The following is a 72,089-nucleotide window of genomic DNA, read 5'->3' as shown; positions in this document are numbered from 1 at the left end:
CTTTTGCTTAGATGATGTGTCCATTTCAATGAGGGGGTTGTTAAAGTCCCCTACTATTGTTGCATTATTGTTGATGTGTTTCTTTGATTTTGTTATTAATTGGTTTATAAAATTGACTGCTCTGAGTTATGGGCATAGATATTTAAAATTGTTAGATCTTCTTGTTGGATAGACCCTTTACATATGATATTGTGTCCTTCTCATGTCTTCTTAGAGTCTTTGGCTTAAAATCTACTTGATCTGATGTAAGGATTGCCACCCCAGCTTTCTTTGATGTCCATTAGCATGGTAACTTGTTTTCTATACCCTCACTTTAAGTCTGGACGTGTCTTTGGGTCTAAAATGAGTTTCTTGTAGAAAGCATATTGATGGGTCTTGTTTGTTTTTTTTTTGTTTGTTTTTTGTTGTTGTTGTTGTTTTTGCTTTTCCATTCTGATACCCTGTGTGTTTTCACTGGGGCATTTAGCACATTTACATTCAGGCTAACTTTTGAAAGATAAGAATTTAGTGACATTGTATTGCCACTAAGGTGACTGTTACTCTATATTGTCTCTGTTCCTTTCTGGCCTATTACTTTTAGGCCCTATCTTTGCTTCGAGGACCCCTGTCAGTATTTCCTATGGGGCTGGTTTGGTGTTTGCCAGTTCTTTTAATTTTTGTCATGGAAGCTTTTTATCTCTCTTTCTATTTTCAATGACAACCTAGCTGGTTATAGTATATATATTTCTAGTTTAGTGCTCTGAATATATCATGCCAGTCCTTTCTGGCCTGTGAGGTCCCTGTGGATAAGTCTGCTGTCAATATAATATTTCTACCATTGTATGTTACAGTCATCTTGTCCTGAGCTGCTCTCAGGATTTTTCTCTTTGTCACTAAGACTTGTAAGTTTTACTGTTAGATGATGGGGTGTGGACCTATTTTTATTGATTTTGAGGGTTGTTCTCTGAGCCGCCTTGGTTTTGATGCATGCTTCCTTTGCCACATTAGGGAAATTCTCTACTATAATTTATTCCAATATACCTTCTGCCTCTCTCTTCTTCTGGGATCCCAATTATTCTAAGATTGTTTCATCTTATGGTATCACTTCTCCCTCCAATTCTCCTATTCTGGTCCAGTAGTTTTTTGTCTCTCTTTTGCTCAGATTCTTGATTCTCCATCATTTGGTCGTCTATATCACTCTCTAAAATAAGAAAATAAATAAATCTTTTTAAAAAAATTATTGCCTGGGTGGCTCAGTCAGTTAAGCAGCTGCAGTCTGCTTGGGTCATGATCCCAGGGTCCTGGGATTATGTCCCGCGTCATGCTCATTGCTCAGCAGAGAGCCTGCTTCTCACTCTGGCTACTCTGCCTGCCACTCTGTCTGCTTGTGCTCTCTCTCCTTCTAACAAATAAATAAAATCTTTAAAAAATAATAGAAGAAATTAGCAAGACACGTTCTAAATATGGAGAAGATTGTACTAAGAAGTGTTTTTTTTTTTTTAAAGATTTTATTTATTTATTTGACACACAGAGAGATATCACAAGTAGTCAGAGAGGCAGGCAGAGAGAGAGGGGGAAGCATGCTCTCCACTCTGCTGAGCAGAGAGCCCAATGTGAAACTTGATTCCAGGATCCTGAGATCATGACCCGAACTGAAGGCAGAGGCTTAACCCACTGAGTCCCCAGGCGCCCCTGAGCCAAGTTTTTAAATCTCTCTCAGAAGAAAAAAAGTGATGGTATTTTTTAGTATGTTAAAAATAAGGATAGTGTCCACTGTTTCATACATTTCCAGTTTCTTCACTTTTCTGTTTTTCTTATTTTCTAATTCACATAATATATTCACATATCTTCCTAAGTTTTAATACTGTCAAGGCTCCTTTCTGTGGCTTGTTGTAAGAAAGAAGATAGGCCTGTTAAGGAGAATGCAGCTTTCTATAATAGCAGCATTTGTTGCTCTAGGTTATTACTAACTTTTCCCACACAGGTGAAAATTTCTTCCCACATTGACTAGTCATATAACAAAGGAATGTATCTGTATCAATAGGAATTCATTTCATCTTAGTGTATTTCATTTGATAGTTTATTTGTATGTATGTAGTTAATATAGGTATATTTTAGACATAAGGCCATCCTCCCATTCACTGATTTTGAGAAGAGGTATTTCCTAGGTATACAGTTTTAAGGTTTGCACATTTGAATTCATACACAGAGAACTTTTGCATGTGGCATTAAGGTAATTTGCTGAAGAAAATGAAAGGGGGCACAATCATTTTGGGGGGAGAAGTAACAGCATATACCACACAGACCTGCTATAGTTACTCAATTATATATCTGGATAGGAGCAATTTTATGACAATACTGCCATTTTTCCAATTGATTTTTCCAATTGATTCATGATTTCAGAAACTTGATATACCATATTTTCATTCCACGTTAGGAAAATCCTATATCTATGCAAATCTGTTGTCGTGACAGTATTTTTTTTGAAATATTTTAATTCATGTATAAGTAACAAAGTGTTATATTAGTATCAGGTGTGCAATATAATGATTCATCCATTGTATACATGAGTCTTGTGTGCATCACCGTCACTGTCCTCTTAATCCTCTTCACCTTTTTCCCCCATCCCCCTTCCCACCTCTCCTCTGTCAACCATCAGTTTGTTCTCTTTATTTAAGAGTCTGTTTTGATTCATCTTTTTTATTTGTTTATTAAATTCCAGACATAAGTGAAATCACATTTTATTTGTCTCTCTCTGAGTGACTTCTTTCAGTTAGCATTATATCTTCTAGATCTATCCATGTTGTTGCAAATGGCAAGATCGCATACCTTTTTTTAATGCCTGAGTATTTATCCATTAATATATGCACAGATATTTGGGTTGCTTCCCTATCTTGGCTGTGGTAGTAATACTTCATTTAAAATAGGGGTGTATCTCTCTTCTCAAATGAGCATTTTCATTGGTCTCGGGTAGATTACTGGATCCTGTGGTATTTATACATTTTGTGAGGAACCCACATTGTGTTTTCCACAGTGGGTGCACCAGTTTGGACTCTCACCAACAGTGCATGAGGGTACCTTTTGCTCCAGTCCTCAACACTTGTTATTTCTTATGGTTTTTCTTCTACCCATTATGACATGGGAGAGATGCTATCTCATTGTTATTTTGATTTGAATTTCTCCCATGATTAGTGATAGTAAGCACCCTTTCATGTGTTAGCTGCTCATCTTTATTTACTTATACAGAAATGTCTCTTCGTGTTCTCCATTTACTTTTCAGTTGGATCAACTTGAATCATTTAAGTTTTTTTTTTTTTTTTTGGTGTTGCATTTTATAAGTTCTTTATATATTTTGGATATTAACTTCTTATCAGACACATCATTTGCAAACATCTCATATTCTGTATGTTGTCTTTGTGCTTTTTTGGTAGTTTTCTAGGAGAAGTTTATATTTAATTGTAATCCCAGTGTATTAATTTTGCTTTTGTGTCCCTTGCCAGAGGAGGCCTTCCTAGAAAACTGTTTCCATGGCTGATGTTAAAGAAATGACAGCCTATATTCTTTCAGGAATTTTATGGCTTCAGGTCTCACATGGAAATCTTTAGTCCATTCTGAGTCGTTCTTGTGCCTGGTGTAAGGAAGTAGTGTGATTTCATTTTTTTGTGAGTGGCTGTCCAGTTTTTCCACATCATTTGTTGAAGAGACAGAGATTTTCCCCATTGTGCATTTCTGATCTCCATTGTCATGAATAAATTGACCATACAAGAATGGGGTTATTTCTGGACTGTCTGTTCCGTTCATTGATCTCTGTGTTCATTTTTGTGCCAGGCCATATTGTTTTGATTACTACCATGTCGTAGTATATCTCGAAATCTGGAATTTTGGTACCTTCAGTTTTGTTCTCCTTTTTCAAAATGGCTTTGGCCACTCAGGGTCTTTTCTGTTCCATAGGTTTCTTTGTTCTGGTTGAGTGAAAACTGGTGTTGATATTTTGATAGGGATTGCATTAAAACTGTGGGTTCCTTTAGGTAGTATGGACACTTTAATCTTGGTTCTCCCACTTGATGAACATGGCATTTGCTCATGAATTTGTTCCTGTCATCTTCAATTTCTTTCACCAGTGTTGGATAGCTTTCAGAGTACAGGTGTTTCACCTCCTTGGTGAAGTTTATTACTAGGTGTTTTAAACTTTCTGGGGTAATTGTAAACATGATTGTTTTCTTAATTTCTCTTTCTACAATTTCATTAGGAGTGTATAGAAATGCAACAGATCTCTAATACTAATTTTGTATCCTGAAACTTTACTGAATTCATTAATTACTCTAGTAGTTACCTGGTAGAGTCTTTAGCGTTTTCTCTGTCTGTATCATATCATCTCAAAAGAGAGAAATTCTTTAGTAGGATGCTCTTTAGCTTCCATGTATATGAGTTCTTTCCAGATTTCCTCTCGTGATTGAGTTCCAAGTTCACAGCACTAGGGTCTAAGGATATGTGAGGAATAATCCCAAACTTTTGGTACCTTTTGAGACGTGATTTGTGACACAGTATTTAATCTATTGTGGCGTATGTTCTATGTATACTCAAGAAAAATTATTATTATTATTATTATTATTATTATTGCTTTAGGATGGAATGTTCTGAATATATATGCAAAGTCCACCTAGTGCCCTGTGTCATTCAAAACACTTGTTTCCTTGTTGATCTTCTGCTTAGATGATAGGTCCATTCCTGTGAGTGGGTTGTTCAAGTCCCCTACAATTATTATATCATTGTTGCTGTGTTTCTTTAATTTTGCTATTAATTGGCTTATATAATTGGCTGCTCCTGTGTTAGCAACATAAATATTTACAATTGTTAGATCTTCTTGTTTGATAGAACCTTGAAGTATGATATAGTAACCTTACTCATCTCTTATGACACTCTTTGGTTTAAAATCTAATTTGTCTGGGTGCGCCTGGGTGGCTCAGTGGATTCAGCCTCTGCCTTCGCCTCAGGTTATGATCTCAGGGTCCTGAGATTGAGCCCTGCATCGGTGTTTCTGCTCAGCAGGGAGCCTGCTTCCCCATCTCTCTCTGCCTGCCTCTCTGCCTACTTGTGATCTATCTCTCTGTCAAATAAATAAATCTTTAAACAAATAAAATCTAATTTGTCTGATAAGGGTTGCTACCCCAGTTTTCTTTTGAGGTCCATCAGCATGATGAATATTTTTCTACCCCCCTCACTTTCAATCTGGAGGTGTCTTTGGGTCTAAAATGATTCTCTTTAGATGAAATATGGATGGGTCTTGGCCTTTTCATCCAATCCTAAACCTCATGCCTTTTGATTGTCCATCTATTCCATTTACATTCAGAGTAACTGTTAAGAGATGGGAATTTAGTGCCATTGTATTACCTCTAAAGGCACTCTGTCTGTATATAGTCTCTGTTCCTTGATGGTCCGTGTTACTTTTGGGCTCTCTCTTTGCTTGAAAGATCCCCTTTAGTATTTCTTACAGGACCGATTTAGTGATTACAAATTCTTTCAGTTTCTGTTTCTCCTAGAAGCTGTTTCTTTCTCCTTCTATTCTGAATGAGAGTCTTGCTGGATAAAGTATTTTGGGCTGTATATTTTTCTCATCGAGAACCCTGAATATATCATTCCAGCCCTTTCTGGCCTGCCAGGCCTCTCTGTATGGGTCTGCTGCCAGTCTTCTGTTTCTACCCTGGTAGGTTAAGGACCTTTTGTCTAGTGCTGCTTTCAAGATTTTCTCTGTGTCTCTGAGATTTGCAAGCTTCAGTATTAGATGTTGGGTTGTTGACTTATTTTTACTGATTTTGAGGGGGGGTTCTCTGTGGCTTTCGAATGTGGATACTTGTTTCCTTCCCCAGGCTAAGGAAGTTCTCCACTATATTTTGCTCCATTATACCTTCTGCCTCTCTCTCTCTCTGTCCATATTTCCTCTTCTTCTCAGATCCCAATTATTCTGTAATTGTTTCACTTTATGGTATCAATTATTTCTCCAATTCTCCGTTCATGATCCAGTATTGCTTTCTTCTCTTATTTTTGCCTTCATATTCTCCATCATTTGATCTTCTGTATCACTAATTCTCTCTTCTGCCTCATTTATCCTCACAGTTAGAGCCTCCACTTTTAGTTGCATCTCATTAGTAGCCTTCTTTATTTCAACTTCAATTTCATTAGATTTTAGTTCTTTTATTTCTGCAGAAAGACATTCTCTAGTGTTCTCTCTGCCTTTTTCAACCCCACCTAGTATCTTTCTACTCATTATTCTAAACTCTAGTTCTGACATCTTACATATGTCCATACCAATTAGGTTCCTGGCAGTCAGTACTGCCTTTTGTTCTGTTTTTTTGAGGTGAGTTTTTCCATCTTGTAATTTTGTCCAGTGAAGAACATATGAATGAGAGAACAAAATACTAAAATGGCAACAACGACCCCGGAGATAAATACAGTAAATAAATCAGATGGAACCGAAACTGAAAAAAAAAATTATAAGAAACAAAACAAAGCAAAAAAAACCCCCTAGAACACAAAGAGAATATCATGGGACAGGGAGGGAAAACAGAGCAATACACTGGATCCTGTGTTTATTTTGGTCTGTTTCTTAGAAAACCAAATCCCAAAATTGTAAAGAAAGACTTATCTATGTAGAAAAGTAAAATTAAATACAATGAAAGGATAGATTGCAACAGTAAAAATGAAACTTAAAAGTCCAAAAGAAAAAAAGGAGGAAAAAAAGAGGGATGTTACTCATCCAGGTGAACAGAACACAGAGAATATCATGGGACAAGTGGGGAAAACAGTGCACTACACTGTATATCCTGAGTGTATTTTGGTTGGTTTGTTAGAAAAAACTCCATCTCAAAATTGTATAGAAGGAAAATCTTCCAGGGTACCTGGGTGGCTCAGTGGGTTAAAGCCTCTGCCTTTGGCTCAGGTCATGATCCCAGGGTCCTGGGATTGAGCCCTGCATCAGACTCTCTGCTAAGCAGGGAGCCTGCTTCTCCCTCTCTCTCTGCCTGCCTCTCTGCCTACTTGTGATCTCTATCTGATAAATAAATAAAATCTTTAAAAAAAAAGAAGGAAAATCTTCCATAAATAGATATATGAAATATAGATCATTTTAATAAATAATATATAATATATAATATATAGTATTACATAATGTATATTATGTAAAATACTTCCACATTTTACAAATTTACATATTTACATATATTTACAAATATATCTTTTAAAACATGTATATTTATACACACACACACACACACACATATATATATGTATACACCAAAATGAAATTAAATATGCTGAAGGGATAGAATGTATCCATAAAGATGAAAATTTAAAAAGACTTTAAGAAAAAAAGAAAACCTAAAAAAACTAACAAAAACAAGAAGGGGAATAGGAAGAGGAAGAAGAAGAGTAGATATTATGATTAGGCAGTTGAAGAGAACAGAGCAATACCCTAGATCCTAGTTGTACTATGGTCTGTTAGAAGAAACTTCACCCTAACATTGTAAAGAAAGAGAAACTTAAATATTTACAAAAACAAAAATAAATTAACGAGACAGTAAATATCGTGGGTTGGAGAGGATGTGGAGAAAGGGGAACCCTCTTACACTGTTGGTGGGAATGCAAGTTGGTACAGCCACTTTGGAAAACAGTGTGGAGATTCCTTAAGAAATGAAAAATAGAGCTTCCCTATGGTCCTGCAATTGCACTACTGGGTATTTACCCCAAAGATACAGATGTAATGAGAAAAGGGCCATCTGTACCCCAATGTTCATAGCAGCAATGGCCGCAGTCACCAAACTGTGGAAAGAACCAAGATGCACTTCAACAGACGAATGAATAAGGAAGATGTGTTCCATATACACTATTGGGTAATATTCCTCCACCAGAAAGGATGAATACCCAACTTTTGTATCAACATGGATGGGAATGGAAGAGATTATGCTGAGGGAAATAAGTCAAGAAGAGAGAGTCAATTATCATATGGTTTCACGTATTGTGGTGCATAAGAAATAATACAGAGGACATGGGGAGATGGAGAGGAGAATGGAGTTGGGGAAGATTGGAGGGGGAGATGAACCATGAGAGACAATGGACTCTGAAAAACAATCTGAGGGTTTCGAAGGGGTGAGGGGTGGGAGGTTGGGTGACCTGGTGGTGGATATTATGGAGGTCACTATTGCATGGAACACTGGGTATGGAACATAAACAGTGAATTCTGGTACACTGAAAGGAAATTAAAAAAAAATCTATTCAGTAACTTCTGTAATATTTTTTGCCATTGAAATAAATTTTATCTGTTAAAAAATTAAATGCAATGAAAGGATAGAAAGTTAAGTACAAAAATGAAAGTTAAGATTAAAAAAGAGTTGAAAAATAAATTGGTTGAAAAAAAGAAAGAAAAAAATTAAAATTGAAAGACAAAACCATGAATGGGTAAAGAAGATGGGGTCTATATATACAATGGAATATTCCTCAGCCATCAGAAAGGATGAATACTCAACTTTTGCATCAGCATGGATGGGACTGGAGGAGATTATGCTGAGTGAATAAGTCTAACAGAGAACGTCAATTATCATATGGTTTCACTTACTTATGGAACATGGAGGACATTAGCAGAAGGAAAGGGAACATGAGTTGGGGGAAATCAGAGGGAGAGATGAACCATGAGAGACCATGGACTCTGAGAAACAAACTGAGGGTTTTAGAAGAGAGGGGCTGGGGGTATGGGTGAGCCTGGTGGTAGGTATTAAGGAGGGCACATATTACATGGAGCACTGGGTGTTGTACATAAACAGTGAATCTTGGAACACTGCCTTAAAAACTGGTGATGTATTTTATGGTGACTAACATAACACAATAAAAATTAAAAATTAAAAAAAAAGCAAAAGACAAAATCATGGCAACAACCCCCATGATTTCTATGTGCTATATTCCACTAGCACTGGGGTTTTCATGTTCTCAGTGATCAGTAAACTTGGCTGTGTGTTCTTGCTGATCATCTGGGGAAGGATCCTGTTGCCTTGATTCTCGGGTGTCTTTGCCCGTGGGCAGGATTGCACTGCTCTTGCCTGGGTGTCAAGCTAAGTAATCTGCTCCGGTTTGCTCTGGCTTTTGTTCCCTAAAGGATTTTTATGCCTGTTTAGAGAATGAGAATGAAAATTGCAGCCTCGCAAACTCTAGCCTTGGATCGAAGAATTTGAGGTCCCATTCCTCAGTGCACCCTCAGGGAAAAACAATGAATCATTCCTGGCTCCCTGGTCTCCGTCTGCTCTCTGTGCTCACCCAGCCTGTGACCAGGCATTTGTATCTCAGGGCGGGACCCTGTTCAAGTCTCCAAACCCTACAGACTCCTGCAGAGCACACCCAAGCCATTACTTCCCAGGAGGAGAGGGGATCTTGCTGGTGTGCTGTTTGCTGTGTCCCTGCTCAGAAAGCAGTCACTTGACTGTGCCACAGTACACGGTTTTGGCAACCTAGAGCTGAGAGTCCACTCCTGGGCTTGATGATTCCAGCAAGAGTCCCCGCTCCGATGCCTGGGAGTTCTGCCACACTCGGGAACCCCTGTTATTTCCGTGACCCTGGGATCCCGAGATGACACTATCTCACCTAGGATTCTGCACTGCTTCACCACCTCGTTACCTTCTAGGCAGGAATGTCCCTCATCAGAGCAAACTTCTAAAAGTCCTTTCTTTGCAGTCCTCTGCTATATCATTTTCTATTCCCTCCCTGCAGATCATCTTCCCCTATATCAACTGGAATTCACTTCTCCACACATCCTACCTTGTAGAAAGAGGTCGCTTTTATATTTCTAGAGTTGTGGCTACTCTTTTCTTACATCTCCTGGTGATTTCACAGGTATTCAGAATGATTCAATAACTGTATAACTGAATTCCTGCAACCAGATGAAATTAAGGTTTCCTATTTCTCCACCATTTTAGTGTCTCTGGGAGTACATTTTATTTTTTTAATTATTATTATTTTTAATCAGATAGAGTGAGGAATTTTTTTTTAAGATTTTATTTATTTATTTGACAGAGAGAGAAATCACAAGTAGGCAGAATAGCAGGCAGAGAGAGAGGGGATGCAGGCTCCCCACCAAGCAGAGACTCTGATGCAGGGCTCGATCCCAGGACCATGGGATCCTGACCTGAGCTGAAGGAAGGGGCTTAACTCACTGAGCCACCCAGGCGCATCTGGGAGTACATTTTAAATTTTATACATATATGCATATGTGTATACATATATAGATACATGACAAACAAAGGTTAACAATTTATTCTAGCCTACAATATATGGTGATAGACTTTAATCTATTTCATTTGTTTTTGATGCCCTGTACAGCCTCTGAAAATGCCAAACAGAGAAATGATTAAATTATTGACAATATTTAATACCACATAATTTAAAAAGCTGATGCAGAGCTACATTTGTAACTTAAAAAGAGCACAGTATCTTGTGAAGAGGAAAAATACTGTCAATGAATGTAAATATTACACTATTTGTTGAGAAACACCGTTCAGAAGGAAACCCAAGCCAAAAATTGAACAAGTCCTTCTTTTGTCATAATACATTTCTGAGCTTTCAGAATGTTTACACTCAAGATACAAAGATATACAGCTAAAATTTATTGAACATTTACTATGTGTGCCAGGTGCTGACTCAAATTTACATGTATTATTACTTCATTTAATCACCCCCAAACCTGAGATGGTATAACCATCCACCTTATAGAGTAGAAGTGGAGGCTCAGAGGCTCACAGTAATTTGCCTGAGGTTGGAGTGAAGAAACGGGCAGAGCTGGAAGTCAGACCCACGTGTCTCAGACAACAGAATTCATGCTTCATCTGTAAGGCTGTGCTGCCTCATAGAGAGGAGACTGGAGGATGCATGCCAGTTAGGAAGGGCCAGATGTTACTGTGAGTAACTCGTAACCCTGTGTCTTAGCGGCTTCTACTAGGGAAGTATGTTTCTGGCACCTGCCACATGTCCACATAGTCTTCGTGGGAGCAGGATAAAAGAGCACCCACCATAGGTAACTGCCAGGTGCTATATGAGATGGACAGAGGGGGAGCCAGACTCAGTCCCAGGTGTTCTGTTTGAGGTGACACGTCTCACTCCCTCGCACATCTCACTGGTCAGAGCTCATCACAGGACTGCATCCAACTTCCTGAGGCAGAGGACCCTTCAGTGGACTTTTGTGTTGCTTTGATGTGCCCCACCATTGTTTGATTATTACTTCTTTACTTTCTGATCTAACAAGAGGTCTTAGACTTACCTGGTATTTGCTCTGCTCCATACGTGGAAACATCAGTTTCTTGTAGGATCTCCTTGAATGGGCAATGATATTTAGAAGTCATGATCTGGGCTATGTTGATTCATTGCTATTAGATGCCATTGCTTTGAGGACTTTTTAGTACACGGAACTGGGAAAAACAATTTCCAAATCAAATTTAACAGGACAGGTTTTTTTTTTTTCAGATTCATTTATTTATTTGAGAGTGAGGGAGAGAGAGAGAGAGTATGGGAGGAGGGGCAAAGGCAGTGAGAAAGAGAGAGAGAGAGAGAGAGAGAGAGAGAAAATCCTACGCACACTCCTAGCGAACACAGAGCCGGATGTGGGGCTCTTATGACCCTGAGATAATCTCTGAGTCAAAGCTAAGAGTCAGATGCTTAACCAGCTGAGCCACCCAGGCTCCCAAGGGTGGCTTATTTATCATTATTCTTATTCTTATTATAATTCATTTATTTATTTATTATGTCCAATTAGCCAACATATAGTACATCATCAGTTTCTGATGTAGTGTTCAATGATTCATTAGTTGCGTGTAACACCCAGTGCTCATCACCACACCTGCCCTCCTCAGGACCCATCACCTGATTCCCCATCACTCCATACCTTCCCTTCTGTAACCCTCTGTTATTTTTTTAATGTTTAAGGAGCATTTGCTTATCATTTCCTATAAACTGTCTATTCATGTATTTTTGCCTATTTTCCTACCAAGTTTGGTCTTTCTCTTCTTCAAGAATTCTGGATATCTTAGAGATATTAGCTCTATGTCTGTTGCATAAGTTGCAAATATTTTCACTAAGTACCTCATCTGTAATATGTGATCCCCATTAGCCAGCCTGGAGCTAATTTCTGAAGAAGGGCTCCTTCTCCATACAAGCAAAACATGGGCAGAAGAAAATGGAATTCCTGTTTCTTGGGTGTCAGGCACTGTTCGGGGTGCTTTGTGAACATTTTCTCACTTGCCGCTTATGAAATATCTTTCAGTATTATTTCTTACCTGAAAACCATATGGCTGATGTGTTTTAGAATTCATTGTTTCACAGTTTTTATAAAGGTACATATATGGTACATAAAGCCATGGAGCTGTAACTTGAAATCATGCCAATAAATATTTCTGCATTAAAACATATGACTATGCCAACTGATTAGGATAAAAACTGCAGAGAGTTTCACTGCCTGATAGATCAGGTTTTTCATCAAATGAGATATGAGAAGCAGGTTTATTTTTCAGAGCTTCTCCGATTTTGGCATGGGGTATAGGAGATGTTGCAGCTCTATCAGCCTTATGTTATAGCCAGGGGAAAGGAATTCTGGTGTTTGTTGTTTAACCAAACACATCCCCCGACTTTCACCCTTTTCTTCTTTTTCTCTTTCTTTTGTCAGGAAGGGAGAAGGGAGCAAGCTGGAGAGCTTGAAGACTCGAGTGGGTACCATGAAAACCGTGGTGTCTCTCCACTTCTCTTCTCTCCGCCTTCCTGCAGCCTGGGTGAGACTGAGATGGGCAGCCCTTCGGGGAGCCCAATATTCTTCATAACAAATATTTAACAAACATCCTTTATACACTTGTTCAACATCTGTTTGGAGGAAAAGCTGTTTGCTGCATGGGGAAGGATGAAAAAGAAAGGTATAGGTGACAGTGTGCAGCCTCACCCCCAGAGTGCCAAGCGAAGCAGCTCTGGCCCCAAGCTTGCGTATCAGTCAGAAACAAAGCCCTGCAGTTGGTCCGATCTACTTTGCTTAGGTAGGTGGTTAGGAACTTGCTCCTTTCACTGCTGTGTCCTTTATGGGTTTCTATTTTTTTTTAATATTTATTTTTATTTGTTTATTTACAGCATAACAGTGTTCATTGTTTTGGCATCACACCCAGTGCTCCATGCAGTATGTGCCCTCCCTATTACCCACCACCTGGTTCCTCAACCTCCCACCCCCCCCACCCCCCCCGCCGCCCCTTCATAACCCTCTGGTTGTTTTTCAGAGTCCATAGTCTCTCATGGTTCATCTCCCCTTCCAGTTTCCCTCAACTCCCTCTCCTCTCCATCTCCCCATGTCCTCCATGTTATTTGCTATGCTCCACAAATAAGTGAGACCATATGATACTTGACTCTCTCTGCTTGACTTATTTCGCTCAGCATAATTTCTTCCAGTCCCGTCCATGTTGCTACAAAAGTTGGGTATTCGTCCTTTCTGATGGAGGCATAATACTCCATTGTGTATATGGACCACATCTTCCTTATCCATTCATCCGTTGAAGGGCATCTTGGTTCTTTCCACAGTTTGGCGACCGTAGCCATTGCTGCAATAAACATTGGGGTACAAATGGCCCTTCTTTTCACTACATCTGTATCTTTGGGGTAAATACCCAGCAGTGCAATTGCAGGGTCATAGGGAAGCTCTATTTTTAATTTCTTGAGGAATCTCCACACTGTTCTCCAAAGTGGCTGCACTAACTTGCATTCCCACCAACAGTGTAAGAGGGTTCCCCTTTCTCCACATCCTCTCCAACACACGTTGTTTCCTGTCTTGCTAATTTTGGCCATTCTAACTGGTGTTAGGTGGTATCTCAATGTTGTTTTAATTTGAATCTCCCTGATGGCTAGTGATGATGAACATTTTTTCATGTGTCTGATAGCCATTTGTATGTCTTCATTGGAGAAGTGTCTGTTCATATCTTCTGCCCATTTTTTGATATGATTATCTGTTTTGTGTGTATTGAGTTTGAGAAGTTCTTTATAGATCCTGGATATCAACCTTTTGTCTGTACTGTCATTTGCAAATATCTTCTCCCATTCCGTGGGTTGCCTCTTTGTTTTGTTGACTGTTTCCTTTGCTGTGCAGAAGCTTTTGATCTTGATGAAATCCCAAAAGTTCATTTTTGCTTTTGTTTCCTTGGCCTTTGGAGACATATCTTGAAAGAAGTTGCTGTGGCTGATATCGAAGAGGTTACTGCCTATGTTCTCCTCTAGGATTCTGATAGATTCCTGTCTCACGTTGAGGTCTTTTATCCATTTCGAGTTTATCTTTGTGTACGGTGTAAGAGAATGGTCGAGTTTCATTCTTCTACATATCGCTGTCCAGTTTTCCCAGCACCATTTATTGAAGAGACTGTCTTTTTTCCATTGAATATTTTTTCCTGTTTTGTCGAAGATTATTTGACCATAGAGTTGAGGGTCCATATCTGGGCTCTCCACTCTGTTCCACTGGTCTATGTGTCTGTTTTTGTGCCAGTATCACGCTGTCTTGTTGATCACAGCTTTGTAGTAAAGCTTGAAATCGGGGAACGTGATGCCGCCAGTTTTGTTTTTGTTTTTCAACATTTCCTTAGCAATTCGGGGTCTCTTCTGGCTCCATACAAATTTTAGGATTATTTGCTCCAGCTCTTTGAAAAATATCGGTGGAATTTTGATCGGAATGACATTAAAAGTATAGATTGCTCTAGGCAGTATAGACATTTTAACAATGTTTATTCTTCCAATCCAAGAGCATGGAACAGTCTTCCATCTTTTTGTGTCTTCTTCAATTTCTTTCATGAGTGTTCTGTAGTTCCTCGAGTACAGGTCCTTTACTTCTTTGGTTAGGTTTATGCCCAGGTATCTTATGGTTCTTGGTGCTATAGTAAATGGAATCGATTCTCTAATTTCCCTTTCTGTATTTTCATTGTTGGTGTATAAGAAAGCCACTGATTTCTGTACATTGACTTTGTATCCTGCCACGTTACTGAATTGCTGTATGAGTTCTAGTAGTTTGGGGGTGGAGTCTTTGGGGTTTTCCATATAAAGAATCATGTCATCTGCGAAGAGAGAGAGTTTGACTTCTTCCTTGCCAATTTGGATACCTTTTATTTCTCTTTGTTGTCTGATTGCCGTTGCTAGAACTTCTAATACTATGTTGAACAAGAGTGGTGAGAGTGGGCATCCTTGTCGTGTTCCTGATCTCAACGGGAAGGCTGCAAGCTTTTTCCCATTGAAGATGATATTTGCTGTGGGTCTTCCATAGATAGATTTTATGAAGTTCAGGAATGTTCCCTCTATCCCTATACTTTGAAGCGTTTTCATCAGGAACGGATGCTGGATTTTGTCAAATGCTTTTTCTGCATCAATTGAGAGGACCATGTGGTTCTTCTCTCTTCTCTTATTGATGTGTTCTATCACACTGATTGATTTGCGAATGTTGAACCAACCTTGCAACCCAGGGATGAATCCCACCTGGTCATGGTGGATAATCTTTTTAATGTGCTGCTGGATCCTGTTTGCTAGGATCTTGTTGAGAATCTTTGCATCCATATTCATCAGTGATATTGGTCTCAAATTCTCCTTTTTGGTAGGGTCTTTGCCTGGTTTGGGGATCAGGGTAATGCTGGCTTCATAAAAAGAGTCTGGAAGTTTTCCTTCTGCTTCAATTTTTTGGAACAGCTTCAGGAGAATTGGTGTTATTTCTTCTTTGAAAGTTTGGTAGAATTCCCCAGGGAATCCGTCAGGTCCTGGGCTCTTGTTTTTTGGGAGGTTTTTGATCACTGCTTCAATCTCATTACTAGATATCGGTCTATTCAGGTTGTCAATTTCTTCCTGGTTCAATTTTGGGAGTTTGTAGCTTTCCAGGAATGCATCCATTTCATCTAGGTTGCTTAGCTTATTGGCATATAACTGTTGGTAATAATTTCTGATGATTGTTTCTATTTCCTTGGTGTTCGTTGTGATCTCTCCCTTTTCATTCATAATTTTATTAATTTGGGCTTTCTCTCTTTTCTTTTGGATTAGTGTGGCCAATGGTTTATCGATCTTATTGATTCTTTCAAAAAACCAGCTTCTAGTTTCATTGATACGTTCTACTGTATCTCTCGTTTCTACCTCATTGATCTCTGCTCTAATCTTGATTATTTCCCTTCTTGCATGTGGAGTTGGTTTGATTTGTTGTTGATTCTCCAGTTCTTTAAGGTGTAGAGACAGCTGGTGTATTCTGGATTTTTCAATGTTTTTGAGGGAGGCTTGGATGGCTATGTATTTCCCCCTTACAACCGCCTTTGCTGTATCCCATAGGTTTTGGACCGAGGTGTCTTCATTCTCATTGGTTTCCATGAATTCTTTAAGTTCGTCTTTGATCTCCTGGTTGATCCAAGCATTCTTAAGCAAGGTGGTCTTTAGCTTCCAGGTGTTTGAGTTCCTTCTGAACTTTTCCTTGTGATTGAGCTCCAGTTTCAAAGCATTGTGATCGGAGAATATGCAGGGAATAATGTCAGTCTTTTGGTATCGGTTGAGTCCTGCTTTGTGACCCAGTATGTGGTCTATTCTGGAGAAGGTTCCATGTGCACTTGAGAAGAATGAATATTCTGTTGTTTTAGGGTGGAATGTTCTGTATACGTCGATGAGGTCCATCTGGTCCAATGTTTCATTCAATGCTCTTATTTCTTTATTAATTTTCTGCTTCGATGATCTGTCTATTTCTGAGAGAGGCGTATTAAGATCTCCTACTATTATTGTATTCATATCAATATGACTCTTTATCTTGATTAATAGTTTTCTTATGTAATTGGGTGCTCCCATATTGGGGGCATAGATATTCACAATTGTTAGATCGTCTTGGCGGATAGTCCCTTTAAGAATTATGTAGTGTCCTTCTGTATCTCTGACTACAGTCTTTAGTTTAAAATCTAATTTATCTGATATGAGAATCGCTACTCCGGCCTTCTTTTGAGGCCCATTGGCATGAAAGATGCTTCTCCATCCCTTCACTTTCAGTCTGGGTGTATCCTTAGGTTCAAAATGGGTCTCTTGTAGACAACATATGGATGGGTCCTGTCGTTTAATCCAATCTGCAACCCTGTGTCATTTTATGGGCGCATTTAGGCCATTCACATTGAGAGTGATTATTGAGAGATAGGTTTTTATTGACATCGTGTTGCCTTTGAAGTCTTTCTGTCTATCGATTGTTTCTGTATTTCTGTTCAATGATATTCTTAGGATTTTTCCTCTCTTATAGGACCCCCCTTAATATTTCCTGCAATGTCAGCTTGGTGGTTGCATAGTCTTTTAAGCCTTGCCGGTCTTGGAAACTCTTTATCTCTCCATCCATTTTAAATGTCAGTCTTGCTGGATAGAGTATTCTTGGTTGCATGTTCTTCTCATTTAGTACTCTGAATATATTTTGCCAGCCCTTCCTGGCTTTCCAGGTCTCTGTGGAAAGGTCTGACGTTATTCTAATGGGCTTTCCTCTGTATGTAAGAAGCTTCTTTGTCCTAGCTGCTTTTAAGAGGGTCTCTCTTGAAACAAAATTCCCCATTCTAATGATAAGGTGCCGTGAGGACTTTCGAGAATCTAAAATCTTGGGAGGAAATCTCTCTGCCTCTAGTACATGAACGTTGTTTCCATTCGTGAGATTGGGAAAATTTTCATAGACAACTTCTTCCACTATATCTTCTAGACATCTTTCTTTTTATTCCCCTTCAGGGATTCCAATAATTCTGACGTTGGAACATTTCATGGCATCGTTTATTTCCCTGATTCTGTTTTCGTGGCTTCTGAGCTGTTTGTTCCAGGCTTCCTCCTGATCCTTTCTCTCTATCTGTTTGTCCTCCAGATCACTAATTCTATCTTCTGTCTCAGTTACCCTAGCTTTTAGAGAATTTAGATTGGATTGGAACTCATTGAGAGCATTTTGAACATCATCCCTGGTGGCTTTCAGTTCTGCCCTAACATTGTGAACATCATCCCTGGTGGCTTTCAGTTCTGCCCTAATCAATTCTGTTTGGTCATCCATGGCTTTCTCCAGCCTAGCTATTGCCTGGATAATTGTTAGTCTGAATTCCTTTTCTGACATATTGTCTATGTCAATAGCCATTAGCTCTGTTGCAGAAGGCCCATCCTCTGTATTTTTCTTCTGTTGGGTATTCCTCCTCCTAGTCATTTTGGTAAGAGATGACTAAACAGATGCAGCTGGACTTATCGATTGTGGTGCAGTCAATGTGCACCCTGGAACGCTTCTGTGCAATCAGGATTCCCCACCCAAATGAGAGAAAAATGAGAAGAAAAAGAAATAGAGAAGAAGAAAGAAAAAAAAGGGGAAAGAAAAAAGGAAAAAAAAAGAGAGAGAGATAGGAAAAAAAGGGAAGATAAAAGAGAAGACTCAGCCCAAATGGGCCACAAGGTAAGATTTGTGGAGTATACAAACAAAAACAGACAGACAAAAAGAGTGATAAAAGTATATGACAAGAGAAAAAAATATGTATATATAAGCAAAAAAAAAAAGGGAAGAACCTCATCAGAAAGAACCCCAAGTATAAGGTTTATATATTATCAGGACAAACACAAATTCACAGAAACACTGACAGAAGGAAAAATTGGGAGAATGGTTATAGATTCTCAGTGTGGGTGAGGAAGGTTATTTTGATTCTTCCTGAAGGTATCTTGATGTTTTTGTTAAGGGACTCAACTTTCCTAAGTTACAGGGGGATTAGAAACTGGTTTGCCTATAGCGGTAGCATTGATTGGGGAAAGGGGATTACCTTGAAGTTTAACTCTATATGTATAGTAGAAAATAAAAATTAAAAAGAATAAACTAGACTAAACTAAGTTAAAATTAAAAAAGAATTAAAAAAATAGAAAAATAAAAGAAAAACACGGGTGTATGTATCAAAAAGTTCAGGTTAGAAGGTTATTAAAGAATTTGATGTACTGGACATCTCGGTGTGATGGTAAATAGGTTAAAAAATTATCTGTATGTATATAAAAAAAAAAGAACCAGAATATTGGTAAAGAGTTAAAAATAAAAGTTGTATTTATGAAGTAGTGGTGATTGTTCTCTTGTAGTCTTTTTTTTTTTTTTCTTCCTTCCTGGTTGGTTTTCTGGGGGAGGGGCCTGCCACGTGGGTTTTCAGACAATGATGTTCCCTGAGTTAGGTCCTCCCGCTCCCCTCAAGGGGGTGAGCTCTTTTTTTTTTTTTCAGGAAACTGTTTTTTTCAGCCTTTTGTTCTCTGGGGGTTTTTATGTTCTTTCATCTGCTTTCTCTCGCCTTGACAGCTTTTGATGGTTTTTGGAGGTTTAGAGGAGAGCAAACAGCACCCCGACCTCCCTCTCAGAGAGAAGCCTCAGACTATTTTGCAAAAGCTGCCGGCAGAGTCGGTTCTGAGTCACTGTCCCTGGGGATGCAGGAGCTCCTCGTTGTACCCAAAACCAGGGCAGCGGTGGCTGTGTAGGCAGCTTCAGACCGCCAGAGAGGTTCAGAGCAGAGATCGCACACTGAGATTTTCCCGCTGTCCCGGGCTGGGAATGTCTGGTTTTTCCGGCTGCCAGAGCTCCAGGCTAGTGCCTATGAGCACCTATCCCAAGGGAGGGTGTGGGACGCGCGCGTTTCAGGATTGCCATCTGGCCAGGCTCCCAGCCCCTCACGGGAGCCAGACCCCACTCGTTCTCGGGCGCGCTGGCCTTCAGGTGCACTGGCCGCTCAGGGACGGAGACCTGATTTCTCTGCCGCACTCTCTCTGGCTCTGCGCCAGGGAGGCTGTCCTGGGTCCAGGGACTTAGGTCCCTGACCCTAACTGCCCAGGTTCCCACTATTACCCCCCACGATCCTTTGCTGTTTGTTTTTTGAGTGCTTTCAACCAGACTCCAAGTTAATGTTGGTCCCCAGACGCAGAGCACTCTCGTGTTGGGGTGTTACTTTCCGATTGGTCACCTCTGGTGGCTCCCTCCCCCTTTTGTTTATCTTCAGATATCAGTCGGACGTTCCCAGTCTGCTTTACCTGCCACTGGCGTCTTCTGCTCCTGTAGAGATCCAGACGTGTATAATTCTGATCTCAGGCTGATTTCATGGGTGGTCGGAGTTCTTTGGTAGGTAATCAGCTCACTTTAGGGTACAGGTTGAAATGGTGCCTCCTCCTACTTCCCCGCCATCTTGACTCCCCTTTATGGGTTTCTTAGCCAATATCCCAAATTACTTCCAGCCACACACTCTCAGTCTCTCTGAGAAGAATTAATATACTGCACATTTCTTTGTCTTATTACTTTTCTGGTTCCCTGAACAGATTATCCCCCAATATGGGATAATCTGTACCAAATATGGTACAGGCCCTGCTCTGTAATGAAATATTTTGCCAGAAGGGCTTGTTTTGCTTCATTATCTCCACTTATCTGGCTGCATAGGGCCTCCTTCAGGACTGTGGAGTTTTATGGTTTTTACATTCTGGTTTTTCATGACCTGTCTCCTTTCTCCATCAAAACCAAACTACCTTGTCTCCTTGTGCCTTTGTGTGCTACTGAAAAATCTAGTAAGTGAGGAGTGACTGGTCTCGTGATCCATCTCTCCCCCAGTTTTTTGAGATGATACCTTAGGTCAGGAGTGCTCTAATGACAAGCAGATGTTTTAGACCATAGCGCATAGGTAGAAGGACTGCGAACTGAGGACTTTTATTTTCATAATGAGCACACTACCCTCTGCTCAGTCTCACTCAGTTAGGTGTCCAACTCTTGATCAATTTTGGCTCAGGTCATGTTTAGTTGTCAGACTGAGCCCCATGTCAGTGCCAGGCTCTGCATGCAGTGGGGAGCCTGCTTGAAATTCTCTCTCTTCTCTCTCTCTTCCTCTTCCTCTGTCTTCCCGTCTGACCTTGTGTGCTCCCTCTTGCTCTTGCTGTCTCTCAAATAAATAAACAAACCTTTAAAAAGCCAATCAGAAAAAAACAAGCATTCAGATTTTAAAATAGGAAAAGGACAGTAAACATAAGAAAAACTTCAATCTTATGAGTAATCAAGGTCAAATAAGATTAACATGAAAGATTTTTCACTTTTCACATTGGTGAAGACTTAAAACCTGATAACATCCAGTGTTACTCTCTCCTTTACTGTCTGAAAGGGTTTTGGTAATTTTGGTATTATGTCTTCCATAAATGTTTGATAGGATGTGGCAGTACTTGGATCTAGGGCTTTCTTTCTGGTAAGGTTGTTAATAATTATTTCAGTTATTAGAATAGATATTGAACCATTTAGATTTTTGTTTTATTCTGTGTGGTAAGTTATATTTTTCTTTTTAAAATATCTTATTTATTTATTTGACAAGGATCACAAGTAGGCAGAAAGGCAGTCAGAAAGAGAAGGGGAAACAGACTCCCTGCTGAGCAGGTAGCCTGATGCAGGGCTGGATCCCAGGACTCTGAAATCATGACCTTAGCCGAAGACAAAGGCTTAACTCACTGAGCCACCCAGGTGCCCCATAAGTTATATTTTTCAAAGAATCTTTCCATTTCATCTACATTGTTGAATCTGTTGACATAAACTGCTCATAGTATTTTCTTGTTATCTTTTTTTTTATTTGTTTATTTACAGCATAACAGTATTCATTTTTTTGGCATCACACCCAGTGCTCCATGCAGTATGTGCCCTCCCTATTACCCACCACCTGGTTCCTCAACCTCCCACCCACCCACCCCTGCCCCTTCAAAACCCTCTGGTTGTTTTTCAGAGTCCATAGTCTCTCATGGTGCATCTCCCCTTCCAGTTTCCCTCAACTCCCTCTCCTCTCCATCTCCCCATGTCCTCCATGTTCTTTGTTATGCTCCACAAATAAGTGAGACCATATGATACTTGCCTCTCTCTGCTTGACTTATTTCGCTCAGCATAATCCCTTCCAGTCCCGTCCATATTATCTTTTTTTTTTTAAAGAAAATTTATTTATGTATTTTAGAGAGAGTGTGAGGGATCGGTACAGGGGTAGAGGGAGGGAGAGAATCTCAAGCAGGTTCCTTCCTGAGCACAGAGCCTGACATGGGGCTTGATTCCATGACCCTGAGATCATTACCTAAGCCAAAACCACTGAGGCAAACATTTAATCAACTGAGCCATGAGGGGCGCCTAACTTTTTTAAGTGTGTAAGATCTGTAGTGATAACTTTATTCATTTCTGATATTGGCACACAAAAATTTTATATTAAGGATGATCATCCAAGTGTTTTGTAAAAAATTGAAAAACAAAACAAAAACAAGCCTCCAACAGTGAAAGATTAGTAAACTAAAAAACTTTATCATCTTGACAGAATGAACTAATACATGGCCCTTAAAATGATATGAAAACTCTGATGAAATAATGCTGCAGTCTTACTGGGATAACTAAAGTTTGAAAGACTCATAACAATAAATGTTGTTGAAGGTATGGAGCAAGTAGAACTTTTTAAAAAAGTTTTTCTTTAAATTCTAGTTAGTTAACATACAGTATAATATTAGTTTCAAGTGTAGGTTTTAGTGATTCAGCCCACAATACAAAGGCCAGTGCTCATCACAAGTGCTCTTCTTAATCCCATCACCTGTTTCCCGCATGTCCTCACCCACCTCCCCCCTGGTGACCAGCAGTTTGTTCCTACAGTTATAAGTCTCTTTCTTGGTTTGCCTCTCTCTCTCTCTCTCTGTCTGTGTTTGCCTCTCTCTCTCCCTTTTTCCTTATGTGCATTTGTTTTTTCTTAAATTCCATATATGAATGAAATCATATGATATTTGTCTTTCTCTGATTATTTTACTGGGCATAATTATGCAAATGGAACTTTTATTCAACTTCTCTTCAGCTTCCACTGTGCTAGAAGTATAAGTTAGGAATTAGAAAACTGTGTAATAACTGTGGTAATAACTTAATCAAACTTAAACTATGGACACCTTATGATTCCGCATCTCTACACCTAGATACATATGAGTCATAAAATCCCTGCAAGTATTCAGCGACATGTACAATAATATTTATAGCAATTTTATTCATGTTAGCCCAGATTGGAAACAATTCCATTCTCTTACCAAAAGTAGAGTGGAGAAGTCCATTTTAGGTATGTTCATAGATTCTACATAATGATGAAGAAAGAGCTATTGATGCAGATACAGACAATGACATGTATAAATCTCACAGGCATTATTTGGAGAGAAAGGAGTCAGACACAAAGATGTATAGACTGTATGACTCCATTTGTATAAGTGAGCAGGCAAAATTGATCTATGATTTTAGAAGTCAGAATAATGGTTACTGATAACAAGAGACATAAAGGTAAAACTTGAGACCCATTAGAGGTAAAGGCTAGTGCTCCATTCAGCATTAACTACAGTCGGGAATGCTCAGAGGTGAGACTTTCTGAGCAAAAATTTAGTTGAGTTTTTTAACTTGAGTCAAAACACTGGGAAAGCAAGTTTGTGGTTTTAGAGAGTGGAATGTTCAAATTGCTTGTCATATTGAACACTGTTGTGACTTTTGTGGTTGGCCAGCTCTGAATCAGGATGGCCCATGGAACCTGCTTGCCATCATCTGCCACTCAGAATTTATTGCTCTTGGGATTTAATGGATTTTCTCAGGTCCTGAATCTGCTTTTAGGCACAGAAATTACTTCCAAGTTCATAAAAGGGGAAGTTCAGTTTTCACAGAGGTCTGAGGACATGAGGGAACCTGTCAGGGTGTTGGAAATAGCTTGTGTCCTGATCTAGGTGGTGATCACAGGGGCATAAACATGGAAACATTTGTTGGGCTGTTCATGTAAGATTTGTGTGCTTATTGAATGTATGTTTAACTTAATTAAAACGTTAAAATGGTATTATATGTGTGCTCTATTGCACGGAAAAATGTTTTTCTTCTACTCCTGACTGAAAAAGACAAGTTATGCTAGAATATTTCTCCTTCAGTTCACTTCTACTAAAAGAGTGTTTCTATATAAGAAGAAAGAAGACTAGTAGAATATACCCCAAAATATGAGATGAATGATTTTTAAAAATATTTGCCACTTGTGTTTTCCAAACTTTCTCTAATGCTTATGTATCTGAGGTGGTCCAGAGCCCCCAGCAGAGCACCACAGCCTCCAGGCTCAAGAGCAGTTACAGGAAGCATCTGACCTCAACACCTCTGTGACATCACCAGCTCTTGCAGTCCACCAGAGGTAACCATCTTCATCCATGATCCCTTTGTTTCCTGTGAAGTAAGCCATGTGCACTCTTGCTGAAGCATTTTCCTCCCAGCTAACCTGAGAGAACAAATTCAGAAATCTAAATTCACATAAATTTCACAATCATTTAATGGTCTGAGCTGAGCACTGTGCTGGCCCTGAAGGGAGACAGAGAAAAATAACACAAAATCTTCACTCTCCAGGTGCTTCCCATAGAGAAAACACACATGCAGATTTTTTGTTAAGATTTTATTTATTTGAGAGAAAGAGAGAGAGTGAGAGAGAGAAAACACAGGGAGAGAGCATAGAGAGAGATGGAGAAGCAGACTCCCCACTGAGCAGAGAGCCCAGCATAGGGCTTGATCCCAGGGCCCTGGGATCAGGACCTGAGCTGAAGGCAGATGTCCAACCAACTGAGCCATTCTGGCGGCCCCAGCATCCACAGATTCTAACAGCACTTGACTCTGACTGCTGTTGAAACCATAAGACCAGTTTGTCTAGGTTCTTATCTCCAAAAAAAAATCTGCTTATTACAGTTCTAATGAACTTTGGCAAAACTCTATGTAAGCAACTCATTCTCAAATAGCACAAGAATTCAAATAGGTGTATGAGGTATCAGAATCTCTTGTTTGGAAAATCTATATTGTGGAAGAGAAAGAGAGTTTTCAGTCTCAGTGTATTTGAGTTATCTTCTCAAAGTTTTAAAATATTATGCATTATTCCTTTTAGAAATTTTGTAATACTAGAACTTTGAGAAGACAAGATAGAGAATCTTAACTCTAGAAAACAAATGGTTACCAAAGGGGAGGTTGGTGAGGGGATGGGTGAAATAGGTGATGGGGATTACCAAATGGGCTTGTGATGAGCACCAAGTGTAGTATGAAAGTGTTGAACCATTGGCGGCACATGGGTGGCTCAGTCATTTAAGACAGTGCCCCTCAAGTCATGATCCCGGGGTCTTGGGACCCAGCCCTTTATCAGACTCCTGCTCAGCAGGAAGTAGAACAAAAATTACCTAGCCTTTAACTCAGAAATTTGGCTTTTAATAAGCTTTCATAGGAAATAATTAAAATGAACATTTCAAGAGTTAACAAGGATACTCATTGCAAAAGTATGTTTAATATAAAACATGGTAAATGACCAAAATTTCCAGTAATAGTGGATATATCTTTTAAAGATTTTATTTATTTACTTGACACAGAAAGAGACACAGCAAGAGAGGGAACACAAGCAGGGAGAGTAGAAGAGGGAGAAGGGGACTTCCCGCTGAGCAGGGAGCCTGATGTGGGGATCAATCCCAGGACACTGAGATCATGACCTGAGCCGAAGGCAGACACTTAATGACTGGGCCACCCAGGTGCCCCAATAGTGGATATGTTAAATAAATCATGATACTTCCATTTGGTAGGGTACTTTGAAATTCATAACATTTTCTGTAATATAAGAAGAACTACCCATATGTGAAAATCATAAGTATAAAAGCAAGATTGGGAGCCTGCGGGGAGAATGTCATTCCAATTTTATAAAATAATATATGTACATAGACAAATGTATATCCAAATGTTAATGACTAGTAATGGTGGGTTATGAGTGAAAAGAATTTTCTTTGCCCTTTTTCTTAGTTTTTCAAAGTTTTCTATTTTGAACAGAGTTTTATTATTAGAAAGTTTGACTAAATAATATAAACTTAAAAATAATTAAAAGGAGGCTTCCCTTTACAGAAAAAAAATGGCTATCTCTTTATAGAGGAATGCCACCTAATTAATATTAAGGAATGATGGGTTGAAAACCGCCGTTTTGGGTCCTCCATTTTCATAATTGATTCAGGAACAAATCATCAGTGCATGCTAAAATCAATGGGCGAATGTTGATTGGAGAATAAGTTATTCATAAATGTCAAATCGTTACCACACAATTACTTTTTAATTCTAAAGAGGAAAGTGCATCTTTACAATGGAGATATATGGTAGTACGCCATTTACCAAAGGACCAATATTAACAGCTCCCAACGCAGGACAGCACGTTTCCCCAGTATGAGGAATGAGAAATATACATCATCACTTATGTAGTATTTTTGTCAAAAATGTTTATCCCAAGTCTCATTATAAGGAAACAATAGATAACTCTAGAATGTGAGACATTTAACAAGACAACAGTTCTCTATTCTTTAAAACTGTCTGTATCATGAAAAAGAAAAAAATTGTTGAAACTTGTTTTAGATGGGAAAATACCCTCACAAACCATAAGAACCAATTAAATGCATGAACATTGAGTGAATTCTACATTTAGAAAAGATAACAAATTTTGAATAGTTGGGGAAAAATATAAATATGGACTAAGTATTAGATAATATCACAGAATTATTATTATTTTAAAGATTTTATTTATTTGAGAGAGAGAACAAAGGAGGGTGCCCATGTTGTGGGTAGGGAGCAGACTCCATGCTGAGCCAGGAGCCTTTCATGGGTCTCAATTTCAGAACCCTGAGATCATGACCTGAGCCAAAGGCAGATGTTTAACTAACGGAGCTACCCAGGCACCCCAATAGTAGAGATTCTAACACCTCACTTATATCAATGGATGGATCATCCATACAGAAATTCAATATAGAAACATTGGTCTTCAATGACATTTTAAACCAGATGGACTGATTTGACACAGAGAACATTCCATCCCAAAGCAGCAGAATATACATTTTCTCCAGTGCACATGGGAAGTTTTCCAGGATGGATTATAGGTTAGTCTATAAAAACAAGTCTCAATAAATTTAAAAGATTGAAATCTTCACAAGAATTTTGTTCTGACCACAATGGTATGATACAAGAACTTGATTATGGAGGAAAACTGGACATATCACAAATATGTGGAGATTAAACAACATGCTACTGAACAATAATTGGCTCAATGAAGGTATCAAAGGAGCAATGAAAAACATATCTAGTGACAAGAGAAAATGAAAACGCAGTAGTCCAAAACCTAAATGGGATGAAGCAAAGTGCTTTTAAGAGGGAAGCTTATAGCACTACAGGCCTACCTCAAGAAACAAGAAAAATCTGAAGTAAAGAAACTAACCGTACACCTAAGTGAACTAGAAACTTAAGAACAAATAAAGTCCAAAGTTAATAGAAGGAAGGAAATATTACAAATCAGAATGGAAATAAATGAAATACAGACTAAAAAGACCATAGAAAAGATGAATGAAACTAGGAGCTTGTTCCTTGAAAATATAAACAAAATTGGCAGACCTTCAGCTAGACTCATGAGGAAAGAAACACCATGGGTTCAAATAAATAATGTCATAAATGAAGGGGGAAAATTTACAACTGATGTCACAGATAGAAAGGACCACAAGGGACTGCTTGAAAAACGATACACCAACCAACTGGACAACTGAGAATAAAATGGATACATTTCTAGAAACATGCAGTCTTCCAAGAATAAATGATAGACGGAGGATATCTGAGCGGACCAACTGATATCAAGGAGATTGAATCAGTAATCAGAAATCTCTTAAGAAACAGAAGTCCAGGACAAGATGGCTTCACTGGTGAATTCTAACAAAGATTCAAAGAAGACTTGGTACCTATCCTTCTCAAACTCTTGCCAAAAATTGAAGAGGAAGGAATGCTTCTAAATGTATTTTATGAGGTCAGCACTACTCTGATACCAAAACCAGATCAAGATACCACAAAAAGAAAATTATGGGCCAATATCCCTGATAAACATAGTTGCAATAATCCTCAACAAAATACTAGCAAACAAAATACTACAATATGTTAAGAGGATCATGCACTATGACCAATGGGGATTTATTCCAGGGCTACAAGGATGGTTCAACATCCACAAATCAATCAACATGATTCACCCCATTAATAAATGAAGGAAAAAATTATATCTCAATAGATGTAGAAAAAACATTTGACCAAATTGAGCACTCATTTATGATAAAATCTCCCAACAAAGTGAGGATAGAGGGAATGTACCTATATAAGAAAGGCCATATATGACAAACCCATACCTTACATCATACTCAAGGTGAGAAGATGAAAGATTTTCCTTACTCCTCCAGGAGTAAGACAAGGATGTCCACTCTCACTACTTTTATTTAACATAGTAATAGAAGTCCACAGCAATGAGGCTAGAAAAACAAAAGACAGCCAGATTGGAAAGGAGGAAGTAAAATTTTTGCTATTTGCAGAGGACATGATACATACATATACATATATACAGAGAGAGAGAGAGAGAGAAATCCTAAAGAACCCCCATATTGTTAAGAGTCCTATATCAATTCAGTAAAATTACAAACAAAATCAATATAGGGAAATCTGTTGTGTTTCTAAACACCAAAAGTGAACTATCAGAAAGAGAAAGTAAGAAAACAATCCCATTTACAACTGGATCAAAAAGAATAAAATACCTAGAGTCTAATTAACTAAGAAAGTAAAAGACTGTATACTGAAAACTACCAGACACTGCTAAAAGTCATCGAAGAAGCCCAAACAAATGGTAAAATATTCCATGCTCATGGGTTGGAAGAGCTACCATGGTTAAAATGTCCCCACTACCCAAAACAATCTGTAGATTCAATGCAATTCCTATGAAATTTCTAATGGTGTGTCATGCTAACACTTGCCAGGATGAGAGCAGTTGTCTTGGTGTCAAGGTTCTGCTCTAAACTGTGAACCCTCACGTGGTCCTGCAACCACTTCCTGGGACTGACTGGCAAGTGTAGCAAGATCCTCCCTCCCACCAATAGTGCAGGTCGACACCACAGGAGTCCCTGAAAGGCTGACACATGGATGGGGAAAATGCAGGGTTCAGATGGAAACTGATAATCTAATGGGGAAGAGTATGCAGAATTGATTGCATGAATACTTAAGTTAAAGGTTGAGAGTTCCATTAGGTTTCAGGCCAAGGGAAGCTGCTAGAGCCAAGGCCCAGAGCTTGGGGAGGGCTAAATATTCACCCTCCTCCCTGAGCAGCGGCGGTGAGGTGAGAAACTCTGGGGAGCGTGCGAATGTTGTATTTCTCAGCACGGAGTGCGCATTCTTCATGTTTGGGGCCAGATATCTGTGACAGAGCTAGGTCCCAGATATCTGGTTCCCTGTGACAGTTTTCCTGCAGGCCAGAGGTAGATGTGACCCTCCAAAACATGAAACCTGAGGGCCTGGGTCTCCTGACCTGGGCAGGTGCTCAGAAACCAAGCAAGAGCCATTGATCCTGCAGGAACTGCATTGGACCCATGGAGGTGGAGAACACCCTGAGCGAACATCCGGCGGTGGGTGAATCAGCTGTGGTGAGCAGCCTGAACCCGATTTGAAAGGAGGTAAGGAGAACACAGAGGTCGTTGTGTCTGTGTATGGGCACTAAGGTAGGTGCAGGGGAAGGTTCCTGTCTCCCCTGCCTGGGACCTAGGGTGGAGGGAGGCCCAGGGAATGTGGATGTGCATTTACACCGTGTGGTCAGCAGAGGGCAGTGTAGCCTCCCTCGTGTGTGAGGGATAATGATGCTTGTGAATGTGGCTTGCTGCTGGGGCTGCTGCTGCCCAGTTCCTAGTTACTGTGCCCTTCCTGCCTGCTGGCTCATTTCCTGCTCTCAGCAACCCCATTAATTAAGGATTCTGAGACCCTCTTCTACAGAGACAGAAACAAGCATTAGGAAATGAAATAAGTTGCCTGATCACAAAGCTCTAAAGTGGTGGAGCCGGAATGGGCAGCCTGGCTCCAGAGCGTGCATTTATTAATTCACTGTGTGCTGAGCGCCTACTGTGTACAAGGTTCTGTGCCCTGTAGTAGCAACATAAATAATATCAACAGAGTCAATCACTACCATAAACTGAATGCCCACAGAACTCTATCTACTATAATCGTGAAAATGGTGACGATAGGTGTACCTGGGTGGCTCAGTCAGTTAAGCATCTGCCTTTAACTCGCATCATGATCTCAGGGTCCTGGGATGGAGCCCCACATCAGGCTCCGTGCTCAGCGGGGAGCCTGCTTCTCCCTCTCCCTCTGCCTCTGCCCACGACTTGTGTTCATTATCTCTCAAATAATAAAATCTTTTTTAGAAAGTAAATATAAAGTTTATTTAGCATAATGTTTAGAAAAATAAGTTAAGTCTTTAAGAAAAAATGATGATAGTGATAGTGATAGGAATAACAACCAGTTTAAACTAGCTTCGTGGTTTATGACTGATCTCCATGAATCTTGGCATCCGTGCCCTGAGGAATGAAGCCGTGCTGTCCCCACATCACAGAGAAGGACATGGAGGGTAAGAGAGGTGAAGTAATTTTCCAGGCAAAGAGTAGAAATTGCAAGAATGGACACTGGTCCTGTTCTCCTCCAGAGGCTCAACTGTCAACTAGTTTTTTCCATTTTCTTAATAAACGTTTACTTTTTAGCCTATGAACCAGTGCTAAATTCTGTCTTTGCAGGATTCTGCCCAAACCCCATTAGAGAGGGCTCTGGGGCCAGATTCTCCCTCCCTGTTCCAGGGGCCTGGGGTGACTCCTTCCGTCTGTTCAACAACCAGGACACAGAGGTCTGGGGAGGGACCCTTCCTTGGCCGCCAGTGTCCACCTCTGCCTGGCTTGCCCACGCCATGCTGGAGGGTGAGGTCAGGGTCAGAGGTAGTGAGGTGGCTGGGGAAGGAGGAAGAGGATGATGGCAGCCCAGCCTGGTGATTCCACTTACCTGCCAGACCGTTCTTCCCAGCTCCATCCAGCATCCCATTGATCTGCTGCTGCTCCTGCTGCTGCTGCTTCCAGACCCCCACCAGCTCCAGCAGAGGTGTGGGAGGGATCTGCCCCGTGGGGACCCAGGAATCCTGTAAGATGCCTCCAGCCCTTTCCATGGGTTCCCAACCCCCCATTCCTTCCAGGGAGCCCCAGAGCTCTGTTCCCCAGCCCTGTAGGATCCCGCATCAATAACCTTTCCCAGGGTCCAGGAATCTCTCAGTCTCACCAGGGCCCCAGAGCTCTCCCCACAGTTTATGGTGTCCTCCTGCCATCTGGAGCCTGAGAGGTGATGTGGGCAAAGGGCAGGGCATGCCCCTCCTGAAACAGGAGGGACCTGTGGTTGTCACCCAGGCTGCCATTAACAGCTGTGAGACGTGAGGCACTGGGTCTGGGAAGACTCTTGGCCCATGGAGATGGTCGGACGCCAATGTCTGTATGTACTCAGCATATGGCTTCCTCTTGTCCTCCGCACAGGTATGGACACAGGCGTGGGCACTCCCCATTCACGGAAGGAAACGAGCACTGGGCCACACAGCAGGTAAGCAGGAAGGCTCGATCTCAAACTCTAGATTCCTGGCTTGTCTCCAGGAGCTACAAAGGGTTTTGTAGATGGGAGGCTAACACTGACTTTGGGGACACTCATCAACTCCGTGACTGATCTCACCTGTTCGAGACCCCCAAACTCTGTTCCCTGCTTCTTCTTTCCCTGGTCCCTGTTCTAGTCCTAATCAAGGTAACTGTGGCCATCGTTCATAGAATTCCCTGGTCCCCCTTACAGGCTGGGCCTCTCTCCTGTTCACTTTTGGGCTAGTCTGACTCCACCCCTTCTGTAGCTGGTCTCTCCTTCTACAACCAGGATAGCCCAACTCTGGGGCTCTTGAGGTGGACAGCAGCATCTAAACAGAATTTAATACTATTGTTTTGTTATCCTTGTTGGGTTGTTGGCTTGTTTTTTATTGTTTCTTTATTTTAGTGATGTTCTCCTAAGTGATGGTGGCTGGAGTGGGGGGGGGTGGTGGGAGGGATGGGTTGTCTGGGGGATGGACATTAGGGAGGGTATGTGCTTTGGTGAGTGCTGTGAATTGTGTAAGACTGATGAATCAGAGACCTCTATCCCTGAAAAAAAAAATACATTATATGTTAATAAGATAAAAAAAAGCTATTGTTCTCCTATTTTAGCAGTACTAGAATGGTTCCTATTTACAAGAAATTTACATAATAATAAGGTGGTGGTTTCTAGAGAATTGATTTTCAGGTGACTTGGGCCTGAAGGAGTTGAGGAAACATTGTGTGAGTCCTAGGGAGAAATAGTTTAGGAAGTTCAGCTCAGGACAGGGCCCAGGAGGGAGGATAACATGGGGTTTGTCTAGTCTCCTGGGCCCCTGGCCCTGCCCACCTGCTTGGCTGTCCCCACCCAGCACATCTGGAGCTGCCAACTCTCTGGGTGTTGTCCTGGATCCCCCAGGGGAGAAGCTGCTGAAAGTCTTCTCTTAAAATGCTCTCATTCCTGGAAGTCCCAGGAGAAGCCATGAGAGTATGGTTGGATTTTTTTCCTCTGAGCTTCATCATGTAAACCCAAAGCCGATGGGTAGGAGGGTCACAAAGAAGTGACAGATTTACTCTGTTGCAGGTGTTCAAATGTCTTGGCCAATTAGGGATGATTTTGAGACCATACAGTCTTCTCACACTAATACCAGAGAATATTCCAGCCCAGAAGACATATTTGATTACAATTGTATCATCCTTGTATCATTCAGTTCCACTGTAGCTCCTTTTCCTTTCTATTTCTTTACTCCTGTTTCATTGATAGAAGTACTTCTCAATTTCTAAACATGTGGGAATTTCTGGTTAGTTTTTTATCAATGATTTGTAGCACATTATGTTACCACAACATGCTGTGTTGTCTGTAATTTCATGCTGTTAGGGTACGGAGTCAACTACCCCTCAATGAGACAGAGAACACTCTCGATAATGCAAGTCACACAGCGAGGTTTATTTCCAGCTAGCTGGGGTCCAAGTATCTGCCCGGTGCAGCGGGTTTCAACAAGGACCCTGAGCACTCAAAGCCAAGGGTTTATATAACATTTTCAAGGCACTTTTTCATAGCTACATACATATCTTGCGCCCCACTTTGACAGTTAAACTTTAACTTTTTGCCACCCTGGCGTCACCCTGGTGGTTAAGTGAGATTTAGGTTTAGAAGAAATTTAACTTTATTTAGCTTTCCCTCCGCCTCAGCCTCCTTCAGTTTTATGGTGGGGAGGACGACCTTAGGCCTCAAGGAACTGAGCTATTTGTCTCTGGAAATTGGACTATTGAGAAGATAGCTTCTTTGTTGTAAATCACTAGGACATTTGTAAACTGAGGGAGACTCCTGTCTTGCAGGTTTGTGATCTCTGCAAGTTAACTATTTGTTTTTTATTAACTTCTGGTCCCTGTGGCGCCACCACCTAAGCACCCTGGTGGTATATGATTAAGTTGTTTTCCCAGGTTTTAGCTAGTTTCTATCTTTTTTTTAAATTTGTTTATTTACAGCATAACAGTGTTCATTGTTTTGGCATCACACCCAGTGCTCCATGCAGTACGTGCCCTCCCTATTACCCACCACCTGGTTCCTCAACCTCCCACCCCCCCCGCCCCTTCAAAACCCTCTGGTTGTTTTTCAGAGTCCATAGTCTCTCATGGTTCATCTCCCCTTCCAGTTTCCCTCAACTCCCTCTCCTCTCCATCTCCCCATGTCCTCCATGTTCTTTGTTATGCTCCACAAATAAGTGAGACCATATGATACTTGACTCTCTCTGCTTGACTTATTTCGCTCAGCATAATCTCTTCCAGTCCCGTCCATGTTGCTACAAAAGTTGGGTATTCATCCTTTCTGATGGAGGCATAATACTCCATTGTGTATATGTACCACATCTTCCTTATCCATTCATCCGTTGAAGGGCATCTTGGTTCTTTCCACAGTTTGGCGACCGTAGCCATTGCTGCAATAAACATTGGGGTACAGATGGCCCTTCTTTTCACTACATCTGTATCTTTGGGGTAAATACCCAGCAGTGCAATTGCAGGGTCATAGGGAAGCTCTATTCTTAATTTCTTGAGGAATCTCCACACTGTTCTCCAGAGTGGCTGCACTAACTTGCATTCCCACCAACAGTGTAAGAGGGTTCCCCTTTCTCCACAACCTCTCCAACACACGTTGTTTCCTGTCTTGCTAATTTTGGCCATTCTAACTGGTGTCAGGTGGTATCTCAAAGTTGTTTTAATTTGAATCTCCCTGATGGCTAGTGATGATGAACATTTTTTCATGTGTCTGATTAGCTAGTTTCTCTTATCTCGACTCACGGATGCAGTATCTGCAGTTAGGAATGCTCAGTAAAATGGCTTCCCGGCCTTCAGGATGGCCATTCTTATGCTAACACACTCTTACAGTGCAAGGTGCCGGCTTTTGCTTTGCCAAGATGGCTGTACTTATGTCAGGGCTAGACTCAGGTAGGTACAGCCTTGTTTTTGTTGGCCTCCACACCTGGAGCTGGTTTCCAGGACTTGTTTTTAACTTCCCTGGGGGAAGGGGAGCAGGGACAGTTTAGGGTTTAAACAACAAAGTTACTGTTTAACCTCAATGGAAGCCTCTGGCTAAAATAGAAATATAAAATAGGTCCCTACACATGCCTCTGAAAAAATCCTTGAAATTTCCCTTATGGCCAAAGTAAATTGGGCACATTTTTGTAACAGTCTCCTATGTGCCTAAAATCAATGTGTCCTCCACAGTGGATATGGATGTGGACAGATGTATGGAGACAGCTGTGGGATTCAGATGGTTTGCCATCAAGATCTAGATCTTGTGGATGCTCTGTAGACTGCGCTGAGTTGCTGAGAGAGGGCTGGATCATCCTACTCTGATTGTGTATTTGATTGTTGTTGCAGTTTGGTCCTCCTTTGCTTTCTCCGTTGTTCAGCCAGTGGCTCTTGGATGGGAGTTTGGAAAGGAAGGAGAGAGCACCCAGGAGAGGGAACAGAGACCTGGGTTGGAGGGAGCAAACAAGAAGGATGGCCAAAGTTCCACAGAGGACCTGTCATTGGGATGGCACATGGTGGGGTATCAGGTGGGAAGGGGCTTTGTACAAACGAGGTCACGTGTGGCATCCATGTTGAGCTACTAGGCGCAAAGGCAGCTGATTGGTGGAGAGATCAGAAAGGTTCTAGGTTGCTAAGGAAACGTTCAAACAGGGGAAGGCTTGGTGGAAGATGGATTCTCCACACCAACTGCTCCTGAGAATTTACTTTACCTGCTAATGTGTCCTGCTGACCTCGTGCTTTACTAACCTGCTGACCTCCTAACCTTTGTGAACTGTGCTCCTTCCCCTCAAGTACTTAATTTGACCCTGACACTTTCCCTGACCCCTTCTTCTGACCCACACCTTCCCCATCCTACCCTCTATTTCCTCCCTATTCCCATCCCTAATTACCACCATATCCCCTCCCCACCTTTCCCTACCCCCCCACCCCCCCCTCCCCTGCCCCCCAACCATCTCCACCTCCTCCCTGGGGCCACAGTGCCCTATAAAAGGACCAGACATGATGGTGCAAAGGCTACTCTTCTGGCTGCTCTTGCTCCCGTGTCCCAGTTCCCCAAACCCAAATGTGAGTAAACATGACACTTGACTGGTGTCTTCCTTCTTCTTCTTATTTTTTGAATATGATTTCTTTGAGCAAAAGAAAGGGCACAGGTGATTGGAAGGGCAGGGGGCAGGGAAAGAGAGAATCCCAAACCAGCTATGCAGTGAGCCCAGAGCCCAAAGAGGGGTTCAATCTCAGGACCGTGAGATCATGACTTGATCCAAAACAAGACTTGGTCACTTAACTGACTGAGCTATTAGTGGTGTCTTCCTTCTGACTGGGTTCTTTCACACGGTGGTTAAATAACAGCTTTTTCAGGGGTTCCTGATGGGAACCTCAGAAGAATGACAGTTCTTCCTGAAGACCGGGCACAACAGGGCAGGTTTTTCAGTCAGCCTTAAGGGGTTGTGGCCACAGCCATTTCCAAGTTTTGGGTCCTGTCTGTGCAGCTTGGTCCAAGAAGAGCAGCTTTGGTAGGATGGAAACCTAAAGACACCAGGTTTATGGTATCAAGAGGAAGGATTTGTGAAGATACGAAAAACCATTGAGCTCTTTGTCCTAAATAGGGGCCTTTGTGATATGTACTTATATCTCTTTAAAATTGTTTTTTGAAAATGTCAGGAACTCTAATTTAATAGGAGCTAGGGGTATTAGATTGGCCCCTGGAAGCCCAGTGATGATCCTGCTTCAAGCCTGGTAAATTCAGGGTCCATCTTCTTATAGTTGGGTTTCCTATCAGTACATTATTTATATGTGTCATGTTTGACAGCCCTGGGTATGTTAAGCATTGGTGTTGGGACTAGCGTGTTAAAAAGTAAAATATCCTTTGTGCTCTGTGATTCTTGGTTTGTTGACTTTTAGCAACTTCTGAATCAGCCCTTTCCTTCTGGACTTCCTGGCTGTCCTCAGGGACCACGTGTACCTCCAGGTCCATGGAGACCTGAGAATCCCAGAAGACACTAAGTGACCGCATCCTGCTGGGATATATGTCAGAGGAAAATCACTAGGAATGATGTGATCAGGAAGTGAATGAGTTGTTTTCCTTTCATTGGCCAAGTATGTGCAGAGTGTTGATTTCCCCCAAAAAAGAAGGTTCTGGATATCCTCAGGATTGTCCAAATATAAAGAAATACATGGTTCCCAGCATAAATATTTCAGTCTATGATGAAAAAGTAAAACCTATACCCCCAGGAGAGAGAGAGAGAGTCAGACAACAGTTAGGGAACACACCTGGAAATTAGTAGACTTCTTTGGATCTTCTTGTACCAGATTATGAGAGAGGGGTCTGGACGTGTCGGTGTTCAAGAAGGAACCTTGTATTGAGGCAGATCCATCCCACGTGAAGACCTCTAGTCAAAATAGATTTCATTCTGTTTCATTTGAGTCTTCAGAAGAGGGAATTTCTTGGTCGTCTTGATTGGAATTATTCCCCTCTATCTAGGCTGCATCTCATGGATCAGTTCACCTTTCTCACCCTACCCCATCTCTGAACTCTTGTCTAAACAAACTGGTCTTGCATTTCCCACTTCCACCTGCTCATGACGATTGTCGAGAACCTAGTGTTTTTGGCCCCACTGGCTGTCATCTAGTTAACAGTCAGCTACTGCTAACAGCATCCAGACAGCTGCCAGATGTACTGTGTGCCCACAGCTGGGCATGTTTTACATTCCTGACAAGATGGCCTCTGTCTTCTGCACATTTGGTCCCCATGATCAACCATTGTGCTGACAGCAACTGCTCTCTTTCAGACAGTGGCTATTCAAAGACAGTGTACTTTTCCCACCAGCACATATTTTCCTGACCTCAGCTGTGAGGGCTGAAGAGGAAAATGTTATAGATTTCAGGAGCTCCTTTCTAGAGAGTTGTGTGTACACAAAATTCAAGCTTGCTGTGAATTAGTATGAATTGCATTGTTAGTGTCTTTTACCCTATACTACTTCTAAATGTAGTTTTGTAAAATGTCCCAAAGTTTTTCCAGGTCCTTCATGGATGTACAAAAGAAGTCACTGACTTCTTACCTACTCTAGGTTTACATTGACTTATCTTGTCTATTTTATGTTGGCTTATAAATTCTCAAGTTCTGTTAGCTATAGAAAAAAATCTGCAATGTGTTTGTAGGTAAAGTAAAATCTCTTTAGACTTGTCAATTAGATTTTGCCTACAGCTTCAGTGTGTTATAATGTATATGTGATCACAACATCTTTTCAAAGGATACTGTTTGTTGATATTGGACATAGGTAAGCAACAAGGAAACCATCACCATGATAAGATGATAAACACACTCAACACTCCCAAAAGTTTGCCCCAGCTCCTTTGCCACAGCTCCTTTGCCACAGCTCCCTCTGTGCTCCTTCTCCTCCAGGAGGAGGTAGATGAGAGGTATGCTTACCTCCTGGAGGCTGGTTGAGGGTTTGTAAAGTTGATTCTTTGTGACACATACACAGTAAATGTCTTTGAGGTTCCTCATTGTCTCAAATGGTATTTCAGCTTGTTCTTTCCTTGCCTGACCATTTCCGTCTTGGCGCTGATGTGATCGAAGTTCTGTGGAAGCTTCTCATTTTAACTGCCTCCTTTGGAACCTGTGCCTTTCTCATTTACCTCTGGAGAACCATCCTCGCCGTAAGTATACTAATGTACCTTCTATACTTTCATTCATAAATAAGCAGAAAATTTTATAGTCACTGGACATTTTTATGTCCGTTTAGTACTACAAATTTCCCTGTAATATGTCAATTTTGATTACCACCTAGATTGATGTAGTTTTAAATTTCTATTGAAGTGCCTTCTTGACCCATATTTTTTTTAAGTTCAAGCATAATTGACAAACAGTGTAACCAGTGTAATGTGAGTTTTCTCCCATCCTTCCACCCACCTGCCCTCCCACCCTTTTCTTCTTTAGAAGTGTGCTGTTAAATGTCCATTTTTGGTCGTTCTCCAGCTATCTTTCTGTTCTTGATCTCTAGTTTGAGTCATCTGTAGTCTGAGAGCGTAACTTTTGTGATTTCAATTCCTTTGGTGGTTAACATGTGTTGTATGGCCCCACATATAGCCTCTCAGTGACTGTTCCATGTGAGCTTGAGAAGAATGTCTATACCTCACCACTGAATCAAGTATGCTGTTGATGTTAGTGGATGCAGTGGGGTGATTCTGGTCAGTTCACTGTGTTCTCATGGAATTTCTGTATCTCTGGGTGTGTCAATGACTGATAAGAGGGTTTTGAATTCTCCAGCTGTAGGAGTGGATTCATCTGTTGCCACCAGCAATATTTTCAGTTTCTTCTTCATTTGCTCTAATACTCTGTTGTTGATCCATGGAAATTAGAAATTGTTGGGGTTTTTTGGAGAATTGACCCCTTCGTCATTGAAATAATGCCTGTCATTATTCCTGACTCTTACTTCTTTTTGATGACACTCCGTCTGAAACAGTCTGGGAAACTTCACAGCACCTGATGTGCCATAACTGTGTGTGAATTCAGGAAACAGCCAGCTCTTTGTAAGTTTCAGGAAAGCTTTCTAGAGAAGGAAAGAGGCATATCTTTGACACAGCTCCCATGCCTGTCTGCCTTCCTTCTTGCCTCCTTCCTTCCATTTTCTTTCTTTCAGGATTTTAAAAATCCCAGGTTCTGTACTTCAGTGCAGATATTGTGTTGCAAAAAAGTTAAGGAAATATGCTAAGTGAAATAAGTCCAGTAGAGAAAGTCACTTATCATATGGTTTCACTAATTTGTGGAACATAAGGAATAGCATGGAGGATATTATAAGAAGGAAGAGAAAAATGAATTAGGGGGGCAGAATCAGAGGGGCAGATGAACCATGAGAGACTATGGACTCTGGGAAGCAAACTGAGGGTTTTAGAGTGGAGAGTTGTAGGGAGATGTGTGAGCCTGGTGATGGGTATTAAGGAGGGCACATATTGCATGGAGCACTGGGTGTTATACACAAACACTGATCCTGGAATACTGCATCAAAAACTAATGAGAGAGACAGGACCAGAGCATGGGGCACAGCTAGATTTCAGGATGTCCAGCACAGGGGAGCTTCCTAATGGAAAGCACCGGAAGCATTCACAAAGGAAATGAACTATGTTCACCAAGAAACAACTGGCTGATTTGGAATCCTTGTTTAGCAAGAACCCATACCCCACTCCCAACCTTCAGAAAGAAATGGCCTGGAAACTGGAGATCCATCCCACTGTACTGCAGAGCAAAACTCGGGAAAGCCAAACAGCTATTAGCTAGAGTAGAAGTCAAGACCAGCTCTTCCAAGGGACCCATGGATGCCCCTCCAGATTTCCCCCATGATGCCTGCCAAGCTTCCCTGGTTTATACAGATCACCTAATACCTTCCCTTCAACTCAACATATGCTCCAATCTGAAGATTCTCCCAGACCATTCTGTTAGCCACAAAATAATCCATTTTGGGCACCGCCAAGACCCTAACATCTATTTCCTTTGTCTCATTATGGAATCTCAAATTCTTCCCACATGTTTCTTCATCTCCACAAAGAACTTAATGAGCAAAGCCAGACACAAAAGGTCACACAAACTGTAATGATTTGCGACAATTCACGTCTGGGAGATTTGAGACCCACACAACAGGGATGCATCCCAGAAACATGCCCCATGAAAGACAAAAAAGACACACAAGCACCTGTAGGGTAGAATTGAGTGGAAAGAGGCAGTCAACAAACTGACAGGGGCGGGAATGTTTTATGTTGTAATTAGGATGGCAAGAACCTGCACTAAATTCATCCAAAGACACAAAGCGGCAATACTCTATTACATACACCACAAAAAGCAACCATGGGACAGGCTGAAGGATCATCTATGGTGGTAATCATTTTGTGATCTATAAATGTGTCAAATCAATGTGCTGTATCCCTTATACTTGTATCTCAGTAAAGCTGGGGACAGTGATTAAATTCTATACAATAATTATATACAATGAAATTATTATATACAATGAAATTGTATATAATTATATACAATGAAAATTGTATACAATTTTTATATTATAATGATTATATGCAATGAAAAAAAAACTAATGACAAACTCTATGGTTACTAACATAAAAAAAGCTAGGGAAATGGTGAAATAATGAATATTTTGTAAATGTCTGCATGATTCCTTGTCAAAATTGAATAGGTTGAACATTCATTGAATAGAATGTGAATAGATTTGGGGGTCAAAAAGAAGTTATACACACTTGTGCTTTTTATCAGAAATGGATTGTGAACTATGATGACTTAATCAGGAAATTCTAACTCTGTCTTCTTTTTTAATCCTGTGAATTCATTCTACTAAGCAAAGCAATTATTGTAATATCTTTGGATTACAAATTCGGTATTTATCTGAACTATAGATTTTTACTCATAATATGTTTTGAAATCCAGCTCATCTTTGTTTCTTCCTCTCTTAGATAAAGCCTCGACAATATGAAGGTAAGATTTTCAGCTTCAGTTTTCTTTGCCAAAAATTCTCGGTACTGGTGTATGATGTGGGTATAATATGACAAGGGATAAGTATGGTGACTTCTGATGTCTCACTGACTTGTTAAGTCTTGAAAATGGTTCTCTTCCCCATGTGGAGTCTAAGTGACAATGTGTAGGGAGTTGTCCGCGCTAAGAGACCAGGAGGAGGAACACCTCGTGGGACTAGGGAAATTCAAGGTGTAATATTGCAGAGAGATGTGTAGGAGGCAAGTGATGAGACAGCCTGAAGTCTGGAGTGAGTATTTCGCCAGGAGCTGGCTCTTGGTGAAACGTCAAGAGGAGAAAACTCTCTGAGTCTAGCAAACAGGCTACACTTAGAGAAGAAGGCAGATATTGCCACACAGAGCATGTGTCACAGGACAGGATTAAACCATGGTTTTGAGTCTAAAGTGGTGGGAGATTTTCTGCCAGGGGAGAATGAATGGAATAGAATGTGTGCCAGCAGGGATAATGGATAGTGTCTGGGGCTCATGGATTGTGGTGATTCCATGGTACTGGCTGTTGATGGCCTGGGTGGCCGTCAGGCGATTTGGAAACCGTCAAATGTCATTGTTCATCTCTGTGAGTGCTTGCTTTCTTCAGGCACAATGGGAACGGTAACAAGTTAGTGACACCCAAGTGTCAGAGAATGTGTCTCTGGTGGGATAATTCAAACCCACTGGGATTATTCAATGTCGCTGGTTTTGCTAATTATCTTAAAATTCTTTTTTCTCCTTTCAGTTACTTTGGGCCAAATAAAGAAGAAGATAGATGACCTTAAAAAGGAAAACAGAGATCTTGAGAAAAACATAGCTAGTTGGGAGGAGAAGGTATGTGTGCCCTTTCAAATATTTTTTTATATATATATATTTTTTATTCGTTTATTTGTTTATTTACAGCATAACAGTGTTCATTGTTTTGGCATCACACCCAGTGCTCCATGCAGTATGTGCCCTCCCTATTACCCACCACCTGGTTCCTCAACCTCCCACCCCCCCGTCCCTTCAAAACCCTCTGGTCGTTTTTCAGAGTCCATAGTCTCTCATGGTTCATCTCCCCTTCCAGTTTCCCTCAACTCCCTCTCCTCTCCATCTCCCCATGTCCTCCTTTCAAATATTTTTTGTGATTTCATTTTGGTTACTTCCCCCTCTGCTAGTTCATTCTATCAATCTATTTCATGGGATCCAGAGTGGTCCTTGAGTAAGAGAAGCTTCACAAATGTAGTGCACTGCCTCTCTCTTTGTGAAAGGAGTTACACATTCTTAGATAGTTTTCTCTAACATGATGTTATTTTGGGATTCTGATTCCTTTTTCATATGCTTTATAGATCACGGAAGCAAAGAAACAAGCAGAAACGAAGAGAGAACTTTCCCTAGCTGAAGTACATAAATTGAAAGTAAGAATACCTTCTTTGCCTGAATTGTGTTCTAACAACAGAAATAAAAGTAATGTGTTATTATTATTATTAATATTATTATTATTATTTCTAAGATTGAAATAGAGAAGGAAAGAGTGAGGGGAGGGGGTCTAAGGAGAGAGAGAGAGAATTCCAAGCAGACACCATGCTGTGTGTGTGTAGTCTGATGCAGGGATCAATCCATGACTCTGAGATCAGGACTTGAAGCAAACGAAAGCAGGAGTCAGACACTCCACAGACTCTGCCACCCAGGTGCTCCAAGGAATGAATCATTGTTACTCATTCCATATATGTATATTTTTCAATATATTTTCTTGAAGGAGAACATCAAAAAGGTGGAAAAGATTAATGAAAATTTGAAGGACACCCTTCATTGTAAACAGGCTCTCCTGCAAGCTGAGAGAGAAAAGACTATCAAGAACATGGACATGGTAAGAGTTCGGTGTTAGTTGTCCTATAATGTGGCTCGGGAGGCTTTGGGTCATTGGGTGAGGTGAGTGCAGTGTACCCGTGTGCTGGTTACTCAGTAGAGAGTGGGTGTCTGGGAACTGCAGCTCCTACTGAACAGTGAGCTGTGATTTCACTTAGGACCACCACCATGAGGTTTGCCACTTCAAGGTCTAGGAAGTATGGTTTATTTCACAGCTGGGTAATCACATCATTCAGCGCTGTCCTCCAAGTTATGTAGAAAATCCCACAAATTAGTGAGCGATGAAGGGTGATAGCAAGCCCAATTGTAGAGTAGAAGATTTTTTTTAATATCTGCTCCACTAAGAAAGCCATTTGTGCGTTTTTTGACATGAAGTAGTTTCCTTACTTTCTCCTTATTGTATGTATGCCTCAAGGGCTTTCTTTGTTGCCCTCCATGATCCTGTCCTGCTAGGTGCCCTCATATGTCTCTTCTCAAATCTGTCTTAAAGGTCCAAGATGCACTGCGGGATCTAGAGCTGAGAGCCTTGACATCCAAAAAGCAAGAACTGAAAGGTACGTTGTTTTCAGGGAAGAAATATCCCTATGGTGGAAATGTGTTTGCATCGGGAAGGGGAAGAATGCCTTCCTGCCTTCAAATTCTTGCCCTTCTCCTTTCCCCATCAAAACCAAGTTCTCAGGTCATGGCACAAACACTCAAAAGGAAACTCATCCTTTACAGAAAGTAAAAAGTTCCTGGAAGACCAGTGTAATGCCCTGAGTTCTCAGAAAACAGCTAAAGAAGCAGAATTGAACCTGCTAAAGAAGAAAATGGATGTGGTGGTGGAGTTCACTGAAAGACGAAAACTGACTGCAGAAGAGTAAGCTATTGCTGTGTTGTCACAGATACCATTGCATGGATTTATGTGGTGGCGAGTCTAGATAACTGTATTTGGAACTTCTGTATTGGATCTTAGAGTACTTTTGCCAAAGGCTTTCTGTAGAATTGTGTCTGCCCTTCCTATCTTGATTTGTGTAACCTGCACTTTTCTTTGTGTTCTACCGACTTGCCACACATTGTTGTGTGATTCATTGGTGTAGAAGGGGGAAGGTACCAGCTTTAATCACTTTCATACCTGGATCCCCTCTGGGTCAGTCTACATTGTCCTTTCAGTTTCACTCTCATCACGTGCTATTACCACTCCTGCATTAGGTCCAATTCTTGTTCAGCATGAGACTTGGGTCCAGCATGTGGAGAGAAAAATGGAATTCTCTTCCTGCAGAAATAAGGAAAGTTTCTTTGTGGAACGTGGGCTGGGGCTCCAGCAATACTAGGTCCCTTCATCTGGTGTACAACTGAGATCATTTGCTGCAGCCCAATCCCTAAGAAGGCCAGGGTATTTCCTGTCCACCTGATTTCCTTTTTCTTTTCTTTTTTTAAAAAAAATTTATTTATCTATTTGACAGAGAGAGGCACAGCAAGAGAGAGAACACAAGCAGGGGGAGTGGGAGAGGGAGAAGCAGGTTTCCTGCCAAACAGGGAGTCCAATGTGTGGCTCAATCCCAGGACCTTGGGATCATGACCTGAACCAAATACTTTTAAGCAGATACTTAATGATTGAGCCAGCCTGGGGCCCCTCCACATGATTTTCTAGGTGTAACTCTCCCAGATCTGAATGAAAGCCTGCAGTTTCACTGAGTCTCATCTTGCTGGCTGGACAAGAACTTTGCTTGTTGCATTCCAACCTGTCCCCAGAATGTTGCTTGTTCCTTTACTTTGTATTCTCTCACCTGTTCTGGAATTCACTGATGTGTCCTGGGGAGATTGGCTCCCACTGCCAGGCTGGCTTTCTCCTAAGCTTCCTCCTTCTCCATCTGGTTCTCATGTTTCTTCATGTGCTCTTTAGAACTTGGGTGCATTCACTCACAAGTTTGCTCTCTCGTCCAGTGTTTCCTTTTATTTCTCAGGAGGAGATTAGGATGTTGTAGTCCCTCATTCATGTTGAAAAGCAAAACTGTTCCCTGTCTTCCCTGGAGACTCAACTTTGTTTTACTCCTTCCCACACTGGGGGTGGGGGCTGCTCTCTCTCACAGGCGCTTGGGTTCTGTTCATTTTAAGTTCTTCTTGGGGCGTTGTCCACTGCCCTGACCACATTTCTCTCTTCAACACCATATACCTGAGCCACACATTGACTGCTGCTCCAGAAGACATTTGCTGAAGGATACTTGAGAGACCAGAAACAGATGCTCATGTCCTCCTCTTTCTAGAGCCTTTGTCTCTAGACAAAGAGTCTTTCTAAGACTCTAAGAGTCTAGCTAAGAGTCTTTCTGCATGTGATTTTTGACAAGTGTCCTGTTGAAACCTTGTGAATCGACACCATGAACAAAAGAGTCTGAGGCAGCACAGCAAACCAAACTTTCTAACATCGCCATTTGCTGCCTTTACTATCCATGAATTTGGACTTGTTTAAGGACGTTGATTCAATGGCGTTGACAGTTTTCCATCTGAAGTCTGTTCCCTGGAGACAACACCCTGAGTATGTGACAGTTCACATGGATTATTTGAGGACATATTTTTGGCACTAAGATTGGCCTTTTCCTACATGAGGATCTTTCACAAGGGGCCAAGGATTGTACTTCTAAGGCCTAGAGTTGTGTTGGAGTGAGTTTCCATGCTAGTGAAGCCATATTCTGGAAGGTTCCTCTCAGCTGACTGACTGTGTCAGGCAAAGGCTTGGTCTAAGGATCAGGGCTCCCCACAGAGTTTTGAGACTAATGATGGGCACCTGCTTTATCTTAATGAGTGTAGCTGGTCAGGCTTGGCTTTTCACTTTGAATTGAAATGAGCCCTCACCATCTTAAACCAAAGACCAACTCTGAGAGGGCACAAAGGGCAATGTTATTTGGTGACATGGTGACTGAATTAAAGTAGAGAAGTATAAAGACAGTCCTGATTGCAGAGAACTTGGCAGTAGCCGGAGTCTGATTTTTCTTTAACCCTAAATGGGGCCTTCATTCATTTCGCTGTTGTGTTGTCAGTCTGTGCTTTTAGCGGGGGCATTCCAACCTAGGCCACCAAGTGTGCTGGGAGGATAAATGGCAGAAATTTGGCACCTTGGCTACTGGACAATGTATATACCTTTCCCATCTTAGGAAACTAGAAGAGACACTTTATGAACTGAATGCAACCAAGAATGAGCTGTCAGCTGTCGAAGAAAAACTGAAAGTAACCAAAGAAGAAATGGACAAGTATAGGTAAGTCCAGACACTACATACTAGTGGCTCCTGAAAAACCTGATCTCTTTGGATTTTTAATCTTTGTACATTTTTAGGACTCAATTAAGTAACATACACAAAAATTTAGAGGATGTGTCCAGAGAGAATTAACAGACACAGAAAGATTAAAAAACAAAACAATTCCGTTACTAAACATGTCCTGATCCACTGCGTTGGCCTGACTCTGTGGAACCTGGTTCCACACCAGTGCCCTTGGGGTGGTGTCAGTTGTCCTAATCTTGAGGAAAGCAGTTTGTCCTAGGATGAATCGTACCCATAAACATGGTAGTGCCATCTGATGGCGCTGGTCTTTACAACCCTGGGAACCATGGCGAGGATAGAAGTTAAAGGTGAAGAGAGCTTCATGACAAAAGACACCTGTCATGTGATAACTGAGGGAAAGATTGAAAACAGGTAAGGAAACTATGTCAATTCTGATCCTGCAGGCGAAGAAAAACAATTAAGGAAAGGCTGTAACAATAGCTTTGATCCTACTGTCCAATTATAATCAAGTGAAAGGGTTTCCTGTGTCAGGATCAATTGTATGAGGGGACAGATAAGAGGAGGATAGCCACATGGGCAGATGATTGAAAGTCACACAGTGTTGGGTTTTGTCTGATGAAAACAATGTCCCTTCCAGACAGCAAGTGGAAGAAATGCAAGATCAGCAGCAAGAGGCTGAGCTCACCTTCAATCACAAGGTAACCTGAGTTGTGCCCAACACACTGACCCCTTGGCATCCCCTGCAGGTGATGGAAGTGGCCGTTAGAGCCCTGAACATGGGTTTTTGGTGTGTTGGCTTTTTTCAGATTGCAATTCAGGAGAGGAATGCTGTGGCTAACTGGGTAAGTGTTTTCCTTTTCCTCGTCTTCGTTTGGGGCACAGTTCGGCACAACTGAAGGTGGGTGTGTTTTTCTCCCGCAGATGAAGGCTCGGTATTGGGAGAGGAGGATAGTGCAGCAGAGAAGGGAGAACGCCTACCTGAAATACAGGTGTGAGAGTTTGACGTGCACTTTATGGGTGTTTGGAGGGGTGACGGCTATGCTGTTTAGTGCCTAGGAAAGGACATGGTGTTGTAATTCTTAGAGATGTCCATTCTTTTTCTGTGTTCAAGACTGTGCATGATGGAAGGGGAGATGCTGTCTATGGGATCCATGTGGCACAGACCAATGCCGGCAAGACCTGAGTTGCAGAAGTCTCTGTGGCAAGGTAGGGAGCATGATGTGAAATGCAGCAGCCTGATTTCTTCTGTGAAACCCTGTGGGTGATCGCTGCGTGTCCTGGAGATAATCACAAGGACTATGTAAGGCCTGCAGGTTGTCTGAAGGGGTGACAGGAGGGTGCTTTCCTCATATGCCCCCAGACAGCAGGACACTTGCCCCTGTGACAGAGGGAGCTCACGCCCCTCCACACCTTCCTTTCTGCTATCCCCTTCTGAGGTGCTGAGCCTGAGAAGGTGGGAGCTGAGTTCCCTTCCCACCTCAACTCAGTGGTCAAGCCTTGGGGGAAAAAAAGACTATTTGTTGAAAACGGTATTTATTTACTCATTTTAGAGCTTCCTACATTTTTGTTTTATTTGTAATCTATAGGACCACATTCATCAATGAAATCTATTTTACTCCTCTCATGTTATCGGTGAAATGCCATAGCTTTATTGCTCAGTCTGCCTGTGTTTTCTTTGTTCGTGACTATACAACTGTCAAAGTCTGTTTCTTCCCTGAAATGTGTACTTGTTGGGCAGTCACGCATGCTAGGTCTCATCCACAGGCTGGACAAATGAGCCATCCACCTGTGGCCTGAGAAGAGAATGTGGGCCGTTCATGCTGGGGTGTGTGGATGTCACCCACCTACGGCTATTCTCAGTTAGATTTTTAATCTATGAAGACAAAGTGATTTTGCCTGATGTGTGTTGAGTGCCCCAATTTTAGTGTTGATTTCCAGCCTGTTGTACCCTGACCTGTCCACACGTGATGGATTACTCATGGAAACACTGGAACCGGGGTCCTGGAGTGTCTCCCGCAAGAGTCAGGTGACTGGTGTCTCCCTTAGCAAAGGAGTCACTTGAGTCACGGGTGAAACCCTCTGATAAGGGACCCGACTGGGGGAAAGAGTGCAAGATGGGGGAGGAAGGCATGGAGGGCATCCAAACCACAATAAACCTCTGTCCTTTGTCTGATCCAGCACCGAGACCGGTTCCCAGGATGAACAGCAGCACCGGCCCTCAAAAGGACCCAGAGATGGCTATGGTAAGTGCTGTGGGTGGATTTAGTTGTGTCCATTTCTGAAATGTATTGCAGTGTGGACAGCACCCTGTCCTGGCTTTGTGGTGTTGCGTGTGTCCTGCGATCACCGCTTTCAGAATGCACGCTGTTTACCCAGGAGCCTCCGGGCTGCTCCGTTAGAGATCCTCAATTTCGTGCTTCCTCCCAAAGCCATAGATGCTTAGAGACACGTGATGGTAGGATGCTCAGCTCGTGTGTCGTCTCTCTCTCTCTGTGTGTGCTCGCACATGTGTGTAAATAACTCTAAGAGGATGACATCAAGTCAGCTAGTCCTGCTGACTCCTTGCGGTTTGGGAGCAGGAGCATTTTTGGTTTTCAGGTTAGGAGACTAACCTGGGTGGATGTCTGCAGAGGTCCTCACAGATGGAAAATGGGAAAAGCCAGGACTGCCTCACACTTGTGCCATGTGCTTTGGGCAGCTTGAGTGTTGGTGGAGAAAGAGAGTTGTGACCTCCTGTGCATTCCATCTGTGTGTGTGAAGATGTGAGCTGGAATCCTTCCAGTTGCCCCCTGGGTGAGATGATGGTGAACTCTGCCAGGTGCCAATTGTGTTGCAGAAAATACCCCTGGAGTAGCAGCCTAGAATAGGGAATCCCGGTGACTGCCCGCAGGGCCCACACCTCACTCGTGTTTCAGTTGTGCTCCCGTGAGCAGGTTCAGATGGAGTCTGGTGGCTGTGCCCGCTCATAGCGTCTCTCCCAACCCAACCTGAAAGCATCACCCATGCTCTCCAGACACACTGGTTTGCATTTTGGGATGTCGAAACGGCCCCTCAGTGGTTCTCAGCACCAAGGACTATGCATTTGCTCTGTGCCTGAGCGAAGGAGTGTGTGAATGTCGGGGATGTGGATCCACAGAGCTGGTCTCGCTCACTCGTAGGGGTCATGCTTCTCTCGGAAAGCACTCTTCCATGTCCACTATAGGACTCTGGACACCTGTTTCTTCTTGGCAGAGTCTGTGGCCATGGACAGCCCTTGTGGAGTGTAGAAGACCCCTTTGTCAGGGAGGGAAGCAGAGCTGCTCAGGCGGGGGCTGGTGGGCTTCCGGTTGACCCACGAGCGACTGCACTTCTACGCGTGGACACCAGGCTTCCCATGGCCTCTCATTGTGTTTGTTCTCAATGTACAGAATTAGATGCTGTGCTTGCCATGAAGGGGAAGTGTGGTCCTGGATGTAGATACTGGCCTGTGTGAAATGGAGTTTTTTCTTTAGTTGATTATCCTTGGTGGCAGACTCCTTGTCTCTGTCAAGGTGCAGACCTATATTAACATGTGATGGTAGTTTTCCCCACGGCCTCTGTTCACCCCAGGCTATAGGTGAGACGAAGGAGATGGGTAGCCATTCTGGCATGAGTGCTACTGTCTTGCAACTTGGTGGTAGGGAAGATGCGTGTGCGTGTGTGTGTGCACCCCTGCCTGCCCACAACAGTGCACCCCGGGGAAGGAACTGGGGGAGGAGGACTGTGCCCTCCACAGTGAAGACCTCTGGCTGGTCCGGCTCCCTTTAGGTTACATTCAGGTGCAACTGGTGTAGTGCTCATGCTGGGGTTAGATGGGTCTGGTAATCCTCACAAATGGAACCTGGGGAAAACTCTCTCTGTATTTTATACTGTGTCCTTTGCAGTCTAGAACGTTCTCAGGGCAAGTTTCATGAGCCATCCCTGTTTTACCTCTGCTGGAAAACATGCTGTGCAGAACCCACGTACTTACACCCTTTCACAAATAATTTGAAGTATCAAAGCTCTCAGGTGCACTGTCATAATCACAACCCTCACACGCGTTCTAATGGGGGACGCCAGTGATTACCTGCATGACCAGTGCCTCCCAGCCCTTCAGCTGGGCTTCCAGGAGCAGGTCATTTGGTCCTAAGTTACCATAAGAGCTGATTTCTTTTCTCATCACACGTGTGGAGTTTTCCATCGGGAAGCATATACATTTTTGTGAATTCTCTTATTTGGCCTTCCCATCTTCATTTCCCATTGGACAAAATGACTCTGGAACTCAGTAGGTTGAAATTTCCAAATGACTGTGTTTTAAGACAAACACAGCTGCTGAGTGTAATTAAGGGTTATTGGTATCATGTTCCTCGGAAGACACTTTTCCAGTGCCCTGTCAGACAACAACCCCCTCATTCCTCAAGGGTCTTTGTCCATGAACAGAAACTGTAGAGAGTACAGGACACTTTGTCAGGAGGTGAGGCAGCGTGGGGAGAGTCAGGGACTTACAAGCAAACGATTCCCCTCATGTGGCTCGGAAATGTTGTGGAGAAAGGGCATTCAGTTGCGTCACATTCTCTCTATTCTGAACAAACCAAAATCTTCTCTGGTGGCTGAGGAGGAAAGAGGAAGTGTTGTCTTGGACGTTGATGCCTCCATGTCTGGAATGTGCTGCTTTACTAGTTTGCAATGATCCTTTTTCACCTTTAAGACACTACTTATTGCTGGTGAACGTGGGCAGACATGGGCAGTGATGTTTGCTGACAAGCTATTCCTGTAACAGCCATTGTCCACTCCTTCCTCACTGTACTGGCACCAGCTGGGAGGGCGATGTATGTTTTCTAGCACCATGCAACTCTCCTGTAGAAGCCAGGTGCTGAGAACTCTTTGTTTTGGTTTCTTTTCTTGGAGTTGCAACTTTTTTCTGTTTTACTAAAATATTTTCTTGTCTATTCAGCAGATTGGTACAGGTGTGAGAGTGTTTCCTCGCTGCCCAGGGCCCCTCCGTATGCCCTACCACATGGGGCCAGGCTTCCCTCCTCCTCCTCCACCTCCACAGTGGTGGACATGGGGGCCTCAGCCACACCTCGTTCCTCCACCACATGGTGAGATGATCTGAATTGATGTGAGTCGTAAAGCATATTCGTAGTTTAACTACATTCATTAGAGGAGAAGATGGAGAGGTGGTACCACAAGGCTTTGCAATGCAAAGAGAAGCCCGAGTGAGGACATGGTAACATTCCGCCACTTTGGGTGGACATCCATCTCATGGACTGTCTGGTTCACCTCACAGAACTGGGCAGCAGGTGTCTTTTGTGGAGAAAAGAAAAGTGACATTTCACAGAGGAGAGACACAGAAGCATTGCCCAGGTGCACTGCTCAGGCACGATATTGTGGCCTCTGGGCTGGAGAAAGCACAACCTTCACATCACTGTCATTTGTGGAGGCCCCAGTTGTGCAGCATTCTAGATTAGTTCTGGAAACATCTGCTCCCCGGGCAGAGTGGTCATATCCACGAGGGTGAGGGACAGTTCCCTCCTTGCCCACAGTGGTCAGGGGAGTCCTGTGAACAACACGAAGGACCCAATTGAGGGAGAGCGTGGAATAGGCTGGGGCAGGGGGTGAGGTTGGCTTGAATCCTGCGTGGTCATCGCCAATCTGAATCCACCTCTGTCCCTTCTAGGGCTTCCTTCCCATTCAGGAGCCTGTGGTACTCAAGGGGACAATAGCAGCGCTGTGCCCAAGAAGGTCCCAGAGGAGAACCAAGTAAGTAAAGGGGTTTTTTTAGTTGTACCCATTTCTGGAGTCCTGTTCCTCTCTGGACAGCTCAGGGTCCTGACCTGTGTGTGTTGTGTACATCTTGGGGTCTGTGTGTGGTGTCATTTCCTGTTCAAAGTGGCAAGACTTCATGCGGAGCTTTTAGGCTCTTTTGAGATCATCACCTTGCAGTTGTGTTGGTGGAACTAAGGCAGAGTTTGTGCTCAGGGCTTGACCTTCAAGAGGAAACCCGGCTGGGGGCGCTTTTAAGATTCTGAAGTTCCTCAGGACACACATGCGTGTGCCTGGCTCTTTGCACACACTGAGCACGGGCAGGTGCCATTGTTGGGAAGGAAGTGTCTCTGTTGCACAATGGCAGACATCTGTCTCTTACCGTCGTGCACATCCAGCACCCGCCTTTGTTGTTCTGGGAGGGATGAAACACCTCTCACTTCATCTACAGCATGTAGGGTTTGAGCTGTCATTTCATTAGTTATATAAATCCCTGACACAGGTCTGTGGTCCCCTCATGGTCATTAGGGTAGGGGTCTGCCTTGTCCTCTGCAGTCTGGAAATTTGTGGGAAATGGTCTTCTCCGGTCAGGGAGGTGAGAACGAGAAACAGTGGCAGATGCTGGAGGCAGGTGTAGTGGGTTCGTTGGAATGCTGCTCAGTCACTTCCAGGGGGAGAAGCTTCTGTCTTCTCCATGGCATGGGTCAGATACAGATGCTGGAGCGTCACCCACAAGGACCAGTGGTGCCGCCCACAGACCTCTCATGTCATGGTGGAGTGAAGGCCACTAAGGACATGGTAACTTTCTTCCGGTTGTTCTGTAGATACAATTGATGGAGCTTGTCTTCCAGTCATACTGAGGGGGTGGGCAGGTCCCTTGTGGTGGCGGAGAGCTGCCCTTCTCCGAAAGCTGGGCACAGCAGGTGTGTGCACGCACATGGTATTGAGTCGACGCTCTGTGATCTGGGAGGGATGAGGCCTGCTCATAATGTGAGGAATTGAGGGTGTATGTCTGAGAGAAGGGAGGGACACACTGATGAAAGGACATAGACAGTGAGTTCCGTATAAGGGAAGAATCAGAGATGTATCCAGAAGGAAGGGAGAGAGCTCCAAGTGACAGGAAACAGTAGGTTCTGGATGCCGAGAAGGCAGGAGGTGCTCAGGGAGAGGCTGGGCTTCTCTCAGGGAGGGTGAGGCTGTTCCCGGAAGGCCAGCAGCTTGAGAGTGAGTGTGAGGACACCGTGCAGTCCGCACCAACTGCTGCACGAGTTCACGCACACAGTGTGGATAACGCTGTTATTTGTCCAGAATGTTGTTTTTGCCATGAAGCTGTTCATCCGTAGTCTATGAAGAGCTTTGTTTCCCTGAATTTCTGAAGGTTCTGAACCATTTGAAAGACTGTCGTGGAGACTTGGGAAATTTAACATGGTCTTTGGGGATTGTCGTCTGACTGAGGTTATGTCCCCCAGTGAGAAAACGTGTAGACGGGATGGAGATCCGGTGAAGGGTGGCCGCCCTCACCTCAGACTGAGTCAGACTGTTAGTGGGGGCGTCAGGGTTGACCAGGAGCCGGCCTAGCTGGAGCCCTGTCACCAGCCTCTGCATCTGCGTCACCACCCTGCCTGCAGCTGTGCACCTCCCCCCGGGGACTTCAGTCCCAGTATCCTACAGATTTGCCTGTGTTCCTTATTTCTCAGCCCAAATACCAGCTCTCAGGGTGGCCTTCTCTGGGCCTTAGCTTTTTTTTTAATCTGTGAAAGGGAGAGCATACTGGATTCTGAGGTCACTAGAGAAGTAGGAGTTGAAGTACATAAAAACCTGCAGGGGCCCCTGAGTGGCTCAGTCGGTTCAGCAGCAGAGTCTTGATTCCTGCTCAGGTCATGATCTTGAGGTTCAGAGACTGAGCCCCAAGTCGGGCTCGGTGCTGAGTGTGAAGCCTATCTGGGATTCTCTCTCTCCATCACCTTCTCCCCCTTCCCTTTTCACTCACAAGTTTGCCCTTCCTCTGTCTCTGTCTCAAAAACCAAAATTGGCAAAGTATCTGGGCTCTGACCATTCACTGTTCTCACTGTTTAAATGAAAATAGTTCCATGTCCATGAGCGTCCAAAAAATGTTCATTTAGTCCGCAAAAACCACTAAGAGTCTAACACCTCAGCCGAGATAGTGGCGATTCTCATTTCAAAGACAAAACAAAGAGCCCTGTTTTCTATTAAATTTTAGGTCCTAGCCACAATGAAGTAAAAGATAGTTAAGAGAATGGGTACAATCAGAGATTTATATGTGAGTTGTGAAGACAATTATTTTCTATTAGGTATAGACTTACAGAGGTGGCCACACACTCAAGTGTTCATCCAAGGCCTCAGATACACTATGGGAGGCAAAGAGCATTTGGGAAAACATAAGGTCCCAGTGTACTAACCCAAATCCTTTTGCCTTACAGGCTAATCATTTTGGAGTCTGAAGACTTCCTTGACCTCCAGCAGCCAGGCTCCAATGAGTTTCTATTTAGTAAAGATATGAATGTTTTCTGCCTGGTGGTCTGAATGCTTTCCCTGCCCATCCTGTCCCCTGTGCTTTGTCTCTCCTGGAGTCCCCCCAATAAACCATTCACGGTTCTGTCTCTGTGTCAGCGTCTGCCTTCAGGAGGACCTACAGTCCCTCTCCTTTGAGTGCACAGGGTGAAGCCTTCACACACAGATAACACCCTGGCCGCAGTGGTGGTGCCGGAGGAATAGAGCAAGATTACCCTCCGTGGTCCCTCTACTGCAAGGGACCCCACGAATCCTTCTGGGGAGTGGCCCAGCTTGAATTTAGATCTGCTGGTGTTTGTATTAACTCGTGATAGATCCTCTTGAGGACATGGCACCTGCTAGTTTGGGGGGGGGGTGTAGTGATCAGCAAGACAGGTGCCTGTCCCCAGGCAGTGGTCTGTTATGATAGTGAGCAGAGAATGAAGTATCTGGTGAGGCCCTGAGAGCCTGGTGAGGAGGCCCTGCATTAATCCGGGTTTTGTGCAGTGGTTTCACCTTACCAGCTTCCTCCCAACCACCAGGGGGGCCTTGAGGGGAGCTGATGGTGGCGGTTTTCTTGGTAAGACCCATGATGCCCCACAGTCCTCCCACGGTTAACCTGTTGAGGGATGGGCAGGGCAGAGATCACTGACAGGAGACCCATCCCTTCCTCTGCAGCAGGAGGAGTTGGGGGTATGCTTCTGTCAGCGTTAAGGTCCTTTTTGCCAGTCCCTTCTGCCGCAGAGCTGTTGGATCCTGCAAAGCCCTCCTTCTCCCCAGGTCATGGACGCAGCCATCCTCCAGCAGCTTTGGGGTCATGGCTGGGCCACCAAAGTATCAAGTCATTCTGTCCACATGCTGCCCAGGCGCGGCTGGTAACTGTACTGCGGCAGCCAGGGTCAGCCTGAGCAGCCTTTGTAAATGGCTTTGTCAAACCCTGTGACAGGGCCTGGGCCGAATGAGGGCAGGAGAGGGGGGAATACAGGAGAGGTGGTTTGCTCTGGTGTCCCTGGACAGAGCTGCACAGAGAGGGAGGCCTGAGGGTGTGGGGAGTGATAAAGAGACTGTCAGGGTGAGACACTGAGTCAGTGGTGGGGGGATTGGGCCAGTGCTAGCAAGGGAGAGGAAGTAAAGAGACAGGGTAGAGAGAAGCAGAGACAAAGAAGAATTTCAAGGATGGAAAGAGGTTGCTGGCCTAGGTGTGGAGGTGGAGAATGGACTGGGGTGGAGGAGGTCTAGGTAGGTGCTCTGAGCATTGGGACCAGAGAAGGTGGGAATCCCGGGCATCAGATTTCCCTCAGCCCACAGCTCTGACCTCCCTGGGGCTAGTTGTGGAGAGGCCATTTCACTTGGAAAGATAGGCGCACCTCTTTTTGCATGGGTTGTGGGCCCTAGCCTCAGGATCTGTCAGGGAGAGAAACAGCATCTTCTGTCCCTCCAGCTGAGATGCCATGACTTGAAGTATTGCAGGGATTCCCAGGGTGGCCAGCAGAGGGAGCCTGCGCACCTCCAATAGGAAGGGGGAAGTTTTTCTGTGTGTGCAGCGATGGCCAGCAGAGGGCGCACCATCAGCTTTTCTGACCCAAGGGGCCTTATCAGGAAGGGCTTCTGTACCTGCCCAGGGATCCAGCTACAGTATTACTGTCCAGGGATAGAGAGCCAGCGCTGTATTTCCAGCCGATTCCCCCGATGCCCTGGGGAGACCATGGGAGCTTTGCAGCAACTTGTTGCTTCCTGAGGTGTGAAGGAGAAGATGCCTTGTTGGCTAAGGGCTGAGCAGGGAGCTCTGGGAACTTCCCCAGGACGTGCTGGTAGGTGAGAAGTACAGGCGCTTACATATTGGGGCTCTTCCCAGGGTTTGGTGCTCGTTTTCCCTGAGGGCATTTGAACAAGCCCTATTTTACTCTGGGGTCACTGGATTGAGAGGTCTGAGGACACCGCATCAGAAATGCTGTGGTTGGTTTGTGACCGATGCCGACTTGTTTCTGGGAAGAAATCGTGACTTGGCTTTAGAGGAACTGGGGCTCCATTGGATTGAGACAGGAATGCAGGACCTTCAGGACCTTCCAAAAGGAGGAGCTGGGGTCCTGCTCTCTGAGTTCTGCTAGACCCAGTGCCCCAGGTAAAAGCACAGACTGTTCTCCACTGAAACATGCTTTTATTAATTTTTAGTGTTTCTTTTTTCCAACATTGTTACAGTAGTTGGAAAACCAGTGAAAACTTGACAGGTACCTGATACCATAAACCTTTCATTCTTTTAGAGTTAAATTTACAAGGAAAACAGGAATTGTTTTATTTATCCTTTCCAGTCTTCATTGGAAGGAAACTCATCAATAGTATCTTCAAAATGTACCTTTTACCTCATCTCCTTTTCTGTTTTCTTTTTTAATGATTTTATGCAAGTACAGTGTTGAGGAGGGGGAGGCAGAGGCAGAGGGAGAAGGTGATTCCACACTGAGTGGGGACTCCAGCATGGGACTCGATCCCAGGATCCTGAGATCAAGACCTGATCTACCCAGGTGCCCCTGCTTATCTCCTTCCTTTCAACTGAGATTTGCCATGTTTTCTGACTTTCTCATGAGCCCGTAACAGTCTTCAGCAGTTTTATATTGGTTACAGCTCACTAAGAGCTCATTCGCAGGATCCACTGAGACTTCTTCTGTTCAAAGTGTCAAGACCACTTCTCAATATGCGGAAGATTGTACTAAGCAAAATTTGTGAATCAGTGTTTGTAGAAAAAGCATGCTGGTATTTGTGGAAGATATTAAAATAGATGCTTAGCTCCACTGATTCATGCACTTCCCACTTTTTTCTTTTCTTTTGTTGCTTATTTCTAATTCAGATATACTCATAGATCTTCCTGAGTTTCCCATGCCTCACACATACTTTCAAGGTTCCTTTCTGTCACTTGTGAAGAAAACAGACCTTCTGGTGAGCAGGCAGCTTTGTGTCCCTTCAGGATTTGTTGTTTACATCTCTATTAACATTTCCCACCCATTTGAAACTCTCGTGCTACCTTGGCATATTACAAAAGAATGTAATCTCTATGCCTCCATGTGATTTCCTTTAATTATAGTGTATTTCTTTATTTGAGATTTTCTTTTTATGACCAAGGCCTGAGAATATCTCTGAAGTTCACTGAATGTGGAAAAAGCATATATCCTAAGTATGAAATTTTGAAAGTTTGCATATTGGAATATGGAATATGAAAGATGCATATTTGCATCTCCTAAATGGAGATGATGTCCCTATTAAGTTACGGTTATTTGCTGAGCAAGGTGCAAGTGGACATAATCATTTTGGTGAGGAAGTAATGTCCTCCATTCTTTTACAAAATGCTACAGTTGCTCCATTATCTTATGTCTGGATATGGAATTATTTTTCCTTTTCAAATTTTTAAGTTCTACTTAGTTAACATACAGTGTATGGATATAAGCAATCTTATGATGGTATCCCCTTTTTCAACCATTTATTAATTTCATAAATTAACATATCACTTTTTCTTATCTATGCTAAGAAAATCAACAAATATATCATCAGTTTTAATGACCCAATTCTATGTTTTGAGGATTTTATTTATTAATCTGAGAGATAGAGAAAGAGAGAGCATGCATGGAGGGGGTTAGGCAGAGGGAGAAGCAGACTCTGCTGAGCAGGGAGCCTGCTGCATGGCTCGATCCCAGGACCCCGAGACGTGACCAGAACAGAAGGCAGGTGCTTAACCCCCTGAGCCACCCAGATGCACCCTTATGACATCATTCTTAATATGACATCTCTTATAATGGACGCTTTTCCTCACTGATGGGCTTTGTCTGTTTTCCCATCAATAACCAAGGAGTAGCATTCTTCTTTGAATATTCTCAATAGTGTTTCAGGTTTAACATAATTTTGTAGTAGCATCACAAATTCTTTTTTAATTTTGTTATACAAATAAGACTAGATCTTCTTATCACTATAGGATTAGGCTTATACACATTATAATAGTCTATAATACTCTAAGTTCAGAATCCTTCCTTTCTACACATCCAGTCTTTTAAAAACATAACCCTGGAGAGCAGATGTTTAGGTACTGACTGCCTGCCTAAATTCTATATCTTGTGAAACTGTGGCCAACATTTCCTTATCATAAATAAGGTCAGTGAGGCAATCGGACATTCCAAATTAACCCTTCAGCTCTAAAGACCCTGAACAAATGTTAGCCTTCTAAATTCCTGATGCAGAGACCGCGGCCCCCCGCCAGCCAGGCTACAGAAAGGCATTACTTAGGCACATGTGTACCCTGTTCAATATCCCCAGTATTAGAAGGATTAATACTATGATGGGCCCCCGCTCTTGCAAACCTGTCCGTCCCCCCAGGAAAGGGGGTTGCGTGTTACTGCCACCTCATGGTCACATCTTTTTCCTTCAGCTTGAAACTCATTGAACTCACTCTACATCCTTCCAGTCTTGGAATGTCTTTTTAAATTTGAAGTATTTGATTGTCCTATTACTGCTGAAGAGGATGAAGGAGAAGAAGAGAAAAAACGAGGTTTACTGAGAACAAGTGAGCCAGCCACAATGAATCCCTTGGCCACATGTAATTTTTTTTTGAACAGGTTCAGTCTGGTGTGAAATATCTTATCCTCTATTTTTCACTTTTTGAGGAACCTCTACATTGTTTTCCACAGTGGCTGCACCAACTTGTATTCCCACCAACAGTGTGAGAGGGTTCCTTTCTCCCAGCTTCTCCAACACTGGTTGTTTCTTGCCTTGTCAATTTTTGCCATTCTACCTGGTGGAAGGTGGTATCTCAGTGTGGTTTTGATTTGAATCTCCCTGATGGCTAATGATGAAGATGAACATTTTTTCATGTGTCTGTTAGCCATTTGTACGTCTTCTTTGCAGAAGTGTTTGGTCACATCTTCTGCCTATTCTTTGACTCGATTATTTGTTTTTATGGGTGTTGAGTTTGAGAAGTTCTTTGTAGATCTTGGATATCAGCCCTTTGTGTGTAGTGTCATTTGCAAATACCATTTCCCATTCTGTGTGTTGCCCCTTTGTTTTGTTGATGGTTTGCTTTGCTGCGCAGAAGCTTTTTATCTTGAAAAAGTCCCAAAGTTCATTTTCACTTGTTTTCCTTGCCTTTGGAGATGTGTCTGCAAGGAGCTGCTGTGGCTGAGGTCAAAGAGGTTGCTGCCTGTGTTCTCCTCTAGGATTTTGATGGATTCCTGTCTCAGTCTGAGGTCTCTTATCCAGACATTTCATGACAGACAACACAGTGATGGTTGGCAGCATGGGTGAAATAGGCAATGGGGATGAAGGAGCTGCTTGTCCTGATGGGCCCTGGAGAATGCATGGAAGTGTTGTATCACTCTGTTGTATTCCAGAATTCCAGAAACTAATATATGTGAACTGTAGTGGAATTAAAGAATTTTAAAAAAGGAAAATAGTTGGCAAACTGTGTTAGGTGTATGGAAATGTTCAGTCTTGTCTTTCCTATTTGGTTTTGTTGGTAAATCTAAACCTATTATACACTGAAAAGTTATTAGTCATCATTGCTTTTTATTTTTTAATGCATAATGTTGCATATTTAGTCCTACCATTCCTTACTAGTAATTGACACCTATTCTCTTCTATTGTTTTATTTCAATAATAGCATTTGTGTTACAGAAAATGAGTAATACACAACAATATAGAAATCACAGAAGAGCTATTACAGCTGTCTTATGTTAAGGTAAAAATATAACATTATGGATTCTATCATAATGTAGTTTTCTAATCTAGAATGTGTGTGTGTCATCACATGGCGCTCTGTGAAGTTGGGGCCTGCCATTCCAGGGGCTAATTATTCATGGAGAGAAAAAGCATGATTGTAATACTAGAATGATTAATACCAACAAAGGCTATTTAGAGCTTACTGGAGGGGATAAAAGAGTTGATAGGGGGAACCACCTTGGCGGCTCAGTTGGTGAAGCATCAGAGTCTTGATTTTGCCTCAGGTCATGATCTCAGGGTCACTAGACAAAGCCCAAATCAAGCTGCACACTGAGCATGGAGTCTGCTTAAGATTCTCCCTCTTGGGTGCCCGGGTGGCTCAGTGGGTTAAGTCTCTGCCTTCAGCTCAGGTCTTGATCTCAGAGTCCTGGGATTGAGCCCCACATCATGTTCTCTGCTTGGTGGGCAGCCTGCTTCTCCCTTCTCTCTGCCTGCCTCTCTGTCTACTTGTGATCTCTCTGTCAAATAAATAAATAAGATCTTAAAAAAAGATTCTCCACCTCCTTCTAGCCCACTCACCCATTCAGTCTTATTTCTCTCTTTCTATATACACACACACACACACACACACACACACACACACACACACACACATATATATGCATATGTATATATGTATGTATATGTATGTATATATGGTTGATTTCAATATACACAGTTAATTGTTAATGTTTATAGGAAGGAACATGATTAGATTTTTTATTTTGTCACTACTGGAATATAATGTCAATTGCTGTTCAGCTTGTAAAGCTGCACTTACTAATACTGATTTCAAGGATAATGAGCACACTTAAGCCTCAGATCCTATGCCTTCTGAGACTCTAAGGAATGGGAACTTTTTCCTGGAGGACAAAAGTGTTCACTGTTCTTGGCACAAGGATCTACTGTTGATAGTCCTCCATCCATTGTTAAAGGTGCATGTCTTTGTCCCTGGCAAGATTTGAAGAGTGCTTGGAAGAAGAATTGCTGAAATTGAAACTTCTGGAGTGAAAGAATGGGGTTGGAGTCATCATGGGACAGAAGCTACTTGTTATTTAAGAAGTATCATTGTTGGGACTGTAAGTGATAAGGAAAGTAAGGCATCCTGGCAGTCATTTGGTGTATGATGTGCAGTACTACACTAATTTCTCAGTATTTCAGATCCCATGGGTCATGGCAGGGAATACACCCATGAGAGGAGAGGGTTGGTGCCCTCTGGTGTCTTCACTGGCAAGCCCTGTCTTGGGCACACAGTGGCTGCCTCCCGCAGTTGCCTGTGGCTCTTTGCCTGAGGGTGTCCATTGGCTTCCTTGGCTTCTTTGGCCATGAGAGTGAGCTCGTCATCCAGGTAACCAATGTCCATAAGAGCAACACTCATCCCATGCAGGTCTTTTTGCACTTGGATGGGATAATTTAAGGCTCTTCTGCATATCTCTTGGACAAGCCCAGTGGATGGAGACAGAGTTGCCCAAGCAGTGAGCTCTAAACTAACGCCCTGTCTTGTGTGTTGGCTGCATTCCTCCTTCACATCTTAGCTCCTACAATTTCTTCCCACCAAAGACACTTCCAGAGAAACTACTTATACTCACATCCTTGTCTTAGAGTCACTTTCTGAGGCACCCAACCCCTCATAACTCCTGGTGCTGCCAAGAATGGTGGGTATTGTCCCTCTGTGCCCCAGGACAGAATCTACCTTTTAAAAGGAACACATTTCTTGGGAGATCTCAAAGCTCAGTCATAAGAATCAACTTACATTGTTCCTTTGTGTATGAGAACTGAAAATCCACGCATGCAAGGCAGTAGAGTGACCTAGATAATATTGAGATTATTCAAGTTGTCCACAAAGTGGAATGCTCAGGCTGGAAGGAGACATTTATCGTACTATCGTTATCAGTGGTACTGTTATTGAATTCAAATATCCTACCCTTGAAGGCTCTTCTTTGACTCCCGTTTTGTCCATAAGGGTACTTCTTGCCTATATGCTCACCCTCTACTCATGCCCAGTCCTTATCTTTGTATCCAGTCCTAGACTCACTGTCATCCATCCCTACCTCCCCTGTTCCAAATTTCTGTGTACTTTCCTCCTTTTCTGCTCCCCAAGGTTTCCCAAGATCCATCTTGGCTCCAGACTCCCACCCTTCAGGTGAATAAGTTTCCTTGGGTCCATCATCTCTCCTGATCCGTCTGCTTAGTAGGAGGGGGGTGAGTATAAATTAAGGTCTTGCTCTACCTTTCCTTTTGTCCTGGCCCTCCTAGGGGGAATGGGCCCCAGTCTGGAGTCCCAGATTTCCTGGATATTAGTCTATAGCAAAGAAGGAATTGAATTCAACTATAACTATAAATTGGGATTTAAGGAAGTCTTAATATATTTCAGAAGAATGAAACCCACAAGGGTTGTTCTTTGATCATAATTGCAAATGTGCTGTATTAATCAAGATAGGATAACTAGGATTTCCACATATATTTGCAAATTGAATAGCTTTTTGAATAAAACTATAAAAGAGAATATCAAAGAAAAATCAGTCTGATCTAAATGAAAATGATACTGCATATGTGGCATTAAAATATTCTTCCTTCAGTTCTGGGAATTCACCTTTGGATAGAAAGATTTATGGGGTTCAAATCATCCCATATTAACAGAGAAGGTATTACACCTAAAACATCTCTAGAAACGCCACTTATCTCTGTAAACTCACTAGGTGTCAATGTGGGGTTTACATTATAAACATAAATGGAAAAATGGCAAACTGATTCTCCTGCTTGATCTATGTGGGATCTCCATGAAACTTACTAATTTAAGTTATCAGGTTCATCAGCTTCTCTCTCAAGAACTCCTGGACAACACCTAGACAGTGTGGCACCAACAGGAGTCTGAGATTAGAAGAGGAAGAGTCAGAGGTGACAGGGATATAGAGAGGAAGGGACAGGGGGAATTGCAAGGAAGATAGTTGGGACGTGACCCAGGAGTGTGGAAGGGGAACCCTAGCCCACAGAGAAGGGGCTTTGAGTGTTGGGGCTAGAAAAAGCAGGACCATTGGGCATCAGGGTTCTCTGAGTCCAGCGCTCATATCTCCCTCCAGCGGCTGTTCACTTGCGAAGATGAGTCCCCGTCACTTGGCCTGGGGTTGTGGGGCCCAGCCTCAGGATCTGTCAGGGAGAGAGGTGGCTTGAGGGAGAACATGCTGTTCTTTGGCGGGTAGTTTCTAGTGCTTGCCCTGTGGGGAGGTGACTCTGAGCCATCTCCCTCCTTGTCCTGTCCCTGCCGCATTCCTCCTGCACCAGCAGGGCCTAGCTCATGTTCCAAACCAGGCCCCCAGTCCTGCAGCCTTGAACTGGCACAGAGGCACAGCTGATCTCAACCCAGAGTATTTGAGAATAAGATCCATGTTCTCCCTCTGGAGCTGGCAATGTGCAGTAGGATGAGGTGTTGCTATCCTCATGTTCACTGCCCATCTGGACGCAGGATGTTAGGTGGGCAGTTTCAACCCCTGCAGCCTTCTCTTACATCCAAACAGAAATGCCTACTTCACCAAGCCTCCTTCTGCTTGTGAAGAGATGGCAATTAGTACTTGAAGGTAAAATTGGTTCCTTACCAGACTGATGGAAACGATTTCATCCATCTACCATGTCTAAATCCCCTTTTATTGAAAATATAATCTAAAGAGACATGCAGTAAATTCATAACGCATGTTTAGCTCCCTCTAGGTTTGCATTTTGACCCTGTCACCTATGTGTCCCAAACACTTTATTGGCAAGGTCGAAAATAAAGTCTTGCAATCAAGATCTTGGTGCTAGGGGAGGAGGAGTCAAGATGGCGGAGAAGTAGCAGCCTGAGACTACATCAGGTAGCAGGAGATCAGCTCGATAGCTTATCTAAACATTGCAAACACCTACAAATCCAACGGGAGAGCGAAGAGAAGAAGAACAGCAACTCTAGAAACAGAAAATCAACCACTTTCTGAAAGGTAGGACTGGCGGAGAAGTGAATCTAAAACGACGGGAAGATAGACCGCGGGGGGAGGGGCCGGCTCCCGGCAAGCGGCGGAGCAATGGAGCACAAAATCAGGACTTTTAAAAGTCTGTTCCACTGAGGGACATTGCTCCAGAGGCTAAACCAGGGTGAAGCCCACGTGGGGTCAGCGTGGCCCCAGGCCCCGCAGGGTCACAGAAGGATCAGGGGGGTCAGAGTGTCGGAAAGCTCGCAGGTATTAGAACGGAGAAGCCGGCTACAGAGACAGAGCCGAGGACTGAACTCTCAGCTCGGGGTTACCTTGAACTGGTCGCGGGCTGGGTGAGCTCGGAGCGCGGCTAGAGGCTGGGGATACGGGAGTGATTGGGTGCTGTCCTCTGGGGGCGCACTGAGGAGTGGGGCCCCAGGCTCTCGGCTCCTCCGGGCCGGAGACTGGGAGGCCGCCTTTTTCATTCCCATCCTCCGGAACTCTACAGAAAGCGTTCAGGGAACAGAAGCTCCCAAAAGCAAACCCGAGCCGATTACTTAGTCTGGCCGCCGGTAAGGGCGGTGCAATCCCGCCTCGGGCAAAGACACTTGAGAGTCACTACAACAGGCCCCTCCCCCAGAAGATCAACAAAATATCCAGCCAGGACGAAGTTCATCTATCAAGGAGAAAGCAGGTTCAATTCCTAAGACAGCAGAGCAATTCCAGAGGAGGAGAAAGCAAAGCACGGAACTCATGGCTTTCTCCCCATGATTCTTTAGTCTTGTGGCTACTTCAATTTTTTTTCTTTTTCTTTTTTCAATTTTTTTTTCTTTTTTCTTTTTTCTTTTTCTGCTAAATTTTTTAAAACTTTTACCCTTTTCTTTTTTAACGTTTTTTGACTAGTTCATCTAAATATATATATTTTTTCTTTCTTTTTTATATTTTTTTATTTGTTTTATTTTTAAAAATTTTTTTTTCCTTTTTTTTTTCTTTTTTTTTTCTGAACCTGGTTTTATCCCCTTTCTCCCTCCCACAATTAGGGGTCTCTTCTGATTTGGTTACAGCGCATTTTTCTGGGGTCTTTGCCACCCTTTTAGTAGTTTATTTGCTCCTTCATATCCTCTTATCTGGACAAAATGACAAGGCGGAAAAAATCACCACAAACAAAAGAACAAGAGACAGTACTGAAGGCTAGGGACCTAATCAACACAGACATTGGTAATATGTCAGATCAAGAGTTCAGAATGATGATTCTGAACATTCTAGCTGGGCTCGAAAAAGGCATGGAAGATATTAGAGAAACCCTCTCTGGAGATATTAAAGCCCTTTCTGGAGAAATTAAAGAACTAAAATCTAACCAAGTTGAAATCAAAAAAGCTATTAATGAGGTGCAATCAAAAATGGAGGCTCTCACTGCTAGGATAAATGAGGCAGAAGAAAGAATTAGTGATATAGAAGACCAAATGACAGAGAATAAGGAAGCCGAACAAAAGAGGGACAAACAGCTACTGGACCATGAGGGGAGAATTCGAGAGATAAGTGACACCATAAGACAAAACAACATTAGAATAATTGGGATTCCAGAAGAAGAAGAAACAGAGAGGGGAGCAGAAGGTCTATTGGAGAGAATCATTGGAGAGAATTTCCCTAATATGGCAAAGGGAACAAGCATCAAAATCCAGGAGATGCAGAGAACCCCCCTCAAAGTCAACAAGAATAGGTCCACACCCCATCACCTAATAGTAAAATTTACAAGTCTTAGTGACAAAGAGAAAATCCTGAAAGCAGCCCGAGAAAAGAAGTCTGTAACATACAAAGGTAAAAATATTAGATTGGCGGCAGACTTATCCACAGAGACCTGGCAGGCCAGAAAGAGCTGGCATGATATATTCAGAGCACTCAACGAGAAAAACATGCAGCCAAGAATACTCTATCCAGCTAGGCTATCATTGAAAATAGAAGGAGAGATCAAAAGCTTCCAGGACAAACAAAAACTGAAAGAATTTGCAAACACCAAACCAGCTCTCCAGGAAATATTGAAAGGGGTCCTCTAAGCAAAGAGAGAGCCTAAAAGTAGTAGATCAGAAAGGTACAGAGACAATATACAGTAACAGTCACCTTACAGGCTAATAATGGCACTAAATTCATATCTCTCAATAGTTACCCTGAATGTTAATGGGCTAAATGCCCCAATCAAAAGACACAGGGTATCAGAATGGATAAAAAAACAAAACCCATCAGTATGTTCCCTACAAGAAACTCATTTTAGACGCGAAGACACCTCCAGATTTAAAGTGAGGGGGTGGAAAACAATTTACCATGCTAATGGGCATCAGAAGAAAGCTGGGGTGGCAATCCTTATATCAGATCAATTAGATTTCAAGCCAAAGACTATAATAAGAGATGAGGAAGGACACTATATCCTACTCAAAGGGTCTGTCCAACAAGAAGATCTAACAATTTTAAATATCTATGCCCCTAACGTGGGAGCAGCCAACTATATCAACCAATTAATAACAAAATCAAAGAAACACATCAATAATAATACAATAATAGTAGGGGACTTGAACACTCCCCTCACTGAAATGGACAGATCATCCAAGCCAAAGATCAACAAGGAAATAAAGGCCTTAAATGACACACTGGACCAGATGGACATCACAGATATATTCAGAACATTTCATCCCAAAGCAACAGAATGCACATTTTTCTCTAGTGCACATGGAACCTTCTCCAGAATAGATCAGAAATAGATTTGTGACCTGGGTCACAAATCAGGTCTCAACTGGTATCAAAAGATTAGGATTATTCCCTGCATATTTTCAGACCACAATGCTCTGAAGCTAGAACTCAATCACAAGAGGAAAGGTGGAAAGAACCCAAATACATGGAGACTAAACAGCATCCTTCTAAAGAATGAATGGGTTAACCAGGAAATTAAAGAAGAATTGAAAAAATTCATGGAAACAAATGATAATGAAAACACAACAGTTCAAAATCTGTGGGACACAGCAAAGGCAGTCCTGAGAGGAAAATATATAGCGGTACAAGCCTTTCTCAAGAAACAAGAAAGGTCTCAAGTACACAACCTAACCCTACACGTAAAGGAGCTGGAGAAAGAACAAGAAAGAAACCCTAAACCCAGCAGGAGAAGAGAAATTATAAAGATCAGAGCAGAAATCAATGAAATAGAAACCAAAAAAAAATAGAAAAAAATCAATGAAACTAGGAGCTGGTTCTTTGAAAGAATCAATAAGGTTGATAAACCCCTGGCCAGACTCATCAAAAAGAAAAGAGAAAGGACCCAAATAAATAAAATCATGAATGAAAGAGGAGAGATCACAACTAACACCAAAGAAATACAGACAATTATAAGAACAGACTATGAGCAACTCTACGCCAACAAATTTGACAATCTGGAAGAAATGGATGCATTCCTAGAGACATATAAACTACCACAACTGAACCAGGAAGAAATAGAAAACCTGAACAGGCCCATAACCAGTAAGGAGATTGAAACAGTCATCAAAAATCTCCAAACAAACAAAAGCCCAGGGCCAGACGGCTTCCCAGGGGAATTCTACCAAACATTTAAAGAAGAACTCATTCCTATTCTCCTGAAACTGTTCCAAAAAATAGAAATGGAAGGAAAACTTCCAAACTCATTTTATGAGGCCAGCATCACCTTGATCCCAAAACCAGACAAGGATCCCACCAAAAAAGAGAACTACAGACCAATATCCTTGATGAACACAGATGCAAAAATTCTCGCCAAAATACTAGCCAATAGGATTCAACAGTACATTAAAAGGATTATTCACCACGATCAAGTGGGATTTATTCCAGGGCTGCAGGGTTGGTTCAACATCTGCAAATCAATCAATGTGATAGAACACATTAATAAAAGAAAGAACAAGAACCATATGATACTCTCAATAGATGCTGAAAAAGCATTTGACAAAGTACAGCATCCCTTCCTGATCAAAACTCTTCAAAGTGTGGGGATAGAGGGCACATACCTCAATATTATCAAAGCCATCTATGAAAAACCCACCGCAAATATCATTCTCAATGGAGAAAAACTGAAAGCTTTTCCGTTAAGGTCAGGAACACGGCAGGGATGTCCATTATCACCACTGCTATTCAACATAGTACTAGAAGTCCTAGCCTCAGCAATCAGACAACAAAAAGAAATTAAAGGCATCCAAATTGGTAAAGAAGAAGTCAAACGATCACTCTTCACAGATGATATGATACTATATGTGGAAAACCCAAAAGACTCCACTCCAAAACTGCTAGAACTTGTACAGGAATTCAGTAAAGTGTCAGGATATAAAATCAATGCACAGAAATCAGTTGCATTTCTGTACACCAACAGCAAGACTGAAGAAAGAGAAATTAAGGAGTCAATCCCATTTACAATTGTACCCAAAACTATAAGATACCTAGGAATAAACCTAACCAAAGAGACTAAGAATCTATACACAGAAAATTATAAAGTACTCATGAAAGAAATTGAGGAAGACACAAAAAAATGGAAAAATGTTCCATGCTCCTGGATTGGAAGAATAAATATTGTGAAAATGTCTATGTTACCTAAAGCAATCTACACATTTAATGCAATCCCTATCAAAATACCATCCATTTTTTTTCAAAGAAATGGAACAAATAATCCTAAAATTTATATGGAACCAGAAAAGACCTCGAATAGCCAAAGGAATATTGAAAAAGAAAGCCAAAGTTGGTGGCATCACAATTCCGGACTTCAAGCTCTATTACAAAGCTGTCATCATCAAAACAGCATGGTACTGGCACAAAAACAGACACATAGATCAGTGGAACAGAATAGAGAGCCCAGAAATCAACCCTCAACTCTATGGTCAACTAATCTTCCACAAAGCAGGAAAGAATGTCCAATGGAAAAAAGACAGCCTCTTCAATAAATGGTGCTGGGAAAATTGGATAGCCACATGCAGAAAAATGAAATTGGACCACTTCCTTACACCACACACGAAAATAGACTCCAAATGGATGAAGGACCTCAATGTGAGAAAGGAATCCATCAAAATCCTTGAGGAGAATGCAGGCAGCAACCTCTTCGACCTCAGCCGCAGCAACATCTTCCTAGGAACAACGGCAAAGGCAAGGGAAGCAAGGGCAAAAATGAACTATTGGGATTTCATCAAGATCCAAAGCTTTTGCACAGCAAAGGAAACAGTTAACAAAACCAAAAGACAACTGACAGAATGGGAGAAGATATTTGCAAACGACATATCAGATAAAGGGCTAGTATCCAAAATCTATAAGGAACTTAGCAAACTCAACACCCAAAGAACAAACAATCCAATCAAGAAATGGGCAGAGGACATGAACAGACATTTCTGCAAAGAAGACATCCAGATGGCCAATAGACACATGAAAAAGTGCTCCACGTCACTCGGCATCAGGGAAATACAAATCAAAACCACAATGAGATATCACCTCACACCAGTCAGAATGGCTAAAATTAACAAGTCAGGAAATGACAGATGCTGGCGAGGATGTGGAGAAAGGGGAACCCTCCTCCACTGTTGGTGGGAATGCAAGCTGGTGCAACCACTCTGGAAAACAGCATGGAGGTTCCTCAAAATGTTGAAAATAGAACTACCCTATGACCCAGCAATTGCACTACTGGGTATTTACCCTAAAGATACAAACATAGTGATCCGAAGGGGCACGTGTACCCGAATGTTTATAGCAGCAATGTCTACAATAGCCAAACTATGGAAAGAACCTAGATGTCCATCAACAGATGAATGGATAAAGAAGATGTGGTATATATACACAATGGAATACTATGCAGCCATCAAAAGAAATGAAATCATGCCATTTGCGACGACGTGGATGGAACTAGAGCGTATCATGCTTAGTGAAATAAGTCAATCGGAGAAAGACAACTATCATATGATCTCCCTGATACGAGGACATGGAGAAGCAACATGGGGGGGTAGGGGGATAGGAGAAGAATAAATGAAACAAGATGGGATTGGGAGGGAGACAAACCATAAATGACTCTTAATCTCACAAAACAAACTGGGGCTTGCTGGGGAGAGGTGGGATTGGGAGAGGGGGAGGGGGCTATGGACATTGGGGAGGGTAAGTGCTATCGTGAGTGCTGTGAAGTGTGTAAACCTGGCGATTCACAGACCTGTACCCCTGGGGATAAAAATACATTATATGTTTATTAAAAAAAAAAATTGGAAGGGGAGGCAAACCATAAGAGACTATGGACTCTGAAAAACAACCTGAGGGTTTTGAAGGGTCAGGGGTGGGAGGTTGGGGTAACAGGTGGTGGGTAATGGGGAGGGCACGTTTTGCATGGAGCACTGGGTGTTGTGCAAAAAGAATGAATACTGTTATGCTGAAAAAATAAATAAAATGGAAAAAAAATAAAAGATCTTGGTGCTAAATGATGTCTTGTATCAGTGGACTTTCATATATCCTGACCTGACTGGAAATTCTTCCTAAAAGGAAGAAGGAAAGAAAAATACAAATAGTGTAATGGGTGTCAGTGACTTACATCGTAGGAACATTTTGGTGGGTAAACACAGGTGTCTGTTACTTTACATTTGTAATTTCGTGGTGTGTATTTTTTTGTTTTATTTTGCTTTTTTTTAAAGACTTTATTTATTTATTTGAGAGAGGGTGAGAGAGCATGAGAGGGGAGAAGATCAGAGGTAGAAGCCGACTTCCCTCAGAGCTGGGAGCCCAATGCAGGACTCGATCCCAGGACTCCAGGATCATGACCTGAGCTGAAGGCAGTGGCCCAACCAACTGAACCACCCAGGTGCCCTGCAGTCTGTATTTTTGAAGGGAGTGGTGCAAGCACTATATATTATGTAATGACATTGTCAAATTTGGATTCACTCATCACTCACACAGAGAGGAGAAGGAATCGATTTTTGGATCTGAAGTGCTGTCACAAAGGCCTGTCCCAGTGTAGGGACAGGCTTCCTGGGACCAGAGCAGCCTCAGTGCCTCCCGCTGAGCAGAGCCACACCCCACACTCCCTTAAACCCCCAGCGCCCCCAGCCCCCTCAATCCCCTCATCCCCCCCCCCAACCTTAGAGCATTGCGGAGATTCCCAGAGCAGCCAGCAGAGGGTGCGCGTGGGCCTCCAGCCAGCAGGGGGCTGTTTGTCTGCTCCTGCACTCAGCAGCCTTAGCAGGTAGACTGTGCGCCATGGCATCATCTGACGCTGGGTTCCTCAGGGCAGGAAGGGTTTCTGCTGCCAGCTGAGGACCCTCAGACCCTCAGGACTGCATTTGCAGCAAGTTCTGACACTGCTCCGGAGAGACCCTCGGGGCTTTTCCAGCATGGTGCCTCCTGTGGTGTGAGGCTGGAGCAGTCTTGTTGGTTGAGAGCTGAGCGGGGGGGGGGGGGACGGCGGCTCTGGGCGGTTTCCCGAGACATGCTTCTGGTGAGCCGCCTCGTTTTTGCATTTTTGGTGCTGTTCCCACGGTTTGGTCCTCATTTTCCTTGAGGGTATTTGAATAAGACCTATTTTACTCAGGGCCTGATCCGCGGATGGAGGGGTCACGCGATGCCATAACGGAGATGCTGTGGTTGGTTTGTTACAGATGCAGGCTTGTTTCTGGGGAGAAATCCCAACTCAAATTAAGAGGAACAGGAGCAGCATGTAGTTGGAAGCTGAAAACCCCAACTGCTGACTCTCGGGGCGTCCTGGAAGAATGCGCATGGGACCCAATTGCCGATTACTGCTGGAATCAGAGCCCCATGTAAAAACAAAGTGCCGTCCAGTTTCTATCCTTCAAGGTAAGAATTATCAGCAAGTGTTGTGTTTGTTCTTAAGGAAGGAAAACTGAATGGAGGCCAAAGAAGCTGTGACTAAACCTTTGGCACATTGGGGGATTTGGAGAGGTTCACCGTTGTCGGAGACAGGGAAATTTGAAAGGCTGTTAAGAACCAGAAGTGCCTTGGAGGCATCTGGTAGTTCAAATCATTATGGCTTTTCATGGGTGAGTCCTGTTGGAGGAGG

The 72,089-nt window shown here is 42.6% G+C and overlaps 1 protein-coding gene and 1 long non-coding RNA gene across 2 annotated transcripts; both read left to right on the top strand.

Moving 5' to 3' along the window:
• The first annotated feature begins 38,091 nt into the window (after window positions 1-38,091).
• LOC123934020 lies at window positions 38,092-42,389 on the top strand. Its single transcript, XR_006816723.1, has 4 exons — window positions 38,092-38,151; window positions 40,951-40,972; window positions 41,744-41,832; window positions 42,330-42,389. It is a non-coding gene; the product is annotated as an uncharacterized LOC123934020 (long non-coding RNA).
• A 432-nt stretch (window positions 42,390-42,821) lies between these two features.
• LOC123934018 (transport and Golgi organization protein 1 homolog) lies at window positions 42,822-71,856 on the top strand. Its single transcript, XM_045993872.1, has 12 exons — window positions 42,822-42,850; window positions 43,340-43,403; window positions 43,570-43,708; window positions 45,981-46,082; window positions 46,744-46,804; window positions 46,913-46,948; window positions 47,028-47,095; window positions 47,218-47,312; window positions 48,285-48,349; window positions 51,058-51,205; window positions 51,784-51,866; window positions 71,671-71,856. The coding sequence occupies exons 1-12, from the start codon at window positions 42,842-42,844 to the stop codon at window positions 71,731-71,733; spliced, it is 933 nt and encodes a 310-aa protein (XP_045849828.1). The 5' UTR covers window positions 42,822-42,841; the 3' UTR covers window positions 71,734-71,856.
• Window positions 71,857-72,089: the final 233 nt, after the last annotated feature.

This window comes from Meles meles, chromosome 21, assembly GCF_922984935.1.
Source record: "Meles meles chromosome 21, mMelMel3.1 paternal haplotype, whole genome shotgun sequence".
Lineage (NCBI taxonomy): Eukaryota > Metazoa > Chordata > Mammalia > Carnivora > Mustelidae > Meles > Meles meles.
Note: the sequence above shows the minus strand (reverse complement) of the source record. Positions and strands in the feature narration are given on the sequence as shown.

Coding starts and splice junctions, on each gene's coding strand:
- LOC123934018 (XM_045993872.1), top strand. Junction 46,083..46,743: donor GAAGAAATGGACAAGTATAG/GTAAGTCCAGAC, acceptor TGTCCCTTCCAG/ACAGCAAGTGGAAGAAATGC. Junction 46,805..46,912: donor AGCTCACCTTCAATCACAAG/GTAACCTGAGTT, acceptor GGCTTTTTTCAG/ATTGCAATTCAGGAGAGGAA.